At 50.5% G+C, this 62,858-nt stretch overlaps 2 protein-coding genes across 2 annotated transcripts; both read left to right on the top strand.

Moving 5' to 3' along the window:
- The first annotated feature begins 5,939 nt into the window (after positions 1 to 5,939).
- Positions 5,940 to 10,210, top strand: LOC129544394 (keratin, type I cytoskeletal 14). The gene is made up of 8 exons (XM_055407832.2): positions 5,940 to 6,558; positions 7,778 to 7,860; positions 8,384 to 8,540; positions 8,691 to 8,852; positions 8,935 to 9,060; positions 9,159 to 9,379; positions 9,472 to 9,518; positions 9,950 to 10,210. The coding sequence occupies exons 1-8, from the start codon at positions 6,004 to 6,006 to the stop codon at positions 10,042 to 10,044; spliced, it is 1,446 nt and encodes a 481-aa protein (XP_055263807.2). The 5' UTR covers positions 5,940 to 6,003; the 3' UTR covers positions 10,045 to 10,210.
- A 9,948-nt stretch (positions 10,211 to 20,158) lies between these two features.
- On the top strand, positions 20,159 to 26,451 carry KRT9 (keratin 9). The gene is made up of 8 exons (XM_055397428.2): positions 20,159 to 20,827; positions 22,457 to 22,539; positions 22,657 to 22,813; positions 23,093 to 23,254; positions 23,951 to 24,076; positions 24,202 to 24,425; positions 24,807 to 25,075; positions 26,183 to 26,451. The coding sequence occupies exons 1-8, from the start codon at positions 20,159 to 20,161 to the stop codon at positions 26,200 to 26,202; spliced, it is 1,710 nt and encodes a 569-aa protein (XP_055253403.1). The 3' UTR covers positions 26,203 to 26,451.
- Positions 26,452 to 62,858: the final 36,407 nt, after the last annotated feature.

Below are 62,858 nucleotides of genomic sequence, written 5' to 3'. Positions count from 1 at the left end.
TTCACTGAACATTTGCTTTATGCTTCGCAGTTTACAGAAATCATATCTTAAATTTGCCTGTCGGATCGAGGCTTGGCTTTAAAAAGGCATGAGGGCTTTGGGCAGAAAGAAGACAGAAGCAGAAATTCAGGCAGAAGCTGGGAGATGGGTGGGAATGTGAGGGTCTGTGAGGCAACTGGGCTGTTGGGGTGGAGCTCTGTTTGCACTGGGCATCACAGGTAATTGACTAGAGAATGTAAGCCTGTTTTTTTTTTTGAACAAGGAGCTAATAGAAGGTTAGTGAATCCTTCTGTTGCTGTCCTTTGACCACCTAACCATTCATGTTCTTAACAACCCAAATGTGATTCTGGGCTGCAGACACAGCTCTTTTCACCCCACACATTCTCACCCTGCCTAGCTCAGATTCCTGGGTACCAGTTGTTAAACACTTGGCACTTTCAAAGCAAGTTCTGCTGTGTGACTTTGGACCTGACCTTTCTCCTCTCTGGACTTCAGTTTCCACATCTATAAAGTTAAGACTAGATGACACCTGAGGCCCTTTCCATCTCAGACTCTCTGGCAGGAGGGGACTTGTCTTTGAAAAGTGAAACTTACAGTCCAGGCAAGCTGGGTTTGAATCTTGGCTGAGCAGCTTCCTTGCTGTGAACCCTTGAGTATTTGCTCAACCTCTAAAACTTCTGCATCTATAACGTGGGATGGTCAGTCTCAGATTTATCAACTCTTGCAGCTGGCAGGCTCAGGCAGGCCTGCGGACACAGAGACACTTGAATCCGCCCATTGGTAGTGTCAATCCAGATTCTCCCAGGACGCTTGGCCTAGATGGGCAGGCTGGCCTGGGAAACCAGCGGGTGGCAGAACTTTCAAGGGGAAAGGGAAGCCGGGTGCTCCAGGCTCCTGATTGCCTCCTGTGCCTGCAATCCTGCCTGCCAGCCTGCCTGCTTCTGGCCCCTGTGCCAGCCCTGCTTTTCTGGTGACAGATGCTGAGGTCTAGATCAGTTCAGGTCCCAGCTTGTCATTCCTAGAAGTGACAGCCCTCAGCTCTAGCAGACATAACCCTTGCTATACACAGGTAGCTGGGACTTGGTGAGGAGAGGGGGTGGGCAAAGTGAAGGAGCCTGAGCAGGGGAGGGTGTGGGGAGATGGGGAAGGAAAGGCAGGGGACTTGGACTCTGCCAGGAGGAGAGGAGAAGGCCAGCTCTGGGCAGACCCTCCAGGTGGGAGGTGATCTGAGAATCACAAGGAGGGCTCCAACTGGTCACTTGACTGTGAGCTTCTCTGGACCTCAGACTTCCTAGCTGGGACACGAAGAGGACCCCGACTGCCCCTTTCTTCCCCCCATGGCTTGTTGGGGGGGCTAAGAAAAGACTCTAGACATCATGATTAGAGAAAGACTTGGTCTCTCTTCCAAGGAAGAGGTTTGGGAATACCTTAGGGCACAGAGGGTTTGAGGGGCCCAGGTTAGCTACGGGGCTAGACAAGAGAGGAGGGAAGAGTTCTTTCTTGGGCTTGGACAACTCTCCAAGTGTCTCCTAAAAGCCACAGTCCCTCAAGTCTGGATAAATGAGGCTCTTGAGCCAGTGGGTGTCAAAAGCTCTTTTCCCCTGCTGATGGATTAAAAAACCAGTGGGTGAAAATTTAAAAAGAAACAGGATAAACTGCATAGTCTCAAAGTATCTTCCTCAAAGTATTTATTAGTTTCAGTGAGAAAGACAATATTACAGTGGAGAAGCCTAGCAAACCCACTTCAGCCAGTGAGCAAGGTTAATGTCACCCAACCGTAAGACACATCAAAACATGTCTTGGATGCCTGAGCTCATGCACCAAGAAGATCATAATGACACATCTGTGGTCTTATTGCCAAAATGCATGGCCTCAATCTGACGTTGAGAAATTATCAGAAAAACCCAAAATGAGGGATATTTTATAAAAATAACTGACCGGTACTCTTTAAAAGTGTTAAGGTCTTAAAAGACAAAGAAAGACAGAAGGGGCTGTGACAGACTTCAGGACACATGACAACTAGTGGGCGGAATCCTGTACTGGATCCTGCAACAGAAAAGGGTCATTGCTGGAGCAACTGGTGAAATTCAAGAAAAGTCCCTGGTTAATTAACATTATTGGGTCAATGGTAATGTATTGGTTTTGATCATTGTATAATGTTTATGTGATCTGTTCATATTAGGGGAAGCTGGGTGAAGGAGACACCCAGCATTCTGTAGATTTGGTACAATTTTTGCAACTTTTAATGAAAATTCAAGATAGTTTCAAAATAAAAAGTCATAAAAGAGCTCTGTCCCAGAGCAGTTGTCTATTTGTGGAGGAGTCAGAGAAACTGGGTGATGGGAAGTGTGGATCAGAGACCTGAGATTTTTGGTGCTTCCCTGCTGCTCACTGCCTGGCACCTTTGTATGTTGTTAAAGCTGCTTCCAGAAGCCTTCCAGATTGGCCCTGCCCACATCTTATCACAACCATCTCTCCAACAAGTTTTCACCACTGCCTCTGCCACATGGATAGTTCCGGGTCTGTTACATAGGTAGTGGGTGGAATAGTGGCCCCCTGAACTTTGTGTGCACCTGGAACCTCAGAACATGAACTGATTTGGAAATAAGCTCTTTGCAGACGTAAGAACTGAGAGAAGATCATACTGGATTGGTGAGAGTATTAGTTGCTCAGTTATGTCAGACTCTTTTTGGGATCCCAGGGACTACAGCCCACCAGGCTCCTCTGCCCATGGAATTCTCTAGGCAAGAATACTGGAGCGGGTTACCATTTCCTTCTCCAGAGGATCTTCCTGACCCAGGGATCAAACTCGGGTCTCCTGCATTGCAGGCAGACTCTTAACCTTCTGAGCCACCAGGGAAGCCTAGGGTGGGCACTAAATCCAATGAGTGTCCTAAGATAGAAAAGGACCCACAGACCCAGAGAGATGATGGCTACGTGAAGACAGGGCAGAGATTGGAGTTGCGTTGCCAAACCAAGGAGGGCAAGGAGCGGACAGAAACTGGAAGAGGCGAGGCAGGATCCCCCTCAGCACTTCCACACGGAGTGTGGCACCTTAATTTTAGACTTCCGTACTCCAGAACTGTGAGAGAAGACTTTTGGTTGTTTTAACCATGAGGTTTGCGATAATGTGTTACTGCAGCCCCAGGACATGAATACACATGAGCTGCACTTTTCTGATATTTATTCGTAGCTTCAGTAATTCGGATGTGTGTCCTCTCTTCCCATCTCAGGCTGGGGGTTTCCAAAGAGCAGAGACCGTCTCTTCAATGAGACTGGGGCTTTGAGGGCAAGGGCTGTGTCTCCTTCCTCAGACTGGGCTGTCCCGAGGTCTCCTCCTTCCTTAGGAGCAGCCAGGTCCTCAGCACACAATGCTGGTTCTGTGGGGGGGGCTGCCTGGCCCTGCCCCTTCACCAGTTTGGATTGGCATCAGTTTCCCCTCAACTGGCTGTTGCTGGGAGACTCACCAACCGCAAGGGGCACCGCCCTCCTTTACCTCCACCTCCTCTTCCCCGGGGGAAGGCTGGAGAAGGGTCAGGTAATAGCCACGTGCCACACAAAACTGGCCTGGGAGTCCAGAGGTGGGGGGTACTCCAGTTCCAACAGATGATGCCGCCCCCCTAACCCATCACATTAACCCCTGCTGCTCCAGAAAGTGGCCCCTCTTCAAAATGTCAGGAACAGCAGGCTGGGCTATTTGCACCTAGACCCCTGTCTACAGGGGGAAGAGGGCTGGCCTTAGGATCTGAGCCAGGGTCTAGCCCTGGGTGGGGGAGACGGTCAGAACTGTTTCTGATGCTGGGATTCCAGGGTCCCTGAAGGTTGGGAGCGGGCTGGCAAAGATCTCTTCCTGGATTGCGTGGGTGAACGTATGCGTCATGGGTTCCCCACCCTCTTTGTCTTTTGGATTCCCCTTTGGTGAGGGGCAAGGAGGGAGCCTCTTGTGGGTTCCACTGAATCAAGTGAGAGGGAAGAAGAGCTCTTCCTGTGTCCCGTGCTCCAGGGATTCTGTCCGTGGTTCCTGGCGGTGGAAAGAGATGGGGTGGTGGGCACCACAGAGGAAGCAGGCGCTGGGCTCTGCACCCACTGGCGCTCCCTGGGTCCCTCCGAATGCTGCAAGTGTCTCTGGAGAGCACCCCAACCCCTCCACCACACAGCCAACAGCAATGTCTTCTAACAAAGGCATCTCCTTCAGCCCAAATCCCTGCCGCCTTTCACTGAGGAAATTGTCGGGCTGGGCCGGGGTGGGGGACCATTCTCTGGAAGGAGATTAGGAGTGTCTGTCAGGGGAGGTTGGGGTGGGGCGGGGCCCTCGCTTACTCACATCCTCGAGAGTCCTCAGCATGGCAGATTTGGGGAGCCCACAGCCTCAAGTGTCTGTCTCAGCATTGTCTTCTAAGCCCCAGTGGCGGCGGGTGGGGGTGGGGAGGGCGGCTCCCCGACTTCTGCTTTGGTGGCGGTTGGGGAGGGGGCAAAGGGAGGCTCTGCTTCCATTCCAGGAGCAGTTGATCCAGGAGGAGTCCCGGAGCCTCCAGCAGGGGCTGTTGGGGCCTGTCCGGGGAGATGGGACGTGTCAGGCAGCCCCAGACACGACCGCATTCCTCCCAACATGCCTGCCGGGGTCTGTGGGGCTGAGGGGCGGTGGGAGGGCGGGGTGAGGCCGCAGGGGTGCCTTTGGAGGTTGTCTGGGAGGCCTGAGATGGCTGCGGTCCCAATATACACATGTATGAGGCAGAGCTTGATGGACCCCTGGAAATGTCCCCTGACCCTCGGGGCCTCAGTAGTTGGGGACCCTTGACTCCACTTTCTGATGCCTGCGCTCCTCCACCCACCAAAACCTACAAGGGGCTCAGACATCGGTGCCTGAGCCAGACCCTCCCATGGGGTTGCCCTGGTGGTCTGAGTGCCCTGGTGCCCCCATTCCTGTTCCAGGGGTATTGCTCCACCCTCTCTGGGGCCCAGACTGGGCTACAACAATGCTCCCCAGACTCTGTGCCCCACTCGACTTACAAAACCCTTTCACATCCATTGTCACGTTGTCTTCTCAGAGCTGACTCTGCAGTAGGCAGAGTGGCCACCGAGAGTCCGTGGCCAGACTGAGCAGGTGGTATTTACGCCCACTTTACAGATGAGCAAACCGAGACTCGGAAGAGTGTCAGGGCCTAGGTCACACAGGAGTAAACAGCAGAGTCAGGCCTCCACGTGACTCCATGCTCTTTTCCGATGTCTTCTGTGACCCCCACCTGCCCTTGGCCAGGCTAAGCAGCCAATGCCATGGGCATATCCACAGGCGTGTGGAGGACTTTCGGGTCTGTGCCCAGGGCTGAGGAGAGCTGCCTGGATTCCTCTTTACCTGGGGGATTGGGTTGGAAGCCTGAGCCACTTGACTACTGGCAGGGCATGTTTCAGGAGTGTGACAGGCCCCATGGCACAGCCCAGAAGGTCAGACCTGGGAGGGTCCCAAAGCCTCGTCTCATTTTATAGATGGTAATGCTGAGCGGCATCTCTGTGCCCCATGTGACCTCGCCATGCTGTTGTTCCTCCAGCCAGGTGCCTCCTGGAATGGTGGGCTTCCCCCAGGTGGATGGCAGAGGCCCACTGAATTGATGAGAAACTAACAAGTCACCAGGTTTATGGTGCAAGCAGGCCCTACTCCCACCATCTTGCTGAGCCCAGCACGCGTGCTCCCAGGGTCCGAAGGGAAAGTGTAGCCTGCAGGCCCACACCTCCTCCTGTGAATCACACCTGGCGGGACAAGAAACCCCAAACACCCTGAACAATGAGTTTCCAGTAAAATATGACAGAGATGATGAGGTGGATGAGAGGAGGGATCTGCCTGGGAGTTGGCACTGGCCTCTGGGTGATGAAAGCCAAGGGGAATGGAAAATGCCAGGCCCGCCCCTTCCCAGGAGTATAAAACCAGGCATCCTTCTAACTCCCCTCAGCACCTTTCTCTTCCCTGCCGACTCGCTCACTTGCTCATTCACCTCTCTCCTTGGCACCATGACCTCCTGTAGCCTCCAGTACACCTCCTCCAGCTCCATCAAGAGCTCCGGGGGCATCGGTGGTGGCTCTAGCCGCATGTCTTCCGTCCTGGCTGGAGGCTCCTGCAGGGCCCCCAGCGCCTATGGAGGCCTGTCTGTCTCCTCCTCCCGCTACTCCTCCGGGGGTGCCTGCGGGCTGGGGGGCGGCTACGGCGGTGGCTTCAGCAGCAGCAGCAGCTTTGGCGGGGCCCTGGGCAGCGGCTTCGGTGGAGGATATGGCGGTGGCCTTGGTGCCGGCTTTGGTGGTGGCTTCGGTAGTGGCTTCGGTGGTGGCGTGGGCAGTGGTTTTGGTGGTGGCTTTGGCGGCGGTGATGGGCTCCTGGCAGGCAGTGAGAAGGTGACCATGCAGAACCTGAATGACCGCCTGGCTTCCTATCTGGACAAGGTGCGTGCCCTGGAAGAGGCCAATGCCGACCTGGAGGTGAAGATCCGTGACTGGTACCAGAGGCAGCGGCCTGCTGAGACCAAGGACTACAGCCCCTACTTCAAGACCATCGAGGACCTCAGGAACAAGGTGCGTGGGCCAGGCAGCAGGAGGTGCCGTACTGGCCACCTCACTCAGGAGCATTAAGATTGCTTCGAATTCTTAGACAGGCTAGCCTCCAGCCCCTTCTTCTGGCTCTGGATGCCCCCAACAGAGCTGGTCTATGAGAAGATGGTCTCCCTTTCCCCACCTGGCTCATACCTCTCTGGACTCGAGACCCATGAGACACCAGGGGTTGCTACCCTTACAATTTACAGAAGAAGAAGTTGAAGCTTTGGGCTGTCTGCCCAAGCTCACATAGCAAATTAATGGCAGGGCCAAAGCTAGAGCCCTTGTGCCCCACCTGCCAGCTTGGGAGGCAGCAACCTGTTCTCCACCCCAGAGGAGGAGTGAGGCTGTAACGGGACCAGGCTAGACATCCAAACCGCTCATTAGCTCATTAGTCTGGGCTGTGGTGGCTGCCTCCATGAGTCTTGGCACAGGCAGCCCCTCCCCACAGCCAACAGGGCATGGAAAACCCACAGAGATAATCAGCGGTGGCCCACCTCACGTGCCCCGCACAGGAGGGGAGCTGGGGGGAACTTGTGTCATCTGACTCTTGTTCCTTGCTCCCATATCACCCCAGGAGTCTGCTGATCTTGGTATCTGGCTCTGATGCTTTGAGGGGATTAGGGAAATCAGATGATGAGGGAGGGAACTCTAGCCAATCCAGAGTTCAATCTCTCCCCCAACCCTCCCCCCGCCCCCATTTGCTTCTTCTGTTTTGAATCCTCTGTGCCATCTGGACCTGTTTGTGGGAAAGCCCCACTTAAGATCCTGTGCTCCGAGGGCTTGAGAAGGAGTGCATGTGCCTACAGAGTCCTGGCAGGCCTGGCTTGTGCAGAGAGAGAATTCAAGTCAGGAAGGGGGTCTGGAGAGCCTGGTCATTCTCCTCAGTGGCAGGGAACTTGAGGCTCTGAGACCTATCTCAGGTTTTGCAACAAGTCAGTGGTAGAAGCAGGACCAAAACTCAAGGGCTACTTATTTTAAAACCAAGGCTCTTTCTATCCAGTCTTATGACCATGAGCCAGCAAAGTTCTGGGTCAAGGCTGGACCAACGGGGATTATCCTTTAGGCTGCCATGGCAAAGGCTTGTGGGGAGTAATGGGGATTCAAGAAAAGCATGAAAGTAAAGGCCTGATGCAGGCTGAAGTCTGGTCTGGCTAGCACTGTCCTTTCCACCAGTGACCTGTGCCCTTTCCATCTGCAGATCCTCGCAGCCACTGTGGACAATGCTAATGTTGTGCTGCAGATTGACAATGCCCGTCTGGCTGCTGATGACTTCCGCACAAAGTGAGTTTGCAGCGGTGGTTCAGAGCACCCAGTCTCCCCTGGGTGGGGCGTTTTGGGAGCAGTGTTCCCTGAACAGAGCGTGCCAGTGTCAGGATGGCTGTGTGCAATCCCCTTGGGGCGCTTGTAAAAATACAAGACTCTTGGGCCCCACCCTTGGGATTCTGATTCAGTTATTTTTAATAGGCTACTTGGGTGATTTTGATCCACAGTCAGATTAGGGAGCCACTGCTTCAGGGAGAGGCACTCCCCACTTCCCAACTTGCCCCTGAAGAGCAAGAGGTAGTCATAGTGGTTGGCATCTCCCCTCCATGAATTCTACAGCACAACCAACTATCTCATTCCTGTCATTGGCCCCCTCCCTAGATGTTCATATCTGAGGAATAATGGGCATTATGTCTATCTATGCCAATCAAGACTGGCTCCATAAACCACCCGAGAAGGCCAACTATGGACAGAAGGGGGAAGAGAACAGAACCACCAGTGTGACTGGGGTGGGTGTCTCATTTCTCTTGGGTCATTCTAGGTACGAGACGGAGCTGAACCTGCGCTTGAGCGTGGAGGCCGACATCAACGGCCTGCGCAGGGTGCTGGACGAGCTGACCCTGGCCAGAGCCGACCTGGAGATGCAAATCGAGAGCCTCAAGGAGGAGCTGGCCTACCTCCGGAAGAACCACGAGGAGGTGAGAGCTAAATGGGAAAGCCAGCTTAGAGGGTTAGCCGGGAGGGAAGAGATGCAATTCAGATGGCTGAAGACAACGTTCAGTCCAGGAACACCGCCGACCGGGGAATTCTAATCGGCCATCATAATGGATTGTTCATTGGTTGTGTAGGAAATGAACTCCCTGCGAGGCCAGGTGGGCGGAGACGTCAACGTGGAGATGGACGCCGCCCCCGGCGTGGACCTGAGCCGCATCCTGAACGAGATGCGCGACCAGTACGAGAAGATGGCGGAGAAGAACCGCAAGGATGCCGAGGACTGGTTCTTCAGCAAGGTGGGTGGCATTCGGGGTGGAAGGGACCCAGAACACCTTTTCCCTGGAACTTCCCGTGCGAACGGTGCTTTCTTTTCTGCAGACAGAGGAACTGAACCGCGAGGTGGCTACCAACAGCGAGCTGGTGCAGAGTGGCAAGAGCGAGATCTCGGAGCTCCGGCGCACCATGCAAAACCTGGAGATCGAGCTGCAGTCCCAGCTCAGCATGGTAGGGGCGTGGCCGGGCCTGGGAGTATGAGCGCAGGGTCTCGCTGGGAGGGAATGACCACCCTCCCTGATTCTTGATCTTCTTTCCTTCCCTCACAGAAAGCATCTCTGGAGAACAGCCTGGAGGAGACCAAAGGCCGCTACTGCATGCAGCTGTCCCAGATCCAGGAGCTGATCGGCAGCGTGGAAGAGCAGCTGGCCCAGCTGCGCTGCGAGATGGAGCAGCAGAACCAGGAATACAAGATCCTGCTGGACGTGAAGACCCGGCTGGAGCAGGAGATTGCCACCTACCGCCGCCTGCTGGAGGGCGAGGATGCCCAGTGAGTGCCTGTAACCCCTATCCTGTCCCCCAGTGTTCACTCACTGCTCCACCACGGTGTCTAATGATCTTTGCCCCTTTCTGTCTTCACAGCCTCTCCTCTTCCCAGTTCTCCTCTGGCTCTCAGTCATCCAGAGATGGTAAGGCCTTCCTCCTCATCCAGTCTGAACTTAGGACTGCTGTCTGTCTCCCAGCAGCTCTAGGATGTTAGATAGGGGCTTCTGGAGGAGTTGAGACAGGGTCCCATAGTTAGCACCACGGACAGAGCCCCACATGGTTTTCCCACCAAGCCTGGTCCATTAGGGCGGATCTGGACAGAACCATTTTGATCTCAGTTATTAGGACACTCCAGTCTGGGGACACAGACTCCCTGACCTTAGGGAGCTCTAGTCTGAAAGAAATGTGTTGATAATATCAGTGCTGGGGCAAGAGCAGTGGGTGAGGTGGTAATCAGGGGACAGGGCAGTAGGGAGACGGTTCATTTAAGTGCCCTGGGCTCCTTGGCCTGTGTGCTTCTGATTTCTCTATTGCCACCCACCACTAGTAACGCCCTCTCTTCTCTCTTCCCTAGTAACCTCCAGTCGCCAGGTTCGCACCAAAGTCGTGGACGTGCACGATGGCAAGGTGGTGTCCACACACGAGCAGATAGTTCGCACCAAGAACTAAGGCTTCTCTGCACTGCTCATGCCTAGAAAGCCCCCCAAGGGGACACAGATTTCCCTGGGGGATCCCTTCTCCTGTCCCCGCCTCCCCCGAGCACTTGACTCCTGAGCCCTGTTTCACCCTTGCCCCTTCCAGCAATCAATAAAGCTTCATTATCTGAGTTGCACAACCCCTGTCTCTGCCTGGTCATTGTTAGGAGTGGAGGTGGGGAGAATGCGGGGGAGGCATCTGTTGGGAACTCTCAGAGGACCTGGCTGTGGCCTCTGGGACTGGGAGAAAGAACCTGGGGGCAGATTGGACTCAGGTCCCGGCATTGCTTTCACACCGCAGAAAATAATGTGTGTACCAGCTCATATATGGCGTCTCCTGGAACATTCATTCATTCACTAACCCCTCCATTTACTCATTCATTCATTCAACAGATATCATTGAGTGCCTTTTGCATGCCAGGCACTATGCTAGGTTAGGGATTCTTAACAGTTTGGTCTTTAGGGATTTGAGTGTATATTGAAAACTATAGATCTCTTCCCACCCCCAGTAAGCATACGTATATTTGTATATAATTTAGGAGATTCACAGTTCCCCTAAAGCTCATCAGTGGAGGTCCATGAACCCAGTAAGAACTCATGTTTTACTGAGAGTTTTGTCTCCCTTCATTCCACCTGCTCTTGCCTCCAGAGCTGGGCCTTTAGTCCTGCCTGCTTTTAGTTAACACACAGCAAGTGGATTAGTGTCTCCAAGCCTCAGTTTTCACGTCAGTAAGTTGGGTACAATTACAGTACCTACCCCAGGACTTTGTTGTGAAAATTCACGTGTCAGACTGCTACCACAGTGCCTGGCACATTGCCAGCTCAGAGCATGGCTGTGTGAAATTCTTGTGCATGGTGACTCTTTTCCATAATGAGGGTATTTTTAGAGGCTTTGGGAACAGATGGACTGATTTCAAACCCTGGGTCTGTTCTGAATCAGCTCCATGCTCCAAGAAGCACGGTGAACTCTGCTTCTTGGAGTTTTTATGGGAATCCATTAACTGTGCATCAAGGCAGGGTTGCAGGAGCCTCCTCTGAGGGGGAGTGTCTTTTCCTCTCTTTTTGGAGGGCTGGAAAGGAAGGAGGAAGGGGAGGACCTTGCCTGAGTGAGTAGTGGAGATGCCAGAGGTGGGTAGGGCTCATTGCCCCGAGGTAGGAAAAAGTTAACTAGTCACTGTGTCAATTTCAACAGCTCATTCATTTGGCCGCATGAATGAAGCTTCGAGAGGGAGTTAGGGTGGGACTTTGGTTAAAGAAAAGGCAGTCTTTGAAGGCAAGAGGGCTAAAAGCCTTGGCTAGAATCAGACATCTTGAGTTGGAGTTGCAGCTCCTACACTGACTGGAATCTGGGCAAGATCCTCTTTTGCAAAATGGGGAATGAAAACCCTCACTGCGTTAAGTCCATGTAGGATTAAATGATCTCATGCAGGAACGAGTTTAGCATCGTGGTTGGCACATAGTTGGGGCTCTATAAAATGGAAGCGTAAGAGTCTGAGTTATTAGGCAAAGGAATGAAGTAATGTTGTTTTTTTTGACCTCATCTTCACCTCAGGAAAGAGAGACCATAAACTCCAGGATGTCTTTTTACCTGAGTATTGCTCTAAAAGGGTTGATCTGGGGTGATCTCTGGGTGAGGATGAGCCACTCTGGAGGTGAGCAACAGAGTTTTGGAGGTATGAGGGGACGGTTCAGGGAGGAGGAAGGTTTAAAGGCTCTTCCTTGGAGACAGAGAAGAGATGATTTTATGGCCCTTAAAGTGATAGGCCCCTAGTGGGGAGGGGCTGGGTGACACCCCTGGGGAGGCTGGACCATGAAGACCTGCGTTCCCAGCTGGGCAACGGACTCAACTGGCATGGAGTTGGGGGAGTGGTCCACATGGGGAGGACAGAGAGCAAAACATATCCGCAGTCATGGGCGAGAACTGTGTGAAGATTCTTGGGACATCGCTGCCTCCGAGGTGGTGCCGGATTAGTTTCCACCCTTGAAAGCTCTGCTTTCAAGGAATATAGAAATGTGAGATCTCTTAGACCTGGCTGTGGTGGGGCTAGCTTCTTCTCCGGAGAGGCTGCCATTACTCTTTGGAGGGAATCGGGAGAGAGTGGGCTTGCTTGACAGAGAGCAGGCTCAGAAGTGGAAGGGGAGGAAGTCAGGCAGTAGGCTTTGGGGTGGCCCTACCCGCCGTAGCCATCCCAGAGTCCCATACGGAGCCTGCTCTCCCCAACCCCACCGTACCCCACTGGGAAAAGGGGAGCCAACACTTTGGATCCAGCTGCTGACCACTGCGCTCGTCCACAGGCCCTGGCACCACAGGTACCCAGCTGAAAACCTGGGCCCTTTACTCCGACGAAGGCAAGACCGCCTCCCCACCGCCACCCTAGGTCTAGACGATGGGGAACTTGGCGAGCGACTCCATAGCGCTGTCTAGTGGAGGCAGGGGGGACTGCCTCTCAGAGTCCTGGGGCCGCCAGGTGGCCTCTCTGGCTCCACCTCCCCCGGAGCAATTAGGAAGAAGTGGACATCTCTCTGGAGAAGGAAATGGCAACCCACTCCAGTATTCTTGCCTGGAAACTTCCACGGACAGAGGAGCCAGGTGGGTTACAGTCCATGGGGTCACACAGAGTCAGACACAACTTAGCAACTGAATAACAGCAATAGTTAAGAAATACCCAGGTATCTTTAGTAAATTATATATATGTATTTGTTTTATAGAATTACTGTTGGTCCTTAATTTTTCAGTTATCCTCTCATTAATTTCATTTCATTACTTGGTCTCTTGCTAAAACCTAGAATTAACTGAATTGAAAAGGGATAGTTTTTAATAGGCATCTAATTTGCATGCTGTTTATAGGAAAACAATTCTTTTAGTATTAGAATTTTTTAAAATTTGCTTTACATTTTGGCTTCTTAGAATGTCTTTTGGGCATCCCTGGTGGCTCAGAGGTTAAAGTGTCTGCCTCCAATGCGGGAGACCCGGGTTCGATCCCTGGGTCGGGAAGATCCCCTGGAGAAGGAAACGGTAACCCACTCCAGTATTCTTGCCTGGAGAATCCCATGGACGGAGAAGCCTGGTAGGCTACAGTCCATGGGGTCGCAAAGAGTCGGACACGACTGAGTGACGGAACGGAACGGAATGGACATCTCTCTGTCCTCAGAACACAGGGGCGGTGTGGGAAGGGCTGCAAAGCCGACTCCTCCAACCTCCTCCTCTTTGGGGCACAGCAGCTTGCTCTAGGTCACAGGACGGAGAGTGGCCGAGCCCAGCCCTGCTCCCTCGTCAGGCTTGTGCTCATTCCTATTCTGTTTTCTTTCAGGATGAAGCTGAGAGCCCAGTGGCGCCAATATTAATTTCTCCTTGCTGACTCCAGGTTTTTTTTTTTTTAACTGGAAAAGGTCGATTTTGAAATTCTGGGTCTGCTTTAGTTTGGGAGGCTATTTTCCCCTAAATATTTACTTATTTGGCTGCATCAGATCTTAGTTGTAGCACGAGTGCTTTTCTCTAATTGTGGCACATGGATCCAGTTTCTCCTCAGCATGCGTGATTCTATTAACAGTTCCCTGACAGGGATCAAACCTGTGTCCCCTCCATTGGAAGGCAGATCCTTAACCACTGGACCACCAAGGAAGTCCCTGGGGGGCTCTTTTTGTTGTGAAAAGACCTCAAACATGTCCAGGAGCCACTCCAGGCAACAAGAGGCTTATCTCCTTGTGGTTATTTGTTTAGTTGAAGGGCTCATCCTCACAGCCACAGACAATCTGGTTTGGTAGCTAACTAGTCCTACAGGCTGGTATTGGAGGAGGCAGCCCTAAGGAAGCCTGAAGCCCAGGAGGCTGGTGGTCCCCATGTTCTGACCTGATCCTCACTGAGATTGGATGATGCCACAAAGAAAAAAGGGGCTACTTGGGATTTCCAGGGCAATGCCCAGATTCAGACAGACATGGGGCAAGCACCAATCCGAGAGCTGCCCTTTGCTGGGCCAGCGCTTCCCTGATGGGCTTCCCAGCTCAGTGTTAGCAGCTGTAGGGCAGGACTGGGAAAGGAAGCCTGTTTCCTTTGAGGTATTCTGATGAAGATGGGGTGCACAGAGACACAGAGAGATGGAGACAAACAGACATGCACATAGAGAGAAAGCACGGTGTGTGGGAAGAGAGAGAAGAGTCAGGGAGAAAGGAAAACAGAAGAAGACAAGCTAGTGAAGGCCTGGGCTAGGAACAGGTGGAGAGGCTTATTTATTCATCCACTCAGTCACACGCGTTTACTGAAGCTTACTGTTCTAGGTGTGGGGAAACCTAAGCATGAACTGAGGCAGACTTACCAAGAAGACAGACAAAGTGAGGAGGCTGGGGGTGGAGACAGGGAGCCCCGGGCTCGTCTTGGCTCACCTCAGCTCCCACTCCCTGCAGGACAAACCTGCTCAGGCTCCGGGTTTAGCTCTGTGACTGTGCTACATACCCTCTCTGAGGCTTAGTTTGCTCACTCGGAAAATGACTGTAAAATTAGTACCTACCTTATAAAATGACTCTGATGGGTAAATACGAACAGGGCAAGCAAAGCAACGGGAGTCTTACCTGGAGGCCTGGAGGTGCTTTCATAGAAGAAACCACACTCCTCCAACCTTTGGGTGCCCTTCTCCCAGCCCCACTTAGCACAGATGAAAGGGGGCTCATCAGACTAGGAGGATGGACTTATGAGTCAGAACACTGAGAGCTCAAGTTATCCACATAGTCCAAGGGGAAGTCGGGGGTGGACGCATTGCCGCTGACAGTCAGGAAATGTCCCTCTGGGTGCTAGATCCACACCCAGAGCCTTACAATATTAGCTTTTGAGACTCACAGCAGCCTGGGGAAGTCAGAAGTGTTTTTTACCATCCAAAGCCTTTGCTTGACAACTCACCACTTTTGTTCACACTGGTCTTCTGTCCTTGCAGTTGCATTCCTCCTTCCCACCTCAGGAGATTTGCACATGCTCTGCCCCCTCGCAGGCCATCCCTACCCCCAGGACGCTCTTCTGCTGGTTCACTTGCGCTCACCCTTCACTCAAGGGTTTCTTTCTCAGGGAGATGCTCCCCAATCTCCCCAACTGGGCCACATTCTCATTTTGTGCACCCCATTTTCCTACTGACAGTGCTCAGCCCAGTTTTGAATTGCACATTTGTTCTTGAGAGTCTGTTTTAGCCCATAGCTGCCTAAGGAGGTAGGGGCTCTGTCTGACTTCATCACCTCATCCCCAGCACTCAGTAGGACACCTGACACATGGTAGGTGCTCAATAAAGGATGAATCCAAACTTACAGAGAGGAAGTTGAGGTCCAGAGAAGGGAGACTGTTTCCCCAAGTAAGTGGAAGAACCTGGCTTTGGATTCAGAACTGTCCGGCTCCAAAGCCAGTGTCCTTAAAATTCTTCTGCTGGGCGTGTCCTTGCAGACACAGGCCTGGGGTGTCCAGGCTCAGGGGAGGAGCCTGTCCCATCCCCTGCTCTTGTCCATGCCCTCTGGTCTTGGAGAAGGGAAGTCTGGCTGGGTGGGGTGGTGGCAGGCGCCTGACGTGTGAGTAAAGACTGAGCGTTGACAGAGATGCAGGCGCCCTGGCCCTGCTTAGGTGGCTAATGGAGGGGCGGACCCACGCACCACGCCTGCCCTCCTTCCCCCCCGCAGCCAGCTACTTGATGACTCAGGGCCCTCCTGGGGCCCCACCTGGGCCCAGTGACAGACAGAAAGTTGAGGGGAGCAAGTGGGAGGTGTGAGCGGCTTGTCGCAGGCAAGCAGTGGGGTCCCTGTGGTCAGAGGAAGGCTGCCCTCGTCCCCTAAGTCCCCATCTCCTCTGCCCTTTGGGGACACCTCGTAGGTGGAACTGTGTGGTCCTTCTCTGTGCCTTTGTCTGCTCGAGTCCTTGAAGCCCCTCCTCTCCATGCTCTGCTTGGAGCACCAAGGGCATGGAGGCACCGTGGATGCTGGCTGCACTGTGGTGTTGGCTGCAGCCTTGCCCACGGGGCTGAAGAGGCAGCTGACTCTGCCTGGGTCTCAGGTGCCAGGGTGTCCTGAGCTGCCTGTGCACTGCTCCATGTTCACGCTTTGGAGGTTTCCCATGGTCGGTGTTGGAGGTGAACCCAGAGGGCAGCCCCCGAGCCCTGAGAGGGTAGAGGAGTGAGCCATGTCCTATGGCCTCGAAGAAATGGCTCGCTCAGGCCAGGGCTCTGTCAGCCTTCTTCATCCCTGACCCCACCTGGCCCGGTCTGGTTCCCTGGGCCATTCAGAGAGCTCGGGAGAGGGCAAAGGATGGCCCCCAGGTACTGAGGAGTAGGACCTCATTTCTGGGCCATAGGTGCTGTCCAGCATTGCAAACTCCTCTTTGTTTACTGGAGGCAGGGCCAGATGCAGAGAGCATCGGCAGATGTGGGGAGCAGGGTTGCACATGGGGAGTGCTGGGCATCCATGGGGAGGCCCCTCCAGGTAAAGGCCTCACACACACCGTCTTTCTGGCCCCTGACAACTCTGCTCAGAGCAGCTTCTCATGGGGAAACTGAGGCCAAGGCCCCAGGGATAGGGATGCTGGGCTGGGAGGCATCTCCTTCTCTCTCCAGCCCGCAGCCCCTCTGAGCCCTAGTGGGAGAGCCAGGACTGAGAACAGAGGCAGGCTGGGGGAGAAAAGTAGATTCTGGAGCTGACTTGAGGGAAGGCCAGATGTGGGAGGAAGGTCCCTGCCCTCTTAGCTTTCAAAGAAGATAGGAGAGCAGGCAGTGGCCAGGGTTTCCTCCATGTGGGCAGAGAATCCGCCAAGTAAGTCCAAAAGTCAGGGGAGACTCAGGTTAGACAGGCAATCCGGAGCAAGTAAACCATCAAGTCCTCCTCTTGCTGGCCCTGGGAGGGGGCTGTGGGGAGAGGGCCGGCTGTGCAGTGGTCCCCAGGGGCAGTCTCCCTGGGCTGCTGCAGTGAGCGTCTAAGGATGGGGGCCTGCCACTCTGAGCTGAGCGAGAGTCAGGGCAAGTCTGGAGGGCAGGAGATTGAGGAGGTGGCTGAGGGCAGGGATTGGTGGGCTTGGGACCAGGGCTGGAAAGAGGCCATTTCTCACTGAGTCAATTGAGCAGGGGTGCCCCAGCTGGGAGCCTCTGGTCAGCTAGGCTGGTCTCAGTTACCCTGACAAAGGCAGGCCTGGGTCCTTAGGATCCCCCAACATGACTGGATTTGCAGAGAATGGACATGCAGGGCCCCAGATGAACACTGCTGTCGGCTGTCCCCTTGCCTGCTCCCCCTGGTTTTGCCCAAACTCTCCCCCATCCAGCTAGGCCACCCGGGAACTGAGGCTTCCATTATGGAGAGACAGCATCAGCATGGGGATGGGGGCAGAGGAAGAAAGGACCATAGAAGCAGGCCCAGGCCTGGGATACGGCCTTCCCAGGCCTCCAGTCATGCTGCAGGTAGATGCTGGGCTCACTGGCAGAGCTTGGTGGGAGCCTGGGGCAAGGGTGACAGCCAACACTCTCACCACTGAGCTTGGTCTAAGAGTTTCGCAGGTGTTAGGCATTCACAAAATGCCTTCAATACTTTTTGTATTATCTGTTTAATCTTTCATTTAACATATTTAGTCCTAGTCATTTATTTAGTGCATTTTGGTGCATCAAAGCTCACCTTTCATTTCAATAAAGATATATTAAATATTATGAAGAAATGGGCTTCCCTGGTGGCTCAGATGGTAAGGGATCTACCTGCAATGCAGGAGACCTGAGTGTGATCCCTGGTCAGGAAGATCCCCTGCAGAAGGGCATGGCTACCCACTCCAGTATTCTTGCCTGGAGAATTACATAGATAGAGGAGCCTGGAGGGCTATGGTCCCTAGGGTTGCAAAGAGTCAGACACGACTGAAGCAACTTAGCCCACATGCATATTATGAAGGAAAGTCTATATTACTAACAAAAAATGAAAATCAGAGTCACTTACCAGAAATAAAAGGAAATGATACAAATAAAAACTTAATGTCTAGTTAGATACTGTTGCTTCCTAAAAGTTCTGGGTCTAAGGCTGGGTTTGGTTTTGTTAAACAGCGTGCTTGTCAAGAGGGGAAGGATATTGAAGAGGGCTTAGGGTCTGAGGTTTTCTCCTTGACTGAGCAAAAGTTTGGAAAATGGAGAAAGGAAATTTTTTTTTCACCAAATGATTTACTATTATTCAACACAGCCTCCATACATTACCTAAAAGCATCTCAGGGAACACTGGTAGTTTGTGAAAGCCTTTTTAGCTGCAGTGCAGAGGTCATTGTCTCTTCTAGAGGTCATTGTTGATGACACTTGCCTCTCTCTTCTTACCTTTAGCTCTTCTTTAGGTTCTTAGCGTCTCCTACCTGGAGCTGGTTATCTTCCCTTCATTCAATTTGTTGATATCCTACTTGGACCAGACCTGGTGCTAGGCACAGGATCAAGTTCAAGATGAGCAGCGGAGGCATAGAGGCGTTTATATTATCCACGTGGGTGGGGATGGTAGGGCGCAGAGATACATTGTGGAAACTGTAATGGAGCAAAGTGCAAACCAGAGGGAGAGAATCCAGGAAGGCTTCACAGAGGAGAGGGCACGCAGATGGGCCACCAAAGACGAGCAGGAGTTTTCTGGGTGGAAAAGACAGGGAGGAACACCTCAGTTGGAGGGATCTGCAAGCTGAGCATTCTCCAAAGCATGCAGGGTATGTGGGAACATTGTATAGTTTAGTTACAGGTCCTGGGGAAGCAGGAGAGATGCGGCTAGAATGAAAGATCAGGACAAGTCTTGAAAACCAGGAATGTGAACACTATCTTGGGGGTGAAGGGAGGTCAGTGATGGTCAGACAGGGGTTGGAAAGTCCGCTCTGCTTCTTGTGTGGAGAAGGAGTCAGAAGGCTTGAAAAGAGCCAGGAGTTGGTGGCAAAGGTCCTGGTAGGGTCGGAGTGGATAGGGACTTGGGGGTGCTGAATGAGAAGAGGCAGTCTAACATTTTTAGGCCTGTGTCTCTTACTAGGAGGTGGGCTGACTATTAATGTCATCATTTTATAGAAGAGAGAGTGGAGACACAGAGTAATCAAGTAACTTTCCAGAGTCACACAGCTAGTGAGCGCGGAGCTGGGGTTGAGCTCAGGTAGTCTGGTCCCAGAGCCCGCCGCCTTCTCTCCTACTCTCTTCTGGCCTTGCTCACCAGAATATGGTCTGACTCTCTGCCAGGGGTAGGGGCTTTTACATTCCAGGAGAGCCGGATAAGTCCCACATCTCAGTATCCTTCCCAGGGATCAGTACAGGCTAGACACCCACACCGGTCAGTTTCCTGTCCATTGCTGGCCCTGCTGAAGGACTAGGACACTCAAGCCACTTGCCTTCTTGCTGGAAGGTCAGGTTGGATTAGCACTGCTTTTAGATAATTTAGTCCATTCTCCTGAGTCCTTCGTGTGAGCTCTGCTCACCGCTTCCAAGTGCTGGGGGGCACACTGCCTTGGCTGTCTCAGTGTTTCTGCCAGGCCACTCGTCTCTTTCATGACTGGAGACCCTGAGAACAAGGACTGCGCTCCCCATCTACTTGGGGCTCCTTGAGGCCTGGGACTTTCTACCCACACAGGTAGCTCCTCCATCCTCTATAAAACTCCTTGGTACCCTGGCCCCAGCTCACCCACAGTGGGCACCAAGTGGGAGCAGGGAGAGGTGCAGATCGTAATGATCAATAACGGAGGTGACTCTGTTCTGGGGATTTCTATCGCAGAGGGACTCAGTCTCAGAACTGCTGTCAGGCCAGTGGAGACCAAACTCTAGGATCTAGGTCACCCCCTTGGCAGCAGAACTGATTTATGGTGCCCCTGACAGCCTAACGTCATCAAATTACCCCACACAATGGAGAGAGGCTGGGCTACCTTCAGGCAGTCACCAAAGGACGCTGAGCCTGGGGCGGCTTGGGGCAGCCCGGCCACCTCCCGAATCCCAGACCTCCTTTGGAGTCTGTCTGGGGGCGACTGGGGCAGACAGAGGGCACACCCATGTGTGCCACCATCCGCTGGAGGTATAAGTAGGCAGCCTCTGTGACAGCTCTGCATCCTGGCTCCAGAGCCCACAGCACTCCTACGACTGCTTTCATCCTCGGGCGGCGCCATGAGTTGCAGACAGTTCTCTTCGTCTAGCAGAAGCCGCAGGAGTGGCGGAGGCAGTGGGGGTTGTGGGGGCATCACTAGGTCCTCCTCAAGCCGCTTCAGCTCCTCGGGAGCTGGAGGAGGAGGGAGCCGATTCAGCTCTGCCAGTAGCTATGGCGTGGGGAGCTCCGGGGCCTGTGGGAGGGGAGGTGGTGGTAGTTTCGGCTCCAGTTATGGCAGAGGGTCTGGGGGCAGTTTTAGTGTTGGGAGTTTTACTGGCGGCCTTGGTGGAGGTTCCAGGGGCTGTGGGGGTGGCTTTGGTGCTGGTTTTGGAGGTCTTGGGGGATCAGGGGGCTTTGGGGGTGGCATCGGTGGTGCTGTTGGAGGCTTTGGGGGGCTTGGGGGCTTTGGGGGTGGCATCGGTGGTGCTGTTGGAGGCTTTGGGGGGCTTGGGGGCTTTGGAGGTTCAGTTGGAGGCGGAGATGCTGGCATCCTGCCTGCTGATGAGAAGACCACCATGCAGGAACTTAACAGCCGGCTGGCCTCCTACTTGGATAAGGTGCAGCAACTAGAAAAGGAAAATGCTGACCTGGAGACTAAGATCCGGGATTGGTATGACAGACAGGGGCCCAAAAATGTCAAGAAGGATTACTCTTGCTATTATGACACCATCGAAGAGCTGAAGAACCAGGTAGGCCGGGGAGACTCAAAACCCCGTCTGTCTCTCTCTTACACCCATATGTACACTCACATGCTTTATTTCCCTTGCGAAGGCAAGATGCTGGACTCTAACTTAGATGATAGCCAGAGAATCCATCTTTTTCAAACTTTAACTTCAAAAAGAATTTTTTAATTGAGATATACCTGATTTACAAGGTTGTGTTAATTACTGCTCTATGGCAAAGGGATTCAGTTATATGTACATATGTACATTCCTTTTTAAAACATTCTTTTCCTTCATGGTTTATCATAGGCTATTGAATATAGTTTGTGCTACCCAGTAAGACCTTTTTGCTTATCCTTTCTATATTTAAAAGCTTACATCTGCTAACCCCAGCCTCCCACTCCATCCCTCCCTCATCCCCCTCCCCCTTGGCAACCACTGGGTCTGTTTTCTATGTCTGTGATCCTGTTTCTGCTTCATAGTGTTGTATTTTAGATTCCATGGAAATCTGAACTTTTATCAGAAACAGTTCTTGGTCTGGCTCATGTGGGGCATGCAGAAGTAGCGTGGAGGGAGCATAGCAATGGGGTAACTTGTTCCTGGGTCTGCCGCCAATTCACTGTGTGACCTTGGGAAGCCTGATGCCCTCTCCAGGTCTATTCTCATATCCATTTAATGAAGAGAGTGGGCAGACTAGCTCTCAGGCACCTGTTAAAATTTCTATAATCTTGGGGGAAACAAAGAGATAAGAGTGCTGCTGTCCAAAACAGGCGGGCTGTATGGCGCATGAGAGAGGACCATCTGTGCCTGTCTCTTCTCTTAGTCCCTGAGAGTTCAAAGCTTTCTAGTCAAGAAGACTAGACATCTTATCCCTTCCTGTTTTTTCTGGGCTCTTCTAGGGACCTGTCTTGATTTTTCCAGTTTGGTTGGACCCAGCTATGCATTCTAGCTGGTCAAAGCATGGGGAGGATCTAGAACTCTGGGGGTAGACATCATCTAACCATCCATTGATCCATCTATCCACCCATCTGTCCATTCATCCATCCACATGTCTGTCTATCTACTCAACTTAGAGGTTGAGTACTCTCACTGTTGCTCTGGGCAAGCATAGTAATGTCTCAGGCGTGGTCTCTGCCCTTGAGGAGCTCGTAATCTAGCTAATTTGCTGTTCCCACCTGTTTCCCTTGCCTTCACACCTTCTGATGAACAGCCTCTGGATATCTTGTTTATTCTCTCCCAAACCTCTTCCTTAGTCATCCTTCAGAGATCAATTCAATTGTCACATCCTCCCTGAAGCCTTTCTTAATCTCCTGTAACCATAAATCAACTGTCTTTTCCTTGAACTCTTCTAGGATATTCTGGTCTTGGCAGTCAACCAAGCTCCTTGAGGAGCTGTATCTCATTGATCTCTAACTCTCACAGTGTTCTTTGTAGTAGATATTAAAATATTTGTCAAATGAATGAAGGCCACACTGAACATCCTTGCCGAAGGCTGTGAGGGGTCTGTGCCACATACCAGCTTTTGGAAGCCCCTCCTGCCTCTTGGGCATCTTCTTGGATGGGCTCCTCATCTCCTATGGCTTTGCCTAGGTTTTGCCTCCCGGAAGAGGGTCATAACAGGGGTGCCTGGGTTCTGTGCCATCTCCTCTTTTTTAGATTGTGCAGATCACGGTGGAAAACAACCAGATTTTAGTGGACATTGACAACAGTCGCATGACCATGGATGACTTCAGGATGAAGTGAGTCCTACTTCTCCTTCTGCTGTCATCCATTCTTCCTCCAGCCCCCAGCACTCTGGAGGTCCCTGTAGGGGGTGGTGACCTCTGGCTCATGCCCTACCCCTGACTGGTCTGCAGGTTTGAGATGGAGCAGAGCCTGCGACAAGCAGTGGAGGCTGATATCAATGGCCTGCGAAAGGTGCTGGATGATCTAACCATGCAGAAGTCTGACCTGGAGATGCAGTATGAATCTCTGCAGGAGGAGCTGGTGGCCCTCAAGAAGAATCATGAGGAAGTAGGGTCTTGGCTACCTGTGGCTTGTTGGGGAGAGGGGAAATAGAAGTTCAGGGATAATCGGGGATGGTTGGGAGCTTTGGGCCGTTGCATGGAAGACACCCCCTCCGTTACTCTCGAAGAGGACATGCATGCCCAACCTATGGTGGTGGTTGGGCTTTGACTTCTCAACTGTGTCCCATCCCATTTTTGAACCCCAGGAGGAGCAGAGGGAGAGGGCTGAAAGGTGATGGAGAGGATCCCATCCCACCCTGACCTCATATCCCCTTCTTCCCGGTAGGAGATGAGCCAATTGTGTGGGCAGAGCACCGGGGATGTCAGTGTGGAGATGAACGCCACTCCTGGTGTGGATCTCACTAAGATCCTCAATGAAATGCGCGAGGACTATGAGAAGCTCAGTGCTAAGAACCGAAGCGACATTGAGCAGCAATATGAGACTCAGGTGACCAGTGCGGGACACTGATTCAACCTTCTCTCCCTCTGTCTACGTGTCCTTTCCATCCACCCCTCCATCTCTGAGTCTACTTGGGCTTCTCAGTCATCTTCCTTCCCGGGCATTCACTGCCCACAAGTGTAATTATCAAGTAATTCCCCATTGCCAGGTTTCATGTGAAGTGCTGATGTCGCAGAGATGAGCCACACAGGATCACTGCCCTGGAGAAGCTCAGAGTTTATTGCGTGTGTGAACAAAGGCAGAGCATGAAGAGCTTACATAAGGCTGTGTGCTTTCAGGCTCTAGTGGAGGTAGCCAGTGCGCCCCTAGCACTACACTGAGCTCCTTGATGACTCCCTTCCTCCTGAGTCTCCAGCACCTACCGTAGAGGTTGGCACATGAGGACATGATTTGTAGTGTGCACATGTGTATGCATGTGTTTGGGTGGCGCTTTGAAATGAAGTTAAAAGGTGATTTAAGGACAAAATGTGAAGAGTCTTAAAGCCTGCTGAGACATACTGACAGAGAAACTGAGAAACAGAGAATTGAGAGGAACTGACAACGTGGCTGGCTGGAGGGACCCAGAACTCAAGATGACTTGTTTTTGGCTTTGGCTCAGTCTTGCTCCTGGAGGTGAAGATGCTGACCAGTGGGGAAGAACCTTCCCCATTTGGTGAGCTGCTCAGTGAACTTTTGTGTTTTTAGATGAGACAGATTGAGCAAGAAGTGACGACCTGTAGCCAGGAGGTGGAGTCCAGCAACAAGGAGGTGACCAAGCTTCGGCACACCGTCCAAGAGTTGGAGATCGAGCTGCAGTCTCAGTTCAGCATGGTTGGTAGCCAGGCTCTGGATCCTCTGCCTGGGTGGGGCACAGGAAGCTGCACATGATCCCCAGGGACAGGAAGGGGAGTCCAGCTATGAGGTAGCATCCTTCTCAGTGCCTCCTCTGCCCCTAGAAATCGGCCCTGGAGAAGTCCTTGGAAGACACGGAGAACCGCTACTCTGGCCAATTGCAGCAGATCCAGGGTCAGATCAGTATCCTGGAGGGCCAGCTCACTGACGTTCGGGCAGAGATTGAGTGCCAGAATCAGGAATACAGCCTTCTACTCAGCACCAAGATGCGGCTGGAGCAGGAAATCAAGACCTACTGCAGCCTCCTTGAGGGTGGCCAGGAGGATTTGTATGTGTCCTGGGGCTTTGTGGCACTCCTACGAAGTTCTAAACCCTTGTTCGTACTTCTATTCTTCTGGATAGAGCAGTTGGGAAAGTTCCTGTACCCAAGGGTCTAATGGGGTGAGGATTTCTTGATCCCAAGGGGGGAACCTCAGGGCCTTTGGGCTTTGGAAAGGAGGATGGTAACAATGAGAGAAGGGACCGCTCCCTGCTCCAGGGAGAGGAAGTCCCTCCCCTCCCAGCTGTGGTGCCAGCCCAGCCTCTGTCCTCTGCCTTGCTGGAGGAAGACTTAGGAGGACTCACATCCAGGTCTTCTCTCCAGGTTCATCCTTGTATATGTATATATGTGGGTCACCTGTTGGATCTCTGTGCTTTCTTTGCTTCTCAGTGACTCTCATGGAGGTGGACGGACTGGCTTTGGGGACGGCAAAAGAAGTGGATGTCAAGGTGGAAGTGGAAGCAGTTATGGAAGAGGATCCAGGGGAGGAAGTGGAGGCAGTTGTGGAGGAGGAAGCGGGGGCAGCTCTGGTGGAGGAAGTAGCTCTGGAGGAGGAAGTGGTGGCAGCTGTGAAGAAGGAAGTGGATCTGGAGGAGGAAGTGGAAGGACATCTCAGTCCCAGTCCTATTCCTCAAAATCTGGTGGCTGTGACACTCAAGGTGAGGGACACCTCTAAGGCTGTGGGGTGGGGGAGGCACAGGTGTCAGCTGTCAAGGTGCCACCCTTTTTAAATATCTTTGAGCCTCTCTAGGGAATGCATATTCTAAACAGAATGAGACATTAGGGAGGTCTCCAGTGAGTGCCATAGACTTGCCCTTGTTTCTGATCTGATCATTATTTTGGACAGAGTCTTAAGTGAGGTTGGGATCACATCTACATGTGACTTAAGTCTCAATAGCCTAGGAGATGAGCTGGAAGTGGAGTATTACTTTGTCTATTTCTCTCCACACCCTATGAGGTGGGTATTATTATCCCCATTTTAGAGATAAGGAAAATGAGGTTCCTTATCTCTTGATCAAGGTCAAACAACTCATAAATGAGAGATCAGCTCCATGGGGCTCCACAGCCAGTACTTTTCATCATCACGAGGATGGGGACACCTGGGTCAGCAACGGTGAAGGCAGAAAAGCATCTCAAGGGTTGTAGTCAGTGGTTGGGTCGTACCAGCCAGTTATACGATGAAACTGCCCAAAGGAGCATATCTCAAAGATAATAGTCTAAGTGCAAGAAAGAGTCAAACAGATGAAGTGGTTTCTAGGTCAGAGAGATTTCCCTTGTACATGTTGTATCTTATAAAACAAGAATCTAGTATGAAATTGTAGCAAAAGGCTGGGTAACAGGACTGGCAATGCTCAGCTCAGAGAAGCCTTGAGGTACCTGGGAGCTACCCTTCTCTAGGGGTTGGCTTTGTGTGTTGGGTGGCACTGCAGGGCCATGGATGTGTATCTCCCAGCAGAGGCTGGGGCCATCTTCCCCTCAACATGCAAGGGATTTTCTAACAAAAGCTGCTGCACGGAGGACGGGGCTGCCTCCTGAGCCCCCATTCTCAGAAATGGGAGAGAATCTGCAAGCTGTGACAACAGAGCTTTGGGAATTGGATGGGGGCCACTAGGACCAGAGGATCCTTCCATCTCAGGGTTCTCCAGCTCTTTGAGCTCCAGTCTCCTTGCTCCCCATTTGCCCATTTTTCTCCCAAGTCCCAGCCTCTCTGTCTCTTGCTCTCAGGCCTCTCTTCTCACTCTTGCTGCTCTTCTGTTTCTCCACAGGCCACCAGACACGATACTAGAGCCCCTGCAAACTTTCCCGGCCCCACCCCAGCTGAGCACCCCCGAGATGGGCAGATTCTGGATGAGGCCTACTCATTGCATTGCAACACTGGGAATAGCTGGCAACAAGTCCCGAGACCCATTTGGGATGGGGCTCACTGGGCATGTGTGCCTCTGGCTGTCCATTGGCTCCCTCCTCTGGGAGGGTTGGGGAGACCTCTCTCTCTGTGTCTGGCTTGGGGATGACCCCACTCCCTGCCTTATCTCAATTTCCCAATAAAGCTTTCCTATTGCAAATCAAATGTCGACTCTGACCCGTTTGTTCCTTGGGATTGATAAGGGGAAGAAAGGAGGTGAAGGGAGAATCAATGGAATCCACTTGTAGAGTGTTGGTTAGCTTTTCTATCAGCTAACTTCTACTTGCAACAAAGCAACCCATAATTTGGTGGCTTAAAATCACAATCATTTACTCAGCCCGTGCTTTTACAGTTGACAGTTTGGACTGGGGAATTCTGTTTTCCTTTAAACATCTGTGGTCAGCCCCAAGTCAGCTAGGTAGCTCTGCCTCTGGGGCTTGGCTGCATGCTGGTTGGGAGTGGAAGAGTCACATGACTCTCTTCTTCCAGCCAACTGGCTGAAACAAGTGTTCCAAGGGAATGCACAGAGATTTGCAAGGCCTCTTGAGGCTTAGGCTCTGAGTGGTCACTTAGGCTGCATCCTATTGGCCAAAGCAAGTCACAGATTCAAAAGCAGGGGAAATAGACTCCCCTTGATGAGAGAAGCATGAAAATCACATGGCAAGAGTATGGGTAGAGGGAGGGCAGTAGTGGGCCAGTTTTTAAAAATGTTTATCGATGAAATTTTTTGGCCGCACCGGGTCTTAATGGTGGCATGCAGGATTTTCGATCTTCGTTGCGGCATGCAGGATCTTTAGTTGCAGCATGTGGGGTCTAGTTCTCTGACCAGGGATCGAATCTACTTTGGGAATGCGGAGTCTTAGCCACTGGACCACCAAGGAAGTCCCTGGGGCAAGATTTTGCAAACCAACTGCCACAGTCTCTCAGCAGATCATAAGTTAGCTACAGAGGGAAACGAGACAAAAATGAGGTGGGTTTTGCTTCGGAAGATTTCACAGATAGTGAAACATAAATGCACAGATCAAGCGCTCCAAGGCAAAGTGAGGACTATTCCACAAGACAGCAGCTGACAATGTTCTCCAAAGGTTCTGACTAGGGACAGACAGAGCCCTCAGCCTGTGTTCCAGATGCTTCAGCTGTGTATCAAACCTCCCTGAAGCTTAGAGCCTTAAAAGAACAATGTTGATTTGGGGCTTGGTGGGAACAGCACACTTCTGCTTCGCTGGGTGTTATCCTTGCTCACAGGTTTGGGTTAGAAGCATCTGAAGTCTTGGTTACTCATGTTTGGCCCCTGAGCTGGAAAGACTCAAACCTGGGGGCTGGCCCTGCAGAGGCTCCTCGACATCTCTGTGTGGAGGCTCCTAGTGTGATCCCTGGAGCAGAGCAGCCTCAGAGGAGACAGACTTCTTACACGCTGGCTTGGGGCTTGCAAGATATATGTCCTAAGCAAGAAAGAACCAGGAAGAAGCTGTTTTGCTTCATTGCCTAGACTGGACTTCCCAGGAGGTACTAGTTGTAAAGAATCCACCTGCCAAAGCAGGCGATGAAAGAGATAAGGGTTTGAAACTGGCTTGGGAAGATCCTCTGGAGTAGGAAATGGCTACCCTCTCCAGTATCTTGCCTGGAAAATTCCAAGGGCGGAGGAACCTGGTGGGCTATAGTCCACAGGGTCGCAAAGAGTCAGACATGACTGAGTGATGGAGCACAGCACAGAAACTCATGTCATGGCACTTCTGCTATACTCACAGTCTTGCCTAGATTCAAGAGGAGGAAGCATAGACCTTACAGTTGGCCGAATTCAAAGATGATCCCAGGTATTCAACCAACAATTCAAACCTAAGGGCTGCTGTGAAGGGATTTTGGAGAAGTCTCTACTGTTTTGGCCTTAAGATAGAGAGATTAGACACTGAGTTGGAATATGAGCTAAGTTGATTCAGTTGCGTCCGACTCTTAGCCACCCTGTGGGCTGTAACCCACCAAAATCCTCTGTCCGTGGGATTCTCCAGGTAAGAATACTGGAGTGGGTTGCCATGTCCTCCTCCAGGGGATCTTCCCAACCCAGGGATCAAATCCACATTTCCTGCATTGCAGGTAGATTCTTTACCTGCTGAGCAGTCGGGGAAGCCCCAGACGTAATCACATAAGCTCTTAAAAAGCAGAGAGTTTGTAATTCTTCTCCGCTGGTGGCACAGTAGATGAGAATCTGTCTGCCGATGCAGGGGACAGATTTGATTCCTGGTCTGGGAAGATCCTGCACGCCGCTGAGCAACTAAGTCCATGCGTCACAACCAGGGAGCCTGCGCCCTGTAGCCCCTGTGCTGAAACTACTGAAGCCCACACACCTGGAGCCCGTGCCCTGAAACGAGAGAAGACACCACAATGAGAAGCCCGAGCACCACAACAATCTTTAACCTACCTTTCCCAGAATCCCGTACAGGTATGAATCGAGCTGTAGTCTGAGTTTTTCTGATCAGATGCTATTCTGTAGGACATGAGTTGAGTGAAGAGAGATCTGGAGGAAGTATTTTCTGTTGGCATAGATCTAACTGTTACGATATGGTTCTAGGCACTTATTGTAGCAGACCAAGAGTTCCTTTGGGGGCTGATTATGTGGTGTGTTCATGTGGGAGCCATTCCTAGAGGCTCAGTCTTGAGTCTGTGCCTCCAGGCTTCCGATGATTTTGAATCTCCAGGTTTCCAAGTCTGTGGGTGCCCTTCTTTACTGATCAATAGTCTAAAGTTTACATAAGAGTTTTGACAAGACTGGGATTTTCAGTTGATGCTGTGGTTTGGCAACTTGGAGAAACCAACCTTAAGGTGAACTATTAGCTACTTCAGCCTTGTAAGTACAAGAAATAAGCGATCTTTTCAGTATATTCATGGAAATCTCCAGTTCGTGACCATCCATAGAGAGCTCAGACCTTAGGAATCTGAGTATATTACTCTCTTTCTCCAGTACAGTTAGAAGAAACTAGACAACCTCCACTTTATCATTGAGCACATGGGCTTCTAGAGTCCCATGTTTTAACAATAGTTGGATTTTCATTGCTTTCAGGCCTGCCTAAGCCATATAACCATTCTGATTCTCATATTCACGCAACCACGTTTATTGAGATGTTAAATTCCTTACATGTGAGACACTGGTCAATGAAAAAAGAGACAAATATTCCTTCCAACCTGGAGCTTACAAAACAGATGAGGGAGGGAAAATACAGTCATAAATAAGTTGTCATAATATATTTTAAGATGATAAATGCAAAGAGAAGTCGGGAATGGTTTGGGGATTGGAGGGTTGTGGTGGAGTGAGGAGGGTTGCCACCTTAAATAGGGTGGCCAAAATCAGGCCCATTGAGCAGGTGGGATGTAAGCAATGGCTTGGCAGAGTGAGGGAGGCAGTCAGGTGGGTACGTGGTGGGGGATCAATCTAGGCACAGGGCTTGGGCGTGTGAAGGCCCTAAGGTTGGGAATGTGTTTCATAGGTTCAAAGATGAGAAAGGAGGCCAGTGCGGCTAGAGCAGAGTGAGTGAGGGAATGAGTGGTAGGAGGTGAGGACAGAGAGGTGAGAAGTGGCTGCATCACTTAGGGGTCTGTGGGGCCCTTTAAGAGGTGAGGACAGAGAGGTAAGAAGTGGCTGCATCACTTAGGGGGTCTGTGGGGCCCTTTAAGGAGCCTGGCTTTTATGCCCAGTGACATGGGGGGCCACTGAAGGCACACTTGAGAGTGAAGGACTCCCAGATGGCAGGTGACAGAGGGTGGAGGGAGCCTGCATGCCCAAGCTCACTGCCTGGAGGGGGATCCTTTCCATCCCCAACCAGGAACCGTCACGCCAGTCCTTATATGAGCATATTAAAAAATTTCATTATGTTAAGCCAGGGAGATGTTTTTTATTAAAAATTTTTTTATTGGTGGGATCGTTGTTCCCCAATCAGGGATTGAACCTGTGCCACCTGCAGTGGAAACTCGGAGTCTTGACCACCGGACCACCAGGGAAGTCCCAAGCTAGAGAGATTTTTAAGGTTGTTACAGCAGCTAGCATCGGCATGGATGTCTAGCACATAGGACTTTCACCAGAGAAACAGCCCCATCTAAGTTAAATTTTAAAAGGATCCCCGTGGTTATTGTTTAGTAAGAGGCGAAGGAACCAGGTGGAGAAAGAGAGAGACTGGTTTGGAAGGAGGTAATCCTAGTGAGAGACCGAGGTACTCAGAGTGGAGACGGTCAGAGGCGGTTGGCTCTGGGGGTCATTGAAGGTAATACCATTAGGATTCTTGTAGAAAGAGAGGCAGCAAGGAAGTTTCTGAGTCTGTTGTCCAAAGAACTGGAGGAGAGGGATTGTCACCCACTGAGATGGGAAGGCTGTGAGTGGAGGCCACTGGAGTGAAGGATGAGTTAGTTTTGGACATGCTGGATTTACAAGGTCTCTTAGACAAAGTTATCAGCTGAACTATGTCCCCCCAAGTTCATACATGTGCTTCCCAGGTAGCTCAGCAGTAAAGAATCTGCCTACAGTGTGGGAGACACGGGTTCGATCCCTGTGTCGGGAAGATCCCCTAGAGTGTGAACTGGCAACCCACTCCAGTATTCTTGCTTGGGAAATCCCATGGACAGAGGAGCCTGGTGGGCTACAGTCCATGGAGTCACAAAAAGTCGGACACGATTGAGCGACTAAACAACAACAAGTTCATAGGTTGAAGCCTTAACCCCTAGTACTTCAGAACGTGAGTGTATTTGAAGATTGGACCTCTGAAGACATGAGTAAGTTAAGGTGGGACCATTAGGATGGCCCTAATCCAATCAGTCTTATAAGGATTGGTGTCCTTATAAGAAGAGGAAAGTTGAACACACAGAGAGACACCAGGGTTGTGCTTCCTCAGAGAAAGGCTGTGTGTGGATACAGCAAGAAGGCAGCTATCTTCAAGCCAAGGAGAGAGGACTCAGGAGGAACCAAACCCGTGACACCTTTGGTGTTGCACCTTGCAACATCAAATCTGTACTTCTATCCTCCAGAACTGTGAGAAAATAAATTTCTGTTGTTTACACCACCCATTCTGTGGTATTTTGTGGCAGCCCAAGCAGGCTAAGACAGGCCCCCAAGTAGAGATTTCTTAGGTGTCTTTGGCCCACAATCATTCCTTTCACTAAATTCTGTATCAGTCAGTGCTTTTACCTGCAAAGATTGAAATGCTCACACTGAAGCCAGTTTGTTAAGGGATGTTAGGTAAGTCATAGCATCTTCAGGAAGAACTCCCAGAGAACAACTCTTAAAGGCTGCACAGCTGGAGAAATCCCACTCCTGCTACCAGTTTCAGGCACAGACATGGCAGTACGTTCCACTTGATGTTACTGCTATATCCCTGGTGTTGCTGCTTCTAGAAGCTGGATGCTTCTGTAGCCACTCCTGCCAGATGGATTCCATGGAGCACCACCGCCTTAGGGCGTGAGCTCCCAGCGTCAGGCTTTTGTGATGCTTTTGGTTGGGAGATCCCAGTCATGTCACGTCTGTGCTCCATCAGCAAGGGAGGATGGTAGGCTAATTTCTTCTACAATGAGGAGCAGGGTTTCCCAGGTGGTGCTAGTGGTAAAGAACCAACCTGCCAATGCAGGAGGCATAAGAGATGCAGGTTCGATCCCTCAGTGTTACACTCAGTCATGTCCAACTCTTTGCCACACCCCATGGACTGTAGCCCACCAGGCTCCTCTGTCCACAGAATTCAGCAAGAACACTGGAGTGGGTAGCCTTTCTCTTCTCCAGGGGATCTTCCTGACCCAGGGATCCAATGCGGGTCTCCTGCATTTTGGGTGGATTCTTTGCCGTGGCAAGGTGCAGACACTGATAAAATCCCTTTCCTCCCCACCAGCCCCAGGGAAATCTGGTCTTGAAGTGTGCATTCAGGAGACACATTCTAGATTAAATCCCTCTTTGAAAGAATGGATACCACCTTCTTTCCAGCTAGGGTTGCTGGAAGAGGAGTTTCACCCAGTGAGACCCATGGGGTGCCTTTCAGAAGGCCTGGCCCTCCCCACAAATGATCTGATTCTCAGGAGAACAGCAGCACCTCCTACGTGATCTTCCCAGCAAGACAAAGAAACCGGTTCTCCCTCTCCTTTCTTCCTCTCCCCTCAATCCTCTCCTAAGCCCAGTCCAACCAGGGCCCAGAGTTCTCTACTTCCTCATTCCCTGCCCTCTATCAGGGCCTATGGGCTTCCCTGGTAGCTCAGCTGGTAAAGAATTTGTCTGCAATGCAGGAGACCCTGGTTTGATTCCTGGGTCGGGAAGATCCCCTGGAGAAGGGATAGGCTACCCACTCCAGTATTCTTGGGCTTCCCTGGTGGCTCAGACGGTAAAGAATCTGCAGCAATGTGGGAGACCTGAGTTCAGTCCCTGGGTTGGGAAAATCCCTTGGAGGAGGGCATGGTAACCCACTCCAGTATTCTTGCCTGGAGAATTCCATGAACAGAGGAGCCTGAGGGGCTACAGTCCATGAGGCTGAGAAGAGTCAGACATGACTGAAGTGACCTAGCACACATGCACAGTGGGGAGCTCAGCCACCAGACGGAGAATGCCCTTTCAGAGGAGCTGAGTGACCAAGAATAAGAACAACTCTCCACAAGAGGAAGGGGCAGGGGCACACATTCACTGAGCACTTCCTATTGCCAGGCACTATGGTAAACCGTTTATAGATACTGCTTCATTCAATCCTCACATTGCGGCTCACATTTTATTCCACACATGAACAGACTTGCGGAGAGGGATTAAATGATGTGCCTGAAAGATAACACAGTTTCTAAATGACGGAGCCAGGATTTGAATATAGGAGATGTGATCCAACAAAGCGGAGATTATCATGTCCATTTTACAGATGAAGAGACTCTAGCTCAGAGAGGTTAAGTAACATGTCTGAGGCGACACAGCTTATCTGTGACCCAGTAAAGACTGGAAATCAGTTTGGCTTCAAAACAGGTGCTCTTTTTTCTACCTTCTCTGTCCTCAAACAATTACTGAGCCCTCAGTGAAGATAGGGGCTTCCCTGGTGGCTCAGTGATAAAGAATCCACCTGCCAATGCGGGAGACACAGGCTTGACCCCTGGGTTGGGAAGATCCCCTGGAGGAAGAAATGCAACTCACTCTGGTATTCTTGTCTGGAAACTCCCATGACCAGAGGAGCTTGTCCATGGGGTTGCAAAGAGTCGGACACGACTGAGGGACTGAACTTGCACTGAATACAGACAACTACCTAGGCAGCGGCTTGTCAGACGTGCCCTGTGTATCAACTTCCCTGGTGGTACAGTGGATAGGAATCTGTATGCCAATGCAGGGGACATGAGTTTGATCCCTGGTCTGGGAAGATCCCACATGCTGTACCATGAGCTGCAACTACTGAAGCCATGAGTGTAGAGCCTGTGCATCGCAATGAAGAATAGGTCCCGCTCACCTGGCTAGAGAAACCCCATGCGCAGCAATAAAGTTCAGTTCAACCAATAAAAAAGAACCACTCTGTGTAGGAATCAGTGACTCTCCAAAGAGCTGGGAAGAAGACGGGTCCCTTCACACATGTAGATTCTTTCCTGGGACCTCAGTTTTCCTCCCAACCCCTGGAAGGTCTTGCCTCTGTGCCGGCTAATGGGAGGTGTGGGTAACTGAGCCGATAGTGGAGGAATGAGAGTGACAGCTGGATGGTCTCTGAGAATCCTTTTGGCTCCAACATCTATTACCCAACACTCATAAACACTGAGTGCTTTGATCTTCCTGAGTTTCCCTCCCTTTCGGGTCTCTCCGACGTGTTGAGGCTGCTGCTGGCCCTCTTGGCCTCCGGGCCCTGAGGCTCTCTCTCTATCTCAGGCCCCAACAGGAGCAAAATCAGTTCCCTTCTCTGTAACTCTTACTAGACCGAGAACCACTGGGGCTATCCGAGGGGATTCTCTTGAAACCAAAAACAGAGTTCAGGAAATCCCCTGGTGGTCCAGTGGCTAGGACTCTGCACTGTCATGGCAGAGGGTCTGGATTTGATCCCTGGTGGGGGAACTAAGATCCCACAAGCTGCGTGGCATGGCCAAAAAATATTTCAAGGGAATGAGCCATCAGCAAAAATAAAGCCCAGCAAAAATAGTACAGTGTGAGGTTAAAAGACAGTGAGGAAAGGTATGTGAGTGGGGAGGTTCCGCCTCTGAAAATCTCTAGCTGGAGCCTCCATCTGCTTTAATCCCTTCTTCAGATCATTCAGTCACCTGTTCATTCAACAAATATTTATTGGTGCCTTCTCTGTGTCAGGGATTGGAAGTCAATAAAATTGTGAGCAAAAATGATGAGGTCTGTTTCCCCTGGGGCTCGCAGTCTAGTGCTGGGGCAGAGAAGCAGATTGGTCATTGCTGAACAATGTGGTGAGTATAGTCTGTGATGGGAGGGGACAGAGGTTGGGAAAGCATGCAGGCTCCCTGATCCGACAGTGGCAGACAGGGAGGCTTCCTTTGGCAGGCGTGGGACAGAGAAGGTCCGTCTCACCTCATTGTTTCTCACGACAGCTGTGAGAGGTAGATGTTGTTGCTTCCAAGTACAGATGAGGAAACTGAGGTTCATAATATCTATTTATTTATTGTGGCTGCATTGTGTGGCACACAGGAGTTTAGTTCGCAGACCAGGGATAGAACCAGTGCCCGCTGCGCTGGGAGCATGGCGTCTTAACCATTGGGCCAGCAGGGAAGTCTTGAAACTGAGGTTCAGAGAGGGAAGTAAGTAACCCGAGTCACACACACCAATGTTGGCCTGGCTCCAAATGCTGCCCTCCTAGCCTATGTGGCTTCTAACACTTTTCAGCACTTAAAATTTTTATTTTATTGAAGTATTGTTGATTTACAAGGTTAATTTCTGCTGTACAGCAAAGTGAGTCAGTTATACATACATATATTCTTTATGATATTCTTTTCCATTATAGTTTATTCTAGCACTTTCTAAGGTCAGAGATAGGCTTTTGAAGAGCGGAAAAGAGCTATGTTGAGACGATTGTGCAAATAGTTAAGCAAGTTAAGCGATGTCTGGCCTCAATTTCACCCAGTAGGCACTCTGTGTGAGCTTGTTGAAGGAATGAAGAGTGAACGGCACTAAAGGAAGATGAAGGCTTTGGACCAGATAGTTCCTAAGGACCCTTCTGTCCCAATGCTGTCTGGTTCTGATACTCATACATCTTCAGGTGGCTTTGATCTTCCTGAGCTTTGGGGAATCTCTCATCCAGGAGTCTCTCAATCCATTCATCTTTGCTGTCACCAGCAAAGTCCCAGGGACCTGCCCTTCTCACCTTAACTCAGGCCAGACCTAGTCAACCATGACCCCTCTCATCTGTTCCCTTTAGCATGAAAGACACACAGGGACTGTTGCCAGAGGAACTTTCATCAAGAGGGAGAGGAACCCCAGGAAGGTGAATCGAGAAGAACACAAACCCCGTAAGAAAGAGTCAAATCTGAGATTCAAAGGCAGGGTAGAGGTGGAGAGGAAGCTGGCTCCTCCAAGCCTCCTGCTCATACGGAGCCCCTGTCTACCTTTACTAAGTCATCGAGCCCTTCATTTGCAACATGCACTCATCCAGGGCTGTGCCAGGCATGTGTCGGTTGCTGGGGCTGCAACAGGGACCGAGGCAGACACAGGCTCTGCCCCAGAGTCTTGCAGGGGAGATCAACAAGTAACAGCAGTACAACCTGGGGTGCTGAACCCCACTCTGGGAAGCCTGGGGGCTTTGGGGCACACAGCAGGAGTCCTAACCCAGTCTCAGGAGTCAGAGAATATTCCATGGAGCAACTTCTGGGCCAAGATCTATAGGACTGGTTGGATTTATCCAGGTGAAAGCTGATGGGGGCAGTGTGTGTGTGTGTGTATGTGTACTGAGGGGAGGCTGGTCTTCTGTGTAGGGGCAACTGCATCTGTCAAGGCTTGGAGATGACCCTGAGTGTGGTTCGATGGAAGAAATGGAACCTGCTTTCTAGAGAAAGGGAAGGGTGGGCTGGTGGAGGACAGGAATGGGCTTCTCAGATGGTGCTAGCGGTAAAGAACCCGCCTGCCAATGCAGGATACGTAGGAGATGCGGGTTCAGTCCCTGGGTTGGGAAGGTCTCCTGGAGGAGGGCATGCAACTCAGTCCAGTACTCTTGCCTGGAGAATCCCATGGACAGAGGAACCTGGCAGCTACAGTCTGCAGTGTGGCAAAGAGTTGGACTGAAGCGACTGAGCGTGCGCGCGCGCGTGCACAAACACACACACACACACACGTGCGCACACGCACACACGCACACACATGCGCATGCACACACAGGCGCACACATGCGCGCGCACACACACACACACACACACACACATACGGGGCTGGGAGAGGAAGAAGACTTGTGTGGTGAAGGGGAGGAGACTGGACTGTATCCTGAGGGCCCCAGATAAGCCCACGCCTTCTCTGTACTCACGTTTCCCTAGTCCTCTGTGGGGGTTGAGGCCCTACTGGCTAAGAACTGCTGCCATCTTTGAGGCTGCCCACCATATTTGTTCCAAATAAAGTTCTCCTGGTAGAGAATCCCGTGGACAGGGGAGCCTGGTGGGCTGCTGTCCACGGGGAGCACATGAGTGCTGCACAGAGTCGGACACGACTGAAGCGACTTAGCATGCATGCATGCATTGGAGAAGGAAATGGCAACCCACTCCAGTCTTCTTGCCTGGAGAATCCCAGGGACAGAGGAGCCTGGTGGGCTGTCATCTATGGGGTCGCACAGAGTTGGACACGACTGAAGCGACTTAGCAGCAGCAGCAGTAGAGAATGAATATAGCAAGAAGATAAGTGCTCTCCAATCTGCTCAAAAGCTGAACTAGAGTTGGGGAGCATCACCCTTCACTCTTGGCATCTGCTTTCTCTGAGTGAACACCACAGCTGCGTTGTGTCCTGGCTTCAGCTGCTCCATACGTGCACCCATTACACCCATCGTTGGTGAGGACCCACCCCCAGCTTGCAGCTGTGCCTGAGTTGGGTCCCTTCCTCTCCGTGGTCTTGTGCCATTGGTAACAACTGCAATTCTCCTGGTCACTGTCCTCTTCCTCCACCCCATCCTCATATCCTCATTATGACTGCAGCTGGACCTCTTCTGTGGCAGGCCTTTATGTAAGTCATCTACCTTATTTCCCACAGCTGCTCAGCTTCACAGATGGGAAACTAAGGTGCAGAGAGATGACATAAGGATCTGGGTTGGTAATGGGGTGGGAGTGGCTACAGGAATCAGCAAAGGTTGTATGCTAAAAGATGCCCACAGCTGTGCCCTATTACAATCTCATGATGCCTAAAATGATCTCAAGGCACCTACTAAGTGCAGAGATGGAGACCTCCCACGAGCAGGAAATCTTTGGAAATTCTCCTTTTAGGAAGCAAGCAGCCACAAATGATAAATGAGTCCTTGTCTCAGCTATTTCTTGTCTCTGGGCCTCTGTTTCCCCACTATAGGTCCTCAGTGTGTGGAACAAATGGAGTTTTAATAGAGAGCAGCTGGGTGCAGCCTTTAGCACATGGCCATTGCTGTGTTCCATTACTGCCTCCCCCTACCAGACAATGGTTACTACTCCCCCGCTTCCCCAAGCCCCCTTCCAGGCAACGATCACGACAGGACTATTAGTGGTCCTGCTCAGCTATTGGTTGGGTCTGCAGTAGGTCCCGCCCCCAAGTGAGCAACTATTACTGAAGGACCAGCTTAGTAGGGGATTCAGCCAAAGGTACATGGAATAGAGGTCATCATGTGGAGAGTGAGGTGAGAGGCAGATCCCGGCCTTCCCCCTGGGGCCCTCCAGCTCACTCAGTCCTGGGCCAGCGGGTGAGCCGGGGGGCCCAGGGAATATGCTGAGGGCTCTGTCCTGCAGGCTCCAGAGTCCTCACCAAGGCCACCCACTGGCCTTAGCTCAGGCTTTGAGGCAGCGGTGAACCTCTTCCCCTTCCGTGTCTCTGTGACCTAAGAGCAGTGGCTGTCGCTCTGGGTCACAGTCTGTGGGACCTGCTCCACCCTTGTTTGGGCGGCCTGAGGAGCCTGAGGGTCAGTTGGGTTGGGCACCTGGCTCCCTCAGTGATGGCAGCTGGGCAGGGTCTGGGGACCTGGCCCTTAGGGAGTTGCCTACGGAGAGCTACTTCCTCTTAGCCAGAACCTTGGCCTCAGAGGGAAAAAGTGGTGCCGTGGGACCTTGCCCTTTCTTGTAAGAACAGAGAAAAACATTTGCTTGGCAGAGATTTACAGGGACACTCTTACCTGACTGTGACCTGACTTCAACAACAAAGGATCTGACACCAAGAAGTCTGCAACAACTAACCACACCCCTCCCTCGTCTTTCCTATAAAATGGCTTTTCTGAAAACTTTTGGGGATTTTGGGGTTTTTAAGGCATTAGCCACCCATCTCCTTGCAAGGACCTGTAATAATCCTGTCTCTGTTCCACACGCTGACGTTTTGGCATTGTTTGACCTCAGTGTGTGTTGGTCACATGGACTTGCATTTTGGTAACAGTGCCAGTGAAGGAAAGAGGGCACTGGGGTAAGTGGTCTCCATGGACCTTCTGAACCAGGGAAACCCATGATTCATGACCTCTCTGAATTTTCTATGCTCTTGGGGTCTTACATCCATCTGCTTTGCTGCTACTCTGTCAGCCTCAGGGCCATACCATCTTCTTTCTTTCAGGTCTAAACATGAACCAAACCAAGTCCCTTCCTTCTGTTCCCTTTGACATGACATGCTGGGGTTTTCCAAGGGAATTTCTGTCAGCCCTGGCAGATCTTAGATAAATACAAAGGGAACAAAGATAATTCAAAATCCATTGCAGATAGCATTGTTTGAAGTGCCTAAAGTATACATGTGTGTTGGGGTAAGCTTGCTCAAAGCATCTGCTTCATATTGATTCCTAATAGGAGTCCCTTGTTAAATTCTTTGGGCCTCTCTATTGTCTAATGTATTTTTTCCCTGGGGTGTTAACAAATATAAAATACAACCCCCCCACCAACCAAAACTCTTGAGATCAAATCTAGTGGGAAACATGGAAGTAAACAAGTCAAATGGTTTTCTGTATTTGCAGGACTTTTTAAAGTGCTTTGTGAGTTTCCAAGAGGAGGTGACAGTACTCAGACCTCCCCGATCAATTTGCTGAGTCCAGGATGGGAAGAGCAGGTGATCTCTAAAGAATGCTGATGGGGTGATTGGGGTCCTCCAAGCCACCTTCCTCAGCTGGGCAGAGAGCTTCTAGGAGGGGCTCTCACTGAAGATGGACACAAGTCATCTCAGAGTTTCTGAGAAACTCCAGCCCTATGGCAGACGGGATGAGGGAAAGCAATTGCATCTCCACTTCAGTCAGCAGATGAGGAGCATGGCGTATGGTCGGCAGATTCCCTGTCTCCACCACCACCTCCCAGAATCTCTCTCCTTCCCGCAACTATCAAGGCAGAGCTTTGTCATTGTTCCAACAGATGTCTGAGTCAGTTTGTCACACCATGTTTTCCTTGTTTTCACTGATGTTTTCACCATCACACAAAGTAAGCCCCTGAGCTGGGAACCTTCTCTCTCGCAACATGTGCTACAAGAACCATATTACTACTACTACTAAAAACAGACAAAACTAAGGAACACTCACTGGTCGAGCTTCTGCTAGGTCCCAGCACTCTCCCAGGCAGGTTAAATATGTTATTTCATGAATTTCCTCCATGATTTGAGGAAGGTTTTGCTGTCTCAAGATCCTGAGTCTTTGAGGTTCACCAACTTGCCCACGGCCACTTAGCATATAAGTAACAAGGTCTGGCCTGGCTCCAAAGTGGCAGGGAAGACTTCCTACCAATTCTCACATGAGAGTGGTTCATATAGGTGAGTCAGCTGTGCTGACTTCTAAACCAGCCCGCTCTCTGTGGAGAGGCTGAGGTCTGTGCTTGCTGAACACATGTGGAAGTGTGACTGATGGAAAAATGGGGGCCAGGGCAGGGGACACTCTGGCTCCACTGATTTATGATTCTGAAACTCATCAGTCTCAAAGAAAATCTGCATTCCTCAAGCTTTCACCTCCCTGTGGGGGCCTCTCATCTCTTTCTCTCTCTCTCTCCAATGTCAAGTCTCCTGGTCAGTTGCAGGGGAAACTTGTTCTCAGTTTTCTTCTAGGTCCAAACATGAACAAAAAACCCCTTTTCTCTTGGCTTTCCTCCTTTTCCCTTCTCCTCTTGGTTATGTCTGAGATGCTTTGGAATTTTCAGAGGAAAGGTTGGGAGGCCCAGGGAAGACTTTATGGGAAAGAACAAGGAGTATTCAGAGCCTCCAAAACCCAGTGAGGTGGAGTGAAGCTTTGGGGACTAAGGGTAAAGGAAAACATGAGAGTCTGGGTCCAAAGTTGCTCCCACCAGTAAATCCACACTAGGCCCTCAATCCCCTCCCCAGATCACCCATGAAGTTAGCACATTTCCACGAGCACTGAGCCCCCAATCCCATGGACCTCACCAACCACTGGGGACACCTAGGTAAACAGAAACCTGTGATGGGGGAAGAATACAGGCTGGGGAACTCAGAGCAGGGGCTCCCAATGTAGATGTAGGGAATGATCAGGGAGACGATGAGGGAGACACAGGTGGGAGAGGGCAAAGTGGAAGTGCTGCTGGTGGTGAAGTGGGTGGAGGCGAGGGCATATATAGAGGCCTGGGGGGAAGGGCCAGCCTGGCACATTCAAGAAGCCAGAAGAGGATTGGAATGGTGGGAGGGAGAGAGTGATGAGGGTTGAAGGTGGAGAAGTAGGCTGGGCTGGATCACAGAGGATTTTGAAGGCCATGCTAGGAAGGGGTGACCCATGGAGACTCCTGGGTTTAGGCTGTTCAGTTCAGTTCAAGGCTGTGGAAACATTAAAAAAAATTATTTTCTATTATGGTCTATTATGGGATATTGAATATAGTTTCCATATGGATATTTGTATAGCTCAGTTCAGTTCAGAACTGAACTGAACTGAGCTATACAAAATATCCATATATACATTGTTGTGTATCCATTCTATATACAACCATTTGCATTGGCTAATCCAGAACTCCCATTTCAGCTCCCCCCTGCCCCCTCCTCCTTGGTAACCACAAGTCTGTTCTCTATGTCTGTGAGTTTGTTTTTATTTCATAGTTCATTTGTGCCATATTTTGGATTCCATATATGTGATAGCATATGATATTTGTCTTTGACTTCACTTAGTATAATAATGTCTAGGTCCATTCATGTTGTCGCAAATGGCATTTCACTCATCTTTATGGTTGAGCAGTATTCCAATGTATATATGCACCACGTCTTCTTTATCCATCCCTCTGTCAGTAGGCATTTAGCTTGTTTCCATGTCTTGGCTACTGTAAACAGTGCTGAAGAGAAAACTGGGGTGCATGTGTCCTTTCAGTTACAATTTTGTCCAGATATATGCCCAGAAGTAGGACTACTGGCTCATATGGCAACTCTAAGATTTTTGAGTAATTTCCATACTATGGTCTCCATAGTGGCTGCATCAATTTACATTCCCACTGAGGAACGTTCTGATGTTAGATTTCTAGAGTGATCTCAGGCGCTACTCTGAAGCTGCTCTGGACCCCTTGCCTATGTCCACATGTTCTATTTATGCAGGGCAACTGCTGGGGGTCAGGGGAAGCTTGGTGGTGCCCCCTTTCAAATACTAACCCCCCCCCCCACACCTACAGTGTTTTCTCCTATCAGGTGGTTGTGGAAGGAGATCAAAGTTCAGAGAGGTTTAGTGGCTGGTCTAAGGACCAACAGCTACTTGGGGACTCTCTGCCCTCCTGGATTTGAGCCCACATACATGGGATTCCATCGCTGATAGGATTTCCTTTTGGGAATTTGTCTCAGCCCCTTGCAAGGAATCTAATCCCACTGAATATACACTTCTAGTTTGCCCAGCTTTCTGTAGTTTCATCTCCTAAGAGTCCTACTAAGCTCCACATCCAATAGAACTAGGAATCGAGGGGACAGTTGAATTTTGGTAAGGTCGTAAATATTTGGGTTACACTGTGATTTCAGCTGGGTTTTCTAGGTGGCTTGGACTGTAAAAGAATCCCCCTGCAATGTAGGAGACGTAGTAGACGCAAGAGACCGCAGGTTCGATCCCTGGGTTGAGTAGATTCCCTGCAGTAGGAAATCTTCTCCAGCATTCTTGCCTGGAAAATTTCATGGATAGAGGAGCGTGGCCGGCTACAGTCCATGGGGCCGCAAAGAGTCAGACACAACTGAGTACACACACGTGATTCCATCAGGGATGGTACTGGGAGGAGGAAGGCTGGGCTGACCGCCCACCGGGGCGTGGTGGGGGCGTGTAGTTCACTTGCGGAAGTGCAGGCAGCGTCCATCAGCGCCAACTTCCTTTACAGCCGAGGCTGTAGCGGCCCCTTGTGGCCAGTTTGCTCTTGAGGAACCCGAAAGGAAAGGAAATCGAAGTCGTTCAGTCGTCTCCGACTCTTAGCGACCCCCTGGACTGTAGCCTGCCAGGCCCCTCCATCCATGGGATTTTCCAGGCAAGAATACTGGAGTGGGTTGCCATTTCCTTCTCCAAGGGATCTTCCCGACCCAGGGATCGAACCCGAGTCAAAGGCATCGCAGGAAGACTCTTGACCGTCTGAGCCATCAGGGAAGCCAAGGAAACTGAGTGTCAGACAAATTACAGTTTCAGAACTGGGAGGAGAGGTACCTTTTCTTAGATGGCCTCCCCGACTCAGGGTCTCATAGCTAAAACCGTGGTCTTTGGATTTCCAGCCCTTCTGCGGCTCTTCTACCTGTACTATTCTCAGCTCAGTGCCCGTTTGCTTTGCATAGGGAGGCCAGGGAGTAGCCTGGAGAGTCGGGCCTGCCCCTGCTCAGACAGACCTTTCCTCCCCTCTCCGAGATAAGCGCAGGGCTGCAGAAAGGGGAGGGCCCTATCTGGTGATAGGGCGGCGAGTCCCCATGCGGCCTCCAGGGAGCGCCGTGACACTGAGTTGGCCTGGTCCTGGGCGTCGGCGCAGGCGGAGCCAGCTCAGCCTCCTGAGGACAAAGAGAGCTGCAAGCCCCAGGAGTTTGTTAAGTCAGCCCGGTGGCAGGCAACCTATTCTGTAGCAAGCCAGTGGCTGGCTCCAGGGTGGACACCTCCTCCTTTTCCGGTGGCTCAGATGCCAGCCTCTGCTCCACCTTGCAATCCCCTTTTCTCTTTGAACCTCTGCATAGCCTGGGGTCGGTGGGGTGGGGGGTGCAGTAGGTAGGATCATTGTCTCTGGTACACAGACTGGGAAACAGGGGCTGAGGGATTGCCCAGGACCAGCTGGCTGCGGAAAGACAGTGCTGGGACTCCATCCAGTGCTTTGGATGTTACACCCAGCACCCTTTCCTACATATTGTGACTTCCCCTGAGTTTGACTCATGGTAAATATGCTGTGGCACCAGGCATGGGGTTTTGGAGTCAGCTCCACTGCCACCTGCCTCTGTGGCCCTCAGCAAGTCTCTTCCTTCTCTGTGCCTCAATATCATCTGTGAAATGGGTGTAATGATCTCCCTGGGATGTTGGAAATGTGGGTGCTGCCAGGTCTAAGCTGGGACATCAGAGCCCTACTGTGTTTCCATGAAGCAGGAGCAACCTTCCCTGGACTCTGGGGTGCAGAGCGTGGGCCAGTGTCACTCTGGCTGCTGGAGCCAGTGCAGAGATGGAGCTGAGAAAGGCCAGGACTGGAGGGGTCAAGGGTAGGGCAGGGTGTGAGGGATGTGGGGTGAGTCACTTAGCAGCTCAGATGCTGGGGAGTGAAGGGGCAGGAGTGCTGGGGCCAGCCAGGCATGGCGGCACCAGGCACAAGGCCATCCTGCGGAAGGAGGCTGGGCCATGGCACCGCGCCAGCCCCACTCCACCAGCTCCCCAGGAGCAGGGGTGGAGCCCAAGAAGAAATGTGGCCTTGGACCTCTCGAAGTGTGGGAGGATGGGGGGAGTGGGGTCTGGAAACCCGACGGGGGTGAGGGTCAGTCTGCTTTCCTTCCCCTGTTGCCCACTCCATTCTGCTAGCCCCTCTTGCTAAAGCTTTTCTTCCTGCCTGTATGGCTAGGGGTGGAGGAGGATGCTCTGTGGGTCTCTCCTCCCAGATGTGGTCACCATTTAAGACAGAGTCAGCATCCACAAGAGCACCAGGTCCCTTGCCCCTGATTTTCCTCTTGGGCTTCAGCCACACCTGCACAGGTCAGGGTGCCCACAGGATACTATGGCTCTTGAGGTCAGCTGAATGGATTTTCCAGAAAGAACTATTTTCGGAGGTCTGGACAGGATCAGGGATGGAGTAGCAAACAGAGGGCAGCATGGGAGTCGGAGGGACAAGTGGAGGAGGGGGCAGTGTGATGGGAGCTGGTGGGGGCTGCTCTGCAGAGACAGTGACCACAGCATGTCTGGCCACTCTCTTCCCTCCTGTCCACCTCCTGCAGATGTCTCCCATTGGCTGTTCCAACCTGGCAGCTGGACATCAGCCTTTGGAGCAGGGCCAAACAGGGTGGAGAATAGATCTGGAATGATACAGAATCATCAGGATGATGGGGACACAAATATTAATAGCCAGACCCTGCCCTCAAGGAGTTCACCATCTAGTAGAGGGGATAAGAGCCCAACTACCTCTCGACAGAAGAACTATACAAAAAGATCTTAATGACCCAGATAACCAAGATGGTGTGATCACTCACCTAGAGCCAGACATCCTGGAGTGTGAAGTCAAGTGGGCCTTAGGAAACATCACTACAAACTAAGCTAGTGGAAGTGATGGAATTCCAGCTGAGCTCTTTCCTAAAAGATGATGCTGTGAAAGTGCTGCACTCAATATGCCAGCAAATTTGCAAAACTCAGCAGTGGCCACAAGTCTGGAAAAGGTCAGTTTTCATTCCAATCCCAAAGCAGGCAATATCAAAGAATGTTCGAACTACCACACAATTGCACTCATTTCACATGCTAGCCAAGTAATGCTCAAAATCCTTCAAGCTAGGCTTCAACAGTATGTACAAGCTGGATTTTGAAAAGGCAGAGGAACCAGAGATCAAATTGCCAACATCCGTTGAATCATAGAAAAAGCTAGAGAACTTCAGAAAAACATCTACTTCTGCTTCATTGACTCTGCTAAAGCCCTTGACTGTGTAGATCACAACAAACTGTGGAAAATTCTCAAAGAGATGGGAATACCAGACCACCTGACTTGCCTCCTGGGAAACCTGTATGCAGGTCAAGAAGCAACAGTTTTTTATTGCTTCTTGGAATAACGGACTGGTTCCAAATTGGGAAAGGAGTACGTCAAGGCTGTGTATTGTCACCCTGCTTATTTAACTTACATGCAGAGTACATTATGTGAAATGCAAGGCTGGATGATGCACAAGCTGGAATCAGGATTGCCGGGAGAAATATCAATAACTTCAGATATGCAGATGACACCACCATTATGGCAGAAAGTGAAGAATTGAAGAACCTCTTGATGAAGGTGAAAGAGGAGAGTTGAAAAAGCTGGCTTAAAACTCAGCATTCAAAAAACGAAGATCATGGCATCTGGTCCCATCACTTCATGGAAAATAGATGGGGAAACACTGGAAACGTTGACAGACTTTATATTTTTGGGCTCCAAAATCACTGTGGACAGTGCCTGCAGCCATGAAACTAAAAGATGCTTGCTCCTTGAAAGAAAAGCTATGACCAACCTAGACAGCATATTAAAAAGCAGAGACATTATTTTGCCTACAAAGGTCCATCTAGTCAAAGATATGGTTTTTCCAGTAGTCATGTATGGATATGAGAGCTGGACAGTAAAAGAGGCTGGGCACCGAAGAATTTATGCCTTTGAGTTGTGGTGCTAGAGGAGACTCGAGAGTCCCTTGGACTACAAGGAGATCAAACCAGTCAATCCTAAAGGAGATCAACCCTGAAAAGTCATTAGAAGGACTGATGGTGAAGCTGAAGCTTCAATACTTTGGCCAGTTGATGTGAAGAGCTGACTCACTGGAAAAGACCCTGATGCTGGGAAAGACTGAAGGCAAGAGGAGAAGGGGATGACAGAGGATGAGATGGTTGGATGGCATCACCGACTTGATGGACATGAGTTTGAGCAAACTCTTAGAGATGGTGAAGGACAGGGAAGCCTGGTGTGGAGCAGTCCACGGGGTCATAAAGAGTTGGATGTGACTGAGTGATTGAACAACAACCTCTCACCAGATGGGGGAAAGACAGCCCAGCGGGGGGTCAGATAAAGCACCAGACAGGCTCAGAGGAGGGAAGGAGTTGGGGTGGGGAGGGTGCCAGGGGTCCCAGAGGCTTGAAAGAAGAAGTAGCATTTTGGTTTCCTATTGAGAAAGTTACCTCAAACTTAGTATCTTAATACAAATTCAATATCTTATAGTTCTAAAGGTGGGAAGTCTGAAATGGGTCCTATGGGCTAAAATCAAGGTATTACCAGAACTGTGTTCATTCTGGAGGTTTTAGGGGAGAATCTGTTTCCTTGTCTTTTCTAGCTTAGAGACCGTCTGTGTTCCTTGGCTCGTGGCCCCTTTCTCCTTCAGGATGCATCTCTCCAATCTCTGTTTCCATGGTTACCTCTCCTGTCTCCGATTTTGACCATCTTGCTCCCCACTTCTAAGAACCCTTGTGATTGCACTGAGCCCATTTAGATGATCCAGGATACCCTGTCCATCTCAAGATCTTTAACTTAATCACATCTGCATACCCCCCTTTTGCAATGTGAGATGCATATTCGTAGCTCCTGGGGATTAGGACTTGCACATCTTTGGAGGGTCACAGTGGGCACTGGAGCAGGGGTAGGGTTAGATCTCTGATGGCAGAGGGTGAGGACACTGCCAGTGGAGAGGATGGCCCAGCAGGGGCGGGGGCATGAGGACAAAAGCAGCTGCTGCCAGTGCCTTGTGCCTGATTGCAGAAACAGGGAGAACAGGCCTGGAAAAGCTGAAAGGCCAGTGCCTGCTCCATTTCCAAATAATCATAGATGACCTCTGATTTGAAGGGGCAAAGATTGCCTCAGAGGGACAGAGGGGCTGGGGTGGGCCCTTTGGGTGCTGGTTAGCATCACTGTTAAGCGTTCATTCCACTGCTTGCCTAGTGGCTCGGACAGTAAAGAATCTGCCTGCAATGCAGGAGACGCAGGTTCAATTCCTGGGTCGGGAAGATCTCCTGGAGGAGGGCATGGCAACCCACTCCAGTATTCTTGCCTGGAGAATCCCACGGACAGAGGAGGCTGGCAGGCTATGGCTCATAGGGTCAAACAGTGTTGGACACAACTGAAGTGACATAGCACGCACACATGCACCACTGCTTTATTGAGGGACTGCTGCTGCTGCTGCTAAGTCGCTTCAGTCGTGTCCGACTCTGTGCGACCCCATAGACGGCAGCCCACCAGGCTCCCCCATCCCTGGGATTCTCCAGGCAAGAACACTGGAGTGGGTTGCCATTTCCTTCTCCAATGCATGAAAGTGAAAAGTGAAAGTGAAGTTGCTCAGTCGTGTCTGACTCTTAGTGACCCCATGGACTGCAGCCTACCAGGCTCCTCCGTCCATGGGATTTTCCAGGCAAGAGTACTGGAGTGGGGTGCCATTGCCTTCTCCGATTGAGGGACTAGTCATGGCCAATTCGGCCTTTATAATTGTCCCTCAGGGGCTGTTCTCGGCCGCACGGCTGAGAGCTTTAGAATCAGCACCACTCTTTCCCCTGCAGAAGTGCAGGTCTAGGCTTGTCTCCCCTATGTGGCCTTCCCAGCCTCCACACCACTGATTTCCTCCTTCTCTCCTCCAGCTGTACTCCCCAGCTGCACCTAACTGCTCCCAGCTCCAGAACACCCTGCATTCATTGACAAAAATCTGCGTCAGCTGAGCGGCCTCCTACGCAGGGCTGGGGGTCATATCCCATTCCATCCTCTTATTGGTGTTACATCCCGTCAACTATAGAAGGCTCTGCATGTGCCAGGCATCGTTCATTATATTATATATGATTTTTATTTATCTCCTACAAACTCTGAGTTGGGTGCTATTAACCCCACTTCAGAGATGAGGAAACTGAGGTTCTGAGAGGTCAGGTAACTGGCCTTGAATGATGTGGCCTTAAATAGTGGATCCATGAATCAAATTATCACATTTTATGGGGGAGGAAACTGAAGCTCGGGGAGGTGGAACAACTGGACCAGGCTAATAAGTAGTGTTTAAATCAAGGTGTGGCTCGTTTCAAAGGCCAGCTTGTTACTGTCCTGCCAGACAGTCACTGATTAATCTTAACTGCTGCACTGCACTGCTTAGCCTCTGCCCTGGAGTATTTGCACAGAGCTTCCCTTCCCCCACCTCTACCTCGCCCACCATACCAGGAGCTGGCCAGGGAATGGGCCTGGATCTCTTCCATCTCGGTATTCTGCAGCTGGTGCAGGGCCTGGCTCAGAGCACACACGCAGCAGACCAACAAGGCAATGAATGATGCTTTCTGGGCATGGCTCTGGACACAGGTCAGGGTGGCCACCTGCTGCCACTGAGGTCCAGAGGTGCTACAGTCTTGAGGCCCTACTGGGCCCAGGCTTGGGTCTCAGGTCATCCAAATTTCCTAGCAGATCTGAAAGCCTAAGTTTTTTTTTTTTAACAAATATACTTTATATGCAGTTTTTAGAAGAGGTGTGTACATGCTCAGTCACTAAGTTGTGTCCAACTTTGCAACCCCATTCTACTGCATGCAAAATATAGTACACAATTTATTTTTAATTTTTAAAGTATTTATTTATTTGGCCCTGCATCAGGTCTTAGTTGCAGCATGTGGGATCTAGTTTCCTAACCAGGGATGGAACCCGGGTCTCCTGCATTGGGAGCGGAGAGTCTTATCCAGGGAAACCCCTTACAGTACAAAACTTAAAAGTATGAAGGATAGACAACAAAAATGTTAGTCTTCCTGCATTCTTTGACTTCAGTCTCCCAGATCCCCTCCCAGGAAGCTTCCCTTGCTGTCACTGTCATGTGTATTTTTCTGGAGCTGTCCTGTGCATATATAAATATACGTGTGTCCAGGTTCTTCCCTGGAGCACATATATCAAGGTAGCAAATAATATTCTTTGCTCTGCTATCTTAATTTTTCATCTAACAAAGTATTTGGAAGATCTTTCTATCAGTACCATATAGAGCTACCTCATTCTTACTGATGGTTGCACAGGTTTCTATTGTATCAAGGTATATGCAGAGTACAACATGAGGAACGCTGGGCTGGAAGAAGCATAAGCTGGAATCAAGATTGCTGGGAGAAATATCAATAACCTCAGATATGCAGATGACACTACCCTTATGGCAGAAAGTGAAGAGGAACTCAAAAGCCTCTTGATGAAAGTGAAAGAGGAGAGTGAAAAGGTTGGCTTGAAGCTCAACATTCAGAAAACAAAGATCATGGCATCTGGTCCCATCACTTCATGGGAAATAGATGGAAAAACAGTGGAAACAGTGTCAGACTTTATTTTTTTGGGCTCCAAAATCACTGCAGATGCTGATTGCTGCCATGAAATTAAAAGACGCTTACTCCTTGGAAGGAAAGTTATGACCAACCTTGATTGTATATTAAAAAGCAGAGACATTACTTTGCCAACAAAGGTCCGTCTAGTCAAGGCTATGGTTTTTCCCGTGGTCATATATGGATGTGAGAGTTGGACTGTGAAGAAAGCTGATCGCCGAAGAATTGATGCTTTTGAACTGTGGTGTTGGAGAAGACTCTTGAGAGTCCCTTGGACTGCAAGGAGATCCAACCAGTCCATTCTAAGGGAGATCAATCCTGGGTGTTTATTGAAAGGACTGATGCTAAAGCTGAAACTGCAATACTTTGGCCACCTCATGCGAAGAGTTGACTCACTGGAAAAGACTCTGATGCTGGGAAAGGTTGGGGGTGGGAGGAGAAGGAGACGACAGAGAATGAGATGGCTGGATGGCATCACCGACTCTGTGGACATGAGTTTGAGTGAAATCTGGGAGTTGGTGATGGACAGGGAGGCCGGGCATGCTGTGATTCATGGGGTCACGGAGAGTCGGACACGACTGAGTGACTGAACTGAACTGAACTGATCATATAATGGGTATTTAGATGTGTCCACCTTTTACTATTACAAATAACACTGCAATGAATATGCTAGGATGTCATGTCATTTTGCATGTGGGCAAAAATATGCTCAAAAGGTAAGTACCTGTAAGAGAAGTTGACAGGTCAAAGGATTATATTTAAAATTGTGATGGAAGTTGGAAATCACTGTTTATAGAGTTTATACTGATTTTCCTCCTACTAACAATGGGTGGATTTTTCAGTTCCCCATATGCCTAACAGGGCTTCCCTGGTGGCTCAGACAGTAAAGAATCTGCCTGCAATGTGTGAGACTTGGGTTCAGTTCCTGGGTTGGGAAGATCTCCTAAAGAAGGAACTGCCAACTCACTCCAGTATTCTTGCCTGAAGAATCCTGTAGACAGAGGAGCCTGATGGGCTACAGTCCGTGGGGTTGCAAAGAGTAGGACCTGAGCGACTAGCATGTGTGTGTGAAAACACACACACAGAGACACATGCCTAACAAATAGGAAGTTACCAATCCTTTTCATCTTTACCAATCTGACATGTAAAAAGTGAGAAATCATGATAGTCTAAATTTGTATTTGTCTTATTGGAGTGAGGTTGAATATTTTCATATGTCTAAATGCAATTTGTATATCCTTTTCTGGGAACTGTTTGCTCACATAATTGGCTCCATTTTTCTTCCTGGGTTGCTGATCCAGGAACTTAGTTGGTTATTTGTGTGAACTTTTTAAATGTCTTCAGGCTGTTGGCATGGGTTCATGATACAGCTTGCAAATACTTCCCCTTGGTTGTTCCCACAAGTTCTGTAGTGAAAGGCTTTCTGCTTATCAGTTTACACCTTTGACTCCAGTTATTGCCTCCTTATTTTATCTCCTCCATAATTATCCTTCATTTTCCAAGAAACTTTCACTCACGTAATCAGATTTAAAGTTTATAATCTCCGTGCTAAATGAAGTTTGATTTTCTCATTAGTATTGAGAGACAGTTCTCCATGGATCGCTTGCATTTGTGCTCATGTGCAACGGGAAGCACTGACGGTTTATGTTCTGGTCTGTGTTTTCAAGGATGTTTTAGTCATGAACTTTCATCCGCACACCTATGGTCAATTAATCTTTGACAAAGGAAGCAAGAATATACTGTGGAGAAAAGACAGTCTCTTCAGTAAGTGGTGTTGGGAAAGCTGGATAGCCACACTTAAATCAAGGAAGTTAGAACACCCCCTCACACCACAAACAAAAATAAACTCAAAATGGTTTAAAGGCCTAAATACAAGACAAGACACATAAAACCCTTAGAGGAGACAGGGGCAAAATGTTCTCTGATATAATTGTAGCAATGTTTTCTTAGGTCAGGCTCCCAAGGCAAAAGAGATAAAAACAAAAAGAAACAAATGGGACCTAATCAAACTTAAAGGCTTTTGCACAGCAAAGGAAGCCATAAACAAAACAGAAAGACAGCTTATGGACTGGGAGAAAATATTTGCAAACAATGTGGCCAACAAAGGCTTAATTTCCAAATTAAGCTCATACAACTCAGTATCAAACAAACCAACAACCCAATCAAAAAATGGGCAGAAGACCTATACAGACATTTCTCCGAAGAAGACAGACAGGTGGCCAACAGGCACACAGTTGTGAAACCCCAAGCTTTGGGAAACCAAACTTCTTTTAATGAGAAGATGCTCAATGTTGCTAATTACTAGAAAAATGCAAATCAAAACTACATCTCACATCTGTTAGAATGGCCGTCATCAAAAAGTCTATAAACAATAAATGCTGGCGAGGGTGTAGAGAAAAGGGAACCCTCCTACACCTTTGGTGGGAATGTAAATTGATGCAGTTACTGTGGAAAACAGTATGGAGGTTCCCTAAAAAGCTAAAAATAAAATTGCCATATGATCCAGCAATCCCACTCTTGGGTATATATCTGGAAAGACAAAAACTCTAATTTGAAAAGATATATGCACCCCAATGTTCATAGCAGCACTATTTATCATAGTCAAGACATGGAAGCAACCTAAGTATCTATCAATGGATGAATGGATAATATATATATGAACACATATAGGTAGAAAAAGTGAAGCATTGCCATTTGTGGTAATATGGATGGACCTAGAAAAGTGAAATAAGTCATACAAAGATGAGTATTGTATGATATCACTTATATGTCAAATGTGAAAAACATAAATGAATTCATCTACAAAGCAGAAAATGACTCACAGAAAACAAACATGTTTATCAAAGGGCAGGAGTAGGGAGAGAGAAATTAGGCAGATGGGATTAACAGATACATACCACTAAATATAAAATAGATCAATAGTAAAGATTTACTAAATAGCACAGGGAACTATTGGGCTTCCCAGGTGGCTCAGTGATCAAAGAAACTGCCTGCCAATGCAGGAGATGTAGATTCAATCCCTGGGCCTGGAAGATCCTCTGGAGGAGGAAATTGCAACCCACTCCAGTATTCTTGCCGGGAAAATCCACAGATAGAGGAGGCTGGAGGACTACAGTCCATGGGGTTGCAAAGAATCAGACATGACTGATAGACCGAACAACTACCCTCCCCCACCACACACACAGAGGGACCTATATTCAATATCTTGTTTTAACTTATAATGGAAAAAAACAGACAAAATATGTGTAACTGAATCACTTTTGCTGTGCCTCTGAAACTAACTCAGTATTGTAAATCTATTGTACTTCAATTTTTAAAAAAAGCAGTAACCTTTCTTGGAAGATAGAGATAGCATTTCCCTCTTGAGCGGAGGCAAGTTTTTTGGTTTTTGTTTTTTTAAATTTAACTGCTCTGTATAAATGATTCTAGTTCCACTGGAGGAAAGATCAGACAGGTTTGCTTGTAGTTCATTGTGACAGGCTTGGTTTCCCAAAGCTTGGGGTTTCTCAGCTGTGATGCAAACCCACTGCATACGTAGCAGCTGCTTGGATTAAGCTTTGTGTTGTCCCTGTGGTACTTGAGGTTGGGGGCAGGGCGAGAGGAATCAATGCAAATATGAAGCTTGAGTGGCTTGTTGTACTGTGAGTTATGAGATCCTTTGTCTCTGACCTGGGAATCTCATGTCTTCTGCCAGAGTTCACAAAACTGTGGCAGGCTACCTTGTTAGATTGCAAAAAAGGGTAAATCTCAGATTCTTATAGTTCTTGCCAGTTTGACAGCTGGGCAAAATGAGGCTTTGATCATCAGAGCCTCCCAAGGTCATCCAGTTAGAGAGCAGCAAAACTGGGCCTGGAACTGGGTCTCTCACTCCACACCCCAAGCTGTGGTCATGCTAGCAGAGCCTTCCCCTGCTGGCAGATAAGTTGCCTATGGCTAGGCTTCTCCGGGCTGATTTATTTTTGTCTCTCCTGCATCTCCCTGCTGCTGCTAAGTCGCTTCAGTCGTGTCCAACTCTGTGCGACCCCATAGACGGCAGCCCACCAGGCTCCCCCGTCCCTGGGATTCTCCAGGCAAGAACACTGGAGTGGGTCCTGCATCTCCCAGGTGGTTTCAAAACAGGAGTTTGAGGGATCTCATTCTTGGGCTAGTGGTTCTCAAACTTCAGCAAGACTTAGAATCACCTGGAGGAGCACACTGAAAAAGGAGACTTATTAAAAAAATGTATGGACTTTCCTGGTGGTCCAGTGGTTAAGAATCTGCCTTGTAATGCAAAGGACATGGGTTCAATCCCTGACTGGGGAACTAAGATCCCACATTCCTGAGCAAAATCTGCTGGCCACAACAACTGAACTCTCATGCCACAACTAGACAATCTATGTGCCTCAAAGAAAGATCCTGTAGCGAAGATCTTGTGTGCCACAACGAAGCCCTGATGCAGCCAGACAGATGAATAAATAAAAGTTTAAAAAGTGTAGGCTCACCTGTAGAGATTGGATTCAGCAAACCTGGGGTAGAAGCCAGGAATCAGTACTTTAAACAAGCTTCCCAGGTGATGCTGTCCCAGGGGATCTAAGAACTACTCTGAAAGTCATAGCTTTTGTTTGTGAACAGGCTGAAGGTCTGTGAGCAGTGTGACTTGATCAAAGCTGGCCTGAGACCAGTGAGCCTGGTGCTGGGGAGAGGTGCTGGCGATCCGCTCTGAGGGCAAGGACATTGTTGTTTGGACTTGAAGGATGAGGCTAGGGTGATGGGGACAGCAGAGGGAAGGAGTAAAGGAGGTGCTGGCACACCCACCTGGGATGACAGCCCTGAGTTCCCAGCTTCAGGGACCCTGCTCCCAGCGGTCTGACTCATCCATCACTTCACATGTGTCACCTCCTGACTCAAAAACCATTGTTGGCTTCTGCAGGGGAAAAAAAAAAAAATCAAATCTAGTAGCCTGAGCCGCAGGATTTTCATTGTCTGAGTTAGCCAGTTCTTCAGCGTCTGATTCTCTTTTTGCACAGAGGTTAGACTAGGAGGCACAAGGCCAGACCTCTTGGGTTCAAATCCCAGCTCTGCCACTTACCAAACTTGAAGCTTAAGCAAGTTGCTCTCAGTTTCCTGGTGGGTAAAATGGGGATACTGCTGTTTGCAACAGTATCTACAGCCCAGGGGATGGCTTAAAAAAGTCAGTGTTTGCTACATACTTGACGAGAATCAGGCATGCAGTAAGGAGTCAGTACATTTGGGCTGTTTTTACAGGCTCCTTTCTGGAACTTTCCACCCATCTGCCACCTTGGCGTTCTCACTCTATTTACCCAGAGGTCTGCTCATCGCAGGTCTCACTCAGGTTGCTCTCCTTCCCTGAGCTCCATCAGCCCTTCATACACATCCCTCCTCTGTCCCCAGCCTGCCACCTGCTCTGTCAGGAGCCTGCATTGTTTACCCTTGTCTTTTCCGTGAGCTCAGCTCTTCCCTGGGGGCAGACAGCCTGGATCCAGGGTAACCGCCTGCTGGTCTCAGTTTGGCGGGAAACCAGCTATGTGACCTCAGGCAAGCCCAGTGCATCCCCTGTCTTGTCTCCTGACCTGCAAACAGACAGAGTGGGTGAAAGCGCCAGTCGCTGAGCTTTAGAAGAGGGTGAACCCTCTGCTCAAGCAAAACTTTATGGGAAGCTGGGTGTGCAAAACCAGCGAGAGCAGAGCTGCTTTGGGTGGAGGAGCGTGTATGTAAGTGTGTCTGTATATGTGAGCACGTGAGTATGTGACTGTGAGTTGGAGAGTATATGCACGTGTGTGCATGTGTGAAGGTGTGTGCGTATGCGGGTGAGTGAGGGAATGTGACAGCATGTGAGTGTGAGTGTGGAGTGTATGTGTGAACACGTGATTGAGTGTGGAGAGTGTGTGAGAGCATGTTCGAGTGTGTACATGTGTGCAGATGTCTGGGTGTGTGAGTGAGCCAGTGTGTACATACCTGTGTGACAGTAAGTGAATGATGGTGTATGTATGTGTGTGATTGTGAGCGTGTGAGCGTGTGAGTGTGTGTGGTCAGCGGCAGGTCTGCTCAGCTGGCACCTCTCAGGTCAGACTTGGAAACGAGAAGATTTCTGCCCGCCTGTACCACTGGTGTAGGGGTTTCATCTGACTGATCTCTCCAGGCCTGTAGCAGAGACTGACTGTATTTCTGAGAGGTCAAGATTATGGGAAGAAGCAGGTAACGGCAGGCCTGGCAGGCATGGCAAGTTCCGGATTCCGGAGCCTCCTGACTCCTCCCCCTCCCTGACTCAAACCCTTCCTTCTGAAACCCCAAACACAGATCTCTGTGCCTGAGGTGTTGGTTTCTGTGTGCTGGGGGCCTCTCTGTGTGTTCACTGACCTGGGACTCATATCTTTCCTGGATGTTCTGGTCTTTATAGGCTGCTGCCCTAATCCTGGACCAAGCCTGCCGAGGAAGCCCCCACCCTCTTCCCAACCCCAGCACATTCCACCGGAGGGGGCTGGGGATCAGGCAGGGGTGCTGGGAGGGCTTCTTGGCCCTGTGGCTCCCGGGCTGATCCCTAGCCTTCCCTGGTGGCGGCTGGGAGGCCTCAGGCTGGTATTCTGGTGCCCTGGTGAGGGCTGAGGCTGGCACCCCATAGTGCTGCCTAGAATGGCAGTGAGGCGCCCAAGGGAGCCAGTGAGGTTTTCTCCTCTGTTACTGGTCTGTGTGTGTGTGGGTGTGTGTCTTTTCCGTCCCAAGTGACTGTCGGTTGATCAAAATGCCCCTTGGATACTAGGCTCCTGGCAGAGGATGGGGCCTCAGCTGTTTTCTTTCTGGGCAAAGGGCCTCTCCCCCAGCTAACCCAGCACTCCTTCTTTCCCAGCTTCTGTCTGGCAGCCCACCTTGTTGTGGGATTCTTTGTGGTTTCTGTTTAATGAATGTTTATCCTGTAACCGGCTGGAGCCAGGAAGAGCCAGGAAGAGTCCAGAGGAGCCAGGAGGGGTCAAGGCTCAGCATTCTGTCTCCAGAGTGGCTCTGAATTCAGCTGCTCACAAGAATGTACCCCCCACCCCCAACACACACCCTTCCACCACCCCTCCTCCCTGGGGAAGAAGCATTTTTTCCAGGAACTCAGCTAACCTGTTCAACCCTCCCTCAATCTTCTGGGTCCCACTTGCCAACTTGGGACTGGTGGAGCCTGGAGCAAGTTAGAATTGAAAAAATAGAAACACCCTCCACCCCCGATTATAGAGCTGATACATGATCTTTGTTGCTCTGTTAAGATTTTGGGAAATGCATATTCTGGTTTTCCTGGAACTTCCCTACTCCCAGCCCTGACTGTGCGCTTTGTGGGGCCAGGACCAGCGTGGACACAGCCTGTCTTTCCCCTTCCGACAGTGGGCATCAGCACTGGTAGGCGTGAGCGCAGTGGGTGCTTGGTGAGTAGAACCCAGTCAGAAACGAATTCTACCAGGACTTCTTCCAAAGCAGATCCAGGGATGACCCTGGGGGCAGTGAATGACCACTGACCTTCTGGAGAGGGGATCAGATAAGTCAGGCTCCAGACCAGTCCCCTGACTGCGATGAAATCCCAGTCTCAGGCCCCAAGCTAGGCGCCCTCCCGGTTTCCCTTCCCTCTCTTGAGCTCCATGTGACTCCATTAGCCCCACCTCCTGCCTCTGCCCTCAGGATACGCCCCAGGTCAGGCCACTTCTCACCAACCTTGCACATTTCCTTGGAACTAGCCTCCAGCTTCTCTGCCTGGCCTTTGTAAGAATCTCTTATCAGCTCTCCAGCTCCCTTCCTTGACTCCTGGTCTGAAGAGTCAGAGGGATCCCAGGTTTCCTCTCAACAGAGCCCCTTTACTGTCAGAATAAAAGGAAACAGTGCATGAGGCAGGATGCTCAGGGATGGTGCACTGGGATGACCCCGAGGGAAGGGACAGGGAGGGAGGTGGAAGGGAGGGTCAGGATGGGGAACACATGTACACCCATGGCTGATTCATGTGGATGTATGGCAAACCCCACCACAATATTGTAAAGTAATTAGCCTCCAATTAAACTAAAAAGAAAACAGTGAAAGTGTTAGTTGTGTGCAAATCTTTGAGACCCCATGGACTAGAGCCCTCCAGCCTCCTCTGTCCATGGGATTCTCCAGGCAAGAATACTGGAGTGGGTTGCCAGTTTCTTTTCCAGGTTCAGAATTAAGCCCTCTCCATGATAAGACTGCAGGCCTGTCTGCTGGCCTCTTCTGGGCCTTGCCTCCTGCACGCCAGCTCTGGCACACAGCCCTGACACACCTCTCCACCCTGGGCATTCTTCCTCAGGGGGTCTGGCCTTGCTGTACACTCTGCCTGGTCCCCAGGGATCTGGAGGCTTCTTTGCCTCCCTCAGATCTCTGTCCACATGCCATCTCCTTGGGGACCTTCTCTCCCTGCCTTCCATGGCTCCCCCATCACCCTTCACCCCTTCCCTTCTTTGCTTCTTCCCATGAGCCCTTACTCCCAGAATCACACTGTCTGCCCCACCCAGAATGAAAGTTCAGGAGGGCAGGGAGCTTTTGACCATTTTTTTCTAGAAGCACAGAGTCTACAGGGTAGTCAGTAATTATTGGTTGAATGAAAAAAGGAGGTCTCCCTTTTCTTCATCTTTTCCAGCAAACAATCATTAAGCATTTACTTGTGCTGGCGTCGGCCTGGGGCTAGATACAGCCAGCAGGCTCTGTCTAGCTGCGGAGACAGAGCTGGGACATGTAATGGGGTTGAGTCCAGGGGTGAGTCCAGGGGACGAGTCTGGAGGCCAGGGGTAGGGGTGGCTGAGGAAAACTGGTCTGGCCTGAGTGCATCAGGTGGACGTCCCAGAGGAGATAATGCCGAGGTTGAGCGCTGAAAGAGGAGCCAGAGTTACTGGCATCCAGGTAAAGTGAGGAGGCCGGTGAGAAGGAAGGATGCTCCAGGCTTGAGGAAGGGCCTGCTCCCCTCCTGGAGGCAGGGATGTGGCCCCCATGTGTTAGCCTCTGGCGGCAGTTGTTCGCTGAAAATGCCGGGATAGCTGTGTCCAGAACCACAGCTGATTTTGAGGAAGACAGTTTCAGTTCCCGCACGGGAGTCTTGCCATGTGGAGCTCAGCTAGGGCTCTGTAGGGTTCACCTAGGGATTCTGAAATGAAAGAATCCCACATCCCAGAGTCTCTGCCCCTAGAGAGGCAGCACCGATTCCCTTGAGGATGTTGGTGCTGGGGAATTTAGCAGATGACCCACCCAGGAGACCACAGTGGGCTCTGGGAAATCAGAGGAGACGTGGGACATTTTTCTTTCTCTCTGCCCTGTGTCTGGCCCTCCCCAGGCCCCAGTCCATGTGGTATGGGCTGAGGTTTGGCACAGGGCTCCAAATGGGGCCCAGGTAGCTCAGGGCCAGGGAAGAGGCAGAGAGAAGCCCCGCTGGCGATGTGACCAGCCAGTGCCCTCCCTGTGTGGAGAGGAGCTGAACCTGGTCACGTACACTCAGCCTTGTGGGGGATGACAGGGCAGGGAGAGGCCAGTCCTGTCTTCCTGAGTGTGGAATGTGGCACCTGGGGGGAGGCTGACCCTCTCCCTCCCCCACTGGCCCGGACCTCAGGCAGTCCCCTAAGACTCGGCGCTCCTTGCCTTTCCCCATGCTTGGCCCTGGTTCCTGTCAGGCTGGTTTTTCCTCCCCTGGGGACTTCAAGAGGAACGCCAGGGGTCATGCGGGCCCAGACAGCCATGACCCACCTTTCCTGGGTTCCCACTTGGGGGAAGTGACAGCGATGAGCTGCTGCAGATGGAGCTGGACCTGGACTGGGGGGGAGCTCCCGCCCCCACTGTTGGCCTCGGTCCCCGTGACATCAGCTATGTGGCCTGAGCAAGGCCTTGAGTTGCTCGTAGTGTGGCCAGTCATTTCTTGTCTCTGTGTTACTCTCCATCATCATTCCAGGACGATGGATCTTCTTTGTCTCTAACGGGGACTATTTCAACAGACCCTAACCTGGACTCCCTACCCTTGGCCATGCCTTGCTCATCCCACCAACCCATTCAACACGTGGAACCCTTGGCAATTTCTAAAATATGAATTTGACCACATCACATCCCTGGTTAAAATGACTTTCCACTGTCTTCAGGATAAATCAACCCCTTGGCTGAGCTTACAGCACCTGGGACCTCTTCCCTGGTCTTCTCCTCCCCTGCATGTCCCCAACCACACCCAACGCCCACTGGCCTGGTGGCAGTGATCCCACCTTCCCAGGACCTCCTGCCTGACAAGCACCAACAGGTGTTTCAGCCTCTTGCTCGAGGATAGTGCCCTCTGTGAAGCATCTCACTCTCAGGCAGACATGAGGGCTCCTTCCCTTTGTTCCCACCTCCCCCTTCTCCAGAACAGTTCTCAGCACCCACACACTCGATTGTACTGGTTTGTTTGAGATCCATATTATTACGGGCTCAACAGTTCTAGAATGGTGGCCCACATAGTGGCCGCTCACTCCAGAACCCCTAGAAACCCCCCAGTTGTTTCAGAAAGTCGCCCCCAAATGCCTCCCGTGTGCTCTCAAGGTAGCTGCTGGCTGCAGGCTCAGGTCGGGGCGGTCACTCCAGGTCCAGCCCACCTATCCACATCACGTGCAATACTCAGGGGGGCTGCCTGCTCATCGTGAGAATCCCTAGATCCCTGTCAGAGGATGACACCAGGATGTCCCTAAGGCTTCTCATCCTCGGGTGCCCAGAACAGAAGGAGCTCCCTTCAGGTCCAAGTCATCCCAACTGAAGAAGCCTTTCTGCACCCAGGCTCTTTCCAAGTCCCTCTTAAAAAGCTCTGTCTTAGGACTTCCCTGATGGTCCAGTGTATAAGACACCCAGCTTTCACTGCAGGGGGCAGGAGTTCAATTCGTGCTCAGGGAACTAAGATCCCACATGCCTCCCACTATAGCCAAAAAAAGAAAGAAGGAAAAGTTCTGATGCCTTCTCTTCCCTTTTCACTCCCTTGCCTCATAAAGAAGGAAAATCAAAGCAAAGGACCTGGGGTAAGGGCAGGAGCCTAGAAACCTTTTGTGGGGGATCTCTTTTCCCTACATACGCAGTTACCTTTTCCAAAACTTTGCTCTCCTTTCTTAACTCAAGATTAGAGTGTCAGCACGCATAAGTGGGGATACAGAGGTTGGTGGTGTATGGACAGGGAGGGGAAGGGGGATTTACTATAATACACACGTTAAGTTGCTTCAGTTGTGTCTAACTCTTTGTGACCCCATGGACTGTAGCCTGCTGGGCTCCTCTGTCCATGGGATTTCCCAGGAAAGAATACTGGAGTGGGTTGCCATGCTCTCCTCTAGGGGATCTTCCCATGCTAGGGATCGAACCCATGAATCCTGTGGCCCCTGCATTGCAGGTGGATTCTTTACTGCTGAGCCACTGGGGAAGCCCATATTACAAACACCCAATTGTAAAAGTCCATCGTGTAGTGTTTCCTAAGAAATTATTTTTAATTAGCCATTAATAATTTTAAATTAACAAATAACATGTAAATACATTCTTGTCGCAAAAATTAGAATAGCAGAGACAAGCTTGTGTTCCCCTGAATACTACCCTTCAATCAGCTTCTCTCCAGGGAAATCCTTGATGTCAGTCTGGTTTGTTTCCTAAGAGTTGGACTATAAAGAAAGCTGAGTGCTGAAGAATTGATGCTTTTGAACTGTGGTGTTGGAGAAGACTCTTGAGAGTCCCTTGGACTGCAAGGACATCCAACCAGTCCATCCCAAAGGAGATCAGTCCTGGGTGTTCATTGAAAGGACCGATGTCGAAGCTGAAACTCCAATACTTTGGCTACCTGATGGAAAGAGCTGACTCATTTGAAAAGACCCTGATGCTGGGAAAGATTGAGGGCAGGAGGAGAAGGGGACAACAGAGGATAAGATGGTTGGATGGCATCACCGACCCAATGGACATGGGTTTGGGTGGACTCCGGGAGTTTGTGATGGACAGGGAGGCCTGGCGTGCTGCGGTTCATGGGGTTGCAAAGAGTTGGACACGATTGAGAGACTGAACTGAACTGCTTATGTGCTTAGGTGCATACTCATATGTACCTGTAGAGATGTCCTCTTTTAAGTGTATGTCAGCATTAATTATGTTAGATGCATTGCTCTCCCGCTACTTTTATTTTACCCAACAGCTGGTTCTTTGAGATTCTCCACATCACTAAATATTGACATGACTCATTTGGTTAATTTCTTCTCACACAAAGTGAATGGTACATAGTTTACTCAATGTCCTCCACCTGTGGTTTTTTCTGGCTTTCCTTTATTATAAGCAGTGCTTCAGAATGTATCTTTCTATATACCTTCCTGAATATATGAACAAGGGGTTCTTTGGTAATATACATGGAAGAGTGGAACTGGGGCTTGCAGCGGATTTTTTTTTTAATGGAAAGTGTTAGTTGCTCAGTCGTGTCCGACTCTTTGCAACCCCATGGACTGTAGCCCGACAGCTTCCTCTGTCCATGGGATTTCCCAGGACACAGTGGGTTGCCATTTCCTTCTCCATCTCTTCTATTTTTAAAAACTATTTCTTTACGGTTAGTTTAACAGGGTTTTAAGAAGGAGCAAAAATTAATGTGGATATTCAGTCTACCATGTTTCATCAGAACGAATGTCTCTATAATCCCCTGACAGACTGCCTTTCCGAAATTGATAACCCTTTCTCCAGACCAGTGGAAGAAAGCACCTTGACCCACAACCCATGAGAGGGGGGACAGCGTTTGCGGTTGGGACTATAGCTTTAGAGAGTTAAAGACTTGGGCTTAAATCCTGGGTCCTATGTAAGAGATAGATGGGTTCCAGCTTAGACATTGACAACTGGCCTCCTGTTTGCATTTCATGGGGTATGAAGAAGTGGGCTTCAGGCTGGATACTTAAAACTGTCAGCATTTCTTGAGACAAGAGATAGGTGGGCTCCAGTTAAGGCATTTACAATCAGCTCCCTGTTTGCCCTCTGAAATGGAAGTAACAGCAGAACGGTAAATAGCCGGTGAACACTTTAAGGCAATAGTCAAGGTAACAGTCTTGGCGAGGATAAAGAGCGGCAAACCCTCTTTGAGTACAGGATTAAGGGGTCTCCACT

The sequence above is a fragment of the Moschus berezovskii genome, chromosome 20 (assembly GCF_049115385.1).
Source record: "Moschus berezovskii isolate FMDL1 chromosome 20, NW_MosBer_1.0, whole genome shotgun sequence".
NCBI lineage: Eukaryota > Metazoa > Chordata > Mammalia > Artiodactyla > Moschidae > Moschus > Moschus berezovskii.
The sequence above is the reverse complement of the archived record's forward strand: the minus strand, read 5'-3'. Positions and strand labels throughout refer to the sequence as shown.

Bases quoted from the DNA above. Each gene is read 5' to 3' on its own strand.
- LOC129544394 (XM_055407832.2), top strand. From the start codon at position 6,004: ATGACCTCCTGTAGCCTCCAGTACACCTCCTCCAGCTCCATCAAGAGC. The intron at 7,861-8,383 runs GTGAGTTTGCAG...GGGTCATTCTAG, and splicing joins GCTGATGACTTCCGCACAAA to GTACGAGACGGAGCTGAACC. The intron at 8,853-8,934 runs GTGGGTGGCATT...TCTTTTCTGCAG, and splicing joins AGGACTGGTTCTTCAGCAAG to ACAGAGGAACTGAACCGCGA.
- KRT9 (XM_055397428.2), top strand. From the start codon at position 20,159: ATGAGTTGCAGACAGTTCTCTTCGTCTAGCAGAAGCCGCAGGAGTGGC. The intron at 22,814-23,092 runs GTAGGGTCTTGG...TCTTCCCGGTAG, and splicing joins TCAAGAAGAATCATGAGGAA to GAGATGAGCCAATTGTGTGG. The intron at 24,077-24,201 runs GTTGGTAGCCAG...CTCTGCCCCTAG, and splicing joins TGCAGTCTCAGTTCAGCATG to AAATCGGCCCTGGAGAAGTC.